General features: G+C 33.4%; 3 protein-coding genes across 3 annotated transcripts; 2 read left to right on the forward strand and 1 right to left on the reverse strand.

Annotated features, from left to right (window-relative positions):
* Positions 1-19179: 19179 nt before the first annotated feature.
* LOC133331215 (protein windpipe) lies at positions 19180-21446 on the forward strand. The gene has a single exon (XM_061539616.1). It carries the CDS (start codon positions 19258-19260, stop codon positions 21436-21438), a length of 2181 nt encoding a protein of 726 aa, XP_061395600.1. The 5' UTR covers positions 19180-19257; the 3' UTR covers positions 21439-21446.
* Positions 21447-29690: 8244 nt separating this feature from the next.
* Positions 29691-34628, reverse strand: LOC133331216 (uncharacterized). Its single transcript, XM_061539618.1, has 4 exons — positions 33352-34628; positions 31016-31232; positions 30691-30950; positions 29691-30630 (listed from the first exon to the last, which is right to left on the reverse strand). Exons 1-4 carry the CDS (start codon positions 34626-34628, stop codon positions 29691-29693), a joined length of 2694 nt encoding a protein of 897 aa, XP_061395602.1.
* A 672-nt stretch (positions 34629-35300) lies between these two features.
* Positions 35301-60391, forward strand: LOC133331217 (uncharacterized; the record flags this gene model as incomplete). The annotated part of the gene is made up of 5 exons (XM_061539619.1): positions 35301-35309; positions 52422-52580; positions 55926-56099; positions 56166-56210; positions 60233-60391. Coding segments are annotated over exons 1-5 (546 nt in total), but the record flags the coding sequence as incomplete, so codon positions are not given.
* Between the last annotated feature and the right edge of the window lie 652 nt (positions 60392-61043).

A 61043-nucleotide genomic window follows, 5' to 3' on the forward strand; every position in this document is an offset into this window, starting at 1 on the left:
AGAAAAAAATAAATATTTTTTCAATTTTGCAAGAAAATCGACAAAATACAAAAGGGGCAATATTGATTTAATTAGCTAGGCTATTTATTGTAGGCTCACAAATATTTAATTGGAATATATATGAACATTTCTGAAAAGAAAATATATGACGACGTTTTCTAATATAATTAGGAAGACAACATTTATATAAATATTTAAAATCTCAAAATGATTGCATGCCCTAATATCTTAAAATTGTGCGCCATTTCTAAAAAGCAATAACAACTAATCACACAACTCGAAAACCTAAAGAAAGTAGTTTTTCTTTCCTTGCATATGTGTGTGTGTTTGTCACTTTCATTAATTAAAATCTGTCTTTACTCAAGTATTAACACTAACATCCATTTCGACTTATTTTTCATGCAGTCAGTCAGTCCTATTATGGCTAGTTTCATTGAAATAAATAATTTCCTTAGAAGAAGAAGTAGAAAAAAAACTAAACATAGCTCATGGCTATTTGACAATCAATGGTTAATAATCAACTGTGTAGGTGTCATAGATTTTTTTTCAAAATGTGCCAGACATGCAAACACTTTCCCTCTGAACCAAATGGAAAAATGAAATGGAGGCTTAAAATAATAAAAAAATACAACGTAACAGGACGACAACAAATGCAGATGCCAGGCAAATGGCATTGTCGGCTTTCATTAATATATGATATCCAAAAGGTTATTAAGTTTAGAGTTGTTTTTCCGTTACGATTTTTTGTTCGTTTATTTGTTTGTTTGTTGTTTTGCCAAATGCAAACAATCAAGTTAGAGGTGGCTAGCCGGACTAGACCAAAAACCATATGAATGACGACCAGCGAGTGCAGTGGACTAGAAAATCAGCCACATGTTATAATGTGGCAAACAGAAATATTAAATTAATAGTAAATAATAAAACTGTCAAACTGTTAAGATTTGTTTTGGTTATGGCATGGTGCAGATTAGTTGCAATGGTTGGTTGAGAGAAACTTTCTTTGTGCGGAGGTTGTTTTTTTTATTGATAATGTAAAATTAAGAAAGGAAATTAGTATACACATATTTTTTTATGACGAAACAAAAAAATATATTTAAATAAATAAAATAATATACACGCTTTAAAATATTTTTGATAAAATCCGCTTATAAAAATTTAACATAAATATTTAAAAAATCACACCTATAAAAATATTAACAAAACTCCTGGATGAAATCTTTTAAATTAAAATAAAAAGTAGTTTATAAAAATAGTCATTAAAAATATTTTAAAAATATCCAATAACATATATATTTTTTTTTAAATCCAAGCCCTTCTAAAAATTTTCTTAAAATCCACGCTTAAAACTCTTGTAGCGCTTCGAATAAGACAATAAGACCTTAAAGCTTTTTCTTATAAAGTCCTCGCTTAAAGATCTCATTGCCCTTCAAAAAATAGTCTTTAAAAAAAGCTCTTATAGTTATTCAAAATGTGTTCTTTAAAAACTCTACGCTTAAAGCTCTTATAGTCATTCCAAAATTATTCATTAAAAAATTCACGTCTAAAGCTCTAATAGACCTTCAAAAAATATTCCTTAATAATTCCGCGCTTTAAAAATCCACGCCTTAAGCTCTTATAGTTCTTCAAAAAATATTCTTTAAAAAATCCACGCCTTAAGCTCTTATAGTTCTTCAAAAAATATTCTTTAAAAAATCCACGCCTTAAGCTCTTATAGTTCTTCAAAAAATATTCTTTAAAAAATCCACGCCTTAAGCTCTTATAGTTCTTCAAAAAATATTCTTTAAAAAATCCACGCCTTAAGCTCTTATAGTTCTTCAAAAAATATTCTTTAAAAAATCCACGCCTTAAGCTCTTATAGTTCTTCAAAAAATATTCTTTAAAAAATCCACGCCTTAAGCTCTTATAGTTCTTCAAAAAATATTCTTTAAAAAATCATCGCTTTAAACACGTATATTTCTGCAAAAAAAATTTCCTTAAAAAGTCTACGCTTAATGCTCTTAAAGTCCTGCACAAAATATTCTTTAAAAAAACCTCGCTTAAAATCCTATATTCCTGCAAAAAATGTTATTTTAGAAATCCACGCTTCATCACTTATGGTCCTTTAAAAATTATTCTTTAATGAATGTACGATTAAAGCTTATGTAATCCTTCCAAAAATATTCTTTACAATATTCACGATTAAAACTTTTATAGTCCTTCAAGACTATTATTTAAAAAATCCAAGTTATACCTTCAAAAATATTTGTTAAACTTGATTGTTTAAAGCTCTTATAGACCTTCAAAAGTAGTCTTTAAAAAGCTGTATCTTTAAAAGTCTTTAAAAGCTCTTAAAGTCCAAAAAAGTTATTAAAAAATATACGCATTAGGCTCAAATAGTCATTCAAACAACGCCAATATCTCTATAGTCCAAATTGTTTAATTCACATGTATAAAATACTTACTAATATATTTTTTCTTTTTATTTATTTCAGGTTTGTGTCTTCAATTTATTATACACTTAATTATAAACAAATATCTGCAAATAATTAGTAAGTCTCCCCATAACATTATTAAAACAAACAAAAAATGTGTTAATAGCGTTCCACAATTTCAAAATTCTTGACACTTATTTTCCAACCATTAATCATCAAGCAATCAAATCAACTTCCCGTTGTCGTCGTCATCATCGTCGTCGTCGTCTTGGGGTATTTGTCCCACTTTTAAGTGACAAATCATTAATTTCTTACATTTTTCATTTGATTAAACTATTTGTCATACATTTAGATTTAATTATAATCATTTTCACACATAAATTAAATTTTGAATTACACGCATGCACTGCGGCATAGACGTATGTATGTACATACAAATACCACATCACAACACCAGTCCGACAACAACGTCATCATCATCATCTTCTTCAGCTTCAGACAGCAACAACCGCAACAATTACTCCCAGATCAATTTAAGTGGCATCCATTAAGTAAGCAACGGAGCTTCAACATTCAGATGAATGCATTTTCTGTGTCTATGAAGTGACGAAGATGTTGATGATGATGATGTTAATATGTCATATCATGGAACATGAAACATGTGGTGGTTAAGTAAAGGGGCATTCAACATTGGCCATTGTACCAAAAATCATATTTGGGTACATTGTGAAAACGAAAGCACAAAAGAGATATGACAAAACAAAACTACAATAATTTATTATTATGATAAACTTCAGCATGGAGTTGAGTGTGATTTTATGTAGTTGTATTTTTTTTATACCCTTCACAACACTGTGGTACAGGGTATTATGTTTTTGTGCATATGTTTGTAACAGGCAAAAGGAAATGAGATAGATATATGGTTCCTTTTGAGAATATGCATAAAATCACTTTTTATGTCGATTTACGCATATCCGTCCGTCCGTCTTTCTGTCCATGTTAAATTATAAACAAAATACAGATCGCATTTTTGATTCGAATTGGATGAAATTTGGCACAGCTTAATTATTTGGCCCAAGGACGAAATTTGAAAAAAAATCGGCTCAGATTTAGATATAGCTCACATATATATTTTCGTCCGATTTTATGTAAATGGTGCACCAAAGTCCCTATAAATCCTTCGATTTGCACGAAATTTGGCAGAGCGTACTGAATTGAGTCTAGAATGATGTGTGGTAAGTTTCGGGAAAATCGGTTCAGATTTAGATATAGCTCCCATATATATTTTCGTCCGATTTTATGTAAATGGTTCACCAAAGTCGCTATAAATCTTTCGATTTGCACGAAATTTGGCGGAACGTACACCAAAGCCCCTTTGTATCCTTCGATTTGCACGAAATTTGGTATAGCGTACTGAATTGAATCTAGAATCATGTGTGGAAAGTTTCGGGAAAATCGGTTCAGATTTAGATATAGCTCCCATATATATTTTTGTCCGATTTTAGGTAAATAGTGCACCAAAGCCCCTTTGTATCCTTCGATTTGCACGAAGTTTGGTATAGCGTACTGAATTGAGTCTAGAATAATGTGTGGTAAGTTTCGGGAAAATCGGTTCAGATTTAGATATAGCTCCCATATATATTTTTGCCGATTTTAGGTAAATAGTGCACCAAAGCTTCTTGTATCCTTCGATTTGCACGAAATTTGGTATAGCGTACTGAATTGAGTCTAGAATGATGTGTGGTAAGTTTCGGGAAAATCGGTTCAGATTTAGATATAGCTCCCATATATATTTTTGCCGATTTTAGGTAAATAGTGCACCAAAGCCCCTTTGTATCCTTCGATTTGCACGAAATTTGGTATAGCGTACTGAATTGAGTCTAGAATGATGTGTGGTAAGTTTCGGGAAAATCGGTTCAGATTTAGATATATATCCCATATATATTTTCGTCCGATTTTATGTAAATGGTCCACCAAAGTCCCTATATATCCTTGGATTTGCACGAAATTTGGTATATCGTACTGAATTGAGTCTAGAATGTTGTGTATTAAGTTTCTCGAAAATCGGTTCAGATTTAGATATATATATATATATATATTTTATATATTTATATTTTCGTCCGATTATAGGTAATAGTGCGTACTGAATTGAGTCTAGAATGATGTGTGTAAAGTTTCGTGAAAATCGGTCCAGACTTAGATATAGCTCCCATATATATTTTTGTCCGATTTTAGGTAAATAGATTTCGATTTGCACGAAATTTGGCATAGCGTAATGAATTTAGTTTAGAATGATGAGTAGTAAGTTTCGGGAAAATCGGTTCAGATTTAGATATAGCTCCCATATATATTTTTGTCCGATTTTATGTAAATGGTGCACCAAAGTCGCTATATATCTTTCGATTTGTACGAAATTTGATATAGCGTACTGAATTGAGTCTAGAATGATGTGTGTTAAGTTTTGTGAAATCGGTTCAGATTTCGATATAGCTCCCACATATACATATATATTCGTGCGATTTTAACTAAGTGGTGCGCCAAACTCCTAATGTTTGTCTAATTAACATTAAAATTTGCACAACGCATTAAATTGAGACTTGACTTGACGTTATTGGGTTTTGTTGAAATTGGTCCAGATACAGCCATAGCTTCCATATGTATTTCGAACTGGTGTCAAAATTTTTTTTTTTTGTTTTTTTTTGCAAATTTTAATCTAGTTCCACTGTACTCATTTTACATTACAATTGCCAAGATGATGATAATGATGACGATTGTCTGGACAAAAATCCAACTCTTTTGTCGCCAAACACCTCTATGTAGTCTACAAAGTTTCAGATTCCGCCATATCATCATTCATCAAAATTATTCGCTTCATTGATGTTACGCATCATTTGCTGTTGATGAAGCGAACATTTTTTTCTCTTTCTGAATTACAACTGTATGGGGAGTAACTGCAACCAAGTGATCTTATGAATTGAAGTGGACACTAAAGAAATGAAAGAGGTGAATAATAAAAAATTGCTCTTGAGTGACTGACCGACTGAGTGAGCAAGCGCAAAATGATTTGTGTGAATATTTTTTTGTTTTTCGTCTTCAGCGCTTGTGTGCGCTTTTCTTGTAGTGCAAATTGCTTCTTGGTTCGCAAGTTGTTTTTTCTGTTATTTAATTTTCGCAATTTTTTTAAGACAGCCAAAAATCTCAATATCTTTCTCCGGGGAAAATAATAACTAGACATATTTTGATGTGTAGTAAGGCAAAACAGTATTCGGAAGACATAACATGTGTTTGTGTGTGTGTGTAGTGTTCAAATAAATATTTTGACAGCTACCAACAGCCATTTAAGCTTCTGGTATTTCCCCAAATGGGAATTTCCGTGGCGTTTGGTTGCGTTTGGTTTCGATGCCATAGGGTGGAAACATTTCTCTTCATTTCCTTGGCTAGCCAAGATTTACCGTTTATTGTATAGCTATTTATGTTGTTGTAGTTTTTTTTATTATTGTTAATTTTCTTAAGCTATTTCTTCCGTTTTATTTTTTTTTTCAGTTCGCATCCCATTATGAATTTGGGGTTTGCTGTTGTATTCTCTTTTGTTCATTTAATTTGAAAAAAAAAAATATATATATTTTTAAGTGATGCTCAGTGGCTACAACATGCACCCAAAGGTTTTTTTCTTGCCACTGTCTGTCGCTTATTTTTGCCACAACAATAAAAATCGTTTATTGTCTGGCATTCACATTTTTTCGCTTGAAATTATTTTTTTCTTTGTTTTCATTTTTTTTGCAGTGATTTTAATAATTCCCAACTTTGATTTAAGACATTAACATTCTTGCAATAAATTCAGACACATGGTTTGCACATTCAGTTAAATTTAATTCATTATATGCGTGGACATGGTGTTAGCTTTTTATGCAAACAATAAGTTTTTTTAATTAAATTTTTTTTTTTTTTTTTTTGGAATGACCTGTTATTCGAGTTCATTACTTCATGTGGCATGTGGGGAGGAAATGGGAACTCATGTCAAATTGTGTGTATAATTTTGTCCTGTTCTCCTGTTCTGGGATAGAATTTTATGTTCATATGTATAAAATAAAGTGCAAGTGAACCGTTTCAACCCTTTGAGTCCTCTAGGAACAATTACCAAGAAGTCAAGGCTATAAAAATTCAGGCTCGTTCGAACTTAACGTGTGTTCCACCTATTGTGTTGGTATACATTGATTAGAAGTCTTAAAAAACTAAAAATAAAACCTTTTTATTTATATTTTCTAATGACTACATTTTCGACTTTTCCGATCATTTGGAATCGATGCACTCCTCTCATTCCATCTTGAGATTATTCACCCATTACCACTTGTGGGTGCTGCAACATCTATACAACTGAATTAACATTCAGTAAATGTCGATCAACTTCAGAGCAAAGAAAAAAATTTTACTCTAAATTTTCCAGTCGACTATGTACTATTATAACCACTTTACGTTCAATTACATGCATTCGAGTGATCCTCTGTCATCGGTATTCGAAACGCGACTACAAAAGAAAATTAAGTTAGCGTCATGCTGACATTCAGATAAAAATCAATCAGATGATGGCTTGATTAGAAAATCACCATTTAAATGGTTAATTAACTTTAACGACAAATGAAATCCCAGACATATGACTGTCTGGCGGTCTGTCTGTACATCATGGTTTAAAAGTTGTAAGTCGAGTTTTGAGATAAAATGGAAAAATGTGAGTGTTTGCGATTTTTTTCCACATGACTGAATAGCACACATTTTGCAAAAATATACACATGAGGAAAAATGTTGTAATAATTTGAATGTTAGTGGATTAAAAAAATCAAATACATCTCCACTTTAAATATGAAAAAAAATAATACATGAATGAATATCCACCCTTGGAAACGATATAAAGATTGTTTATTATGTTATGTTTAAAAAAACAGTAAGGAAAGTTCAAAAGTCGGACGGGGCCGACTTTATGATTCCCTTCACCACTTTGGACATATACAATATGCTAATATGTATAATATCCTGTAGATAGAATAGACATATAATCTTTAGAGGACCATTGAAGTGGAATAGGGCGAAACTAAATGTCTGATCGACATAGATATTTGAACTAACTAAAAACCCCATGCACACACCATTCTGAGATCTATGAAAAATTGTATTCCTTTTTGTGTATTATTTGTATGAAATCGAAAAAAAATAATGTATGTGGTGCTATATGTAAATCTGAACCTAATTAAGTAATCGTGGCATGTACCGATTGGTATACTGCAGCACAATTTTATCTCGTGTATATGGAAGCCTACGTCTGCCTCGGTGCACCATTTACGAAAAATTCTGAGGAAACTATATATGGGAGCTCTATTTAAATCTGAACCGATTTTCACAAAACGTCGTATACATTAATATGAAAATTTTGTATCAATCGGCCAATCCTTGACAGTTTGGTGTACTATTTACCAAAAAATCGGTGTAGGGGAGCTATATGCAAATCTGAACCGATTTTCACAAAACTTCGTATAAACCAATGTGGACCTATTTATACCCTTCACCACACTGTGGTATGTACAGGGTATTATGTCTTTGTGCATATGTTTGTAACAGGCAAAAGGAAACGAGATAGACACATGGTTCCTTTTGAGAATATGCATAGAATCACTTTCTGAGTCGATTTATGCATGTCCGTCTGTCCATCCTTCTATCCATGTGAAATTGTAAACAAAGTACAGGTCGCATTTATGACCCGATTTGGATGAAATTTGGCATAGGTCACTTATTTGGCCCAAGGACGTACCCTATTGAAATTGGGAAAAATCGGTTCTGATTTAGATATAGCTCCTATATATATTGTCGTCCGATTTTAGGCAAATGGTGCACCAAAGCATCTTTCGATTTGCACGAAATTCGGCATAGCGTACTGAATTGAGTCTAGACGTGATGTGTGTTATGTTTCGTGAAAATCGGTTCAGATTTAGATATAGCTCCCATATATATTTTCGTCCGATTTAAGGTAAATGGTACACCAAAGTCCATATATATCTTTCGATTTGCACGAAATTTGGCATAGTGTACTGAATTTGTTCAATAATGGTGTGTGTTAAGTTTCCTGAAAATCGGTTCAGATTTAAATATAGCTCCCATATATATTTTCGTCCGATTTAAGGTAAACTGTATACCAAAGTCCCTATATATCTTTCGATTTGCACGAAATTTGGCTAAGCGTAATGAATGAAGTATAGAATGATGTGTGTTAAGTTTTTTGAAAATAGGTTCAGATTTAGATATAGCTCCCATATATAGTTTCGTCCGATTTTACGTAAATGGTGCACCAAAGACCCTATATATCTTTCGATTTGTACGAAATTTGGCATAGCGTACTGAATAAAGTCTAGAATGGCGTGTGTTAAATTTCGTGAAAATTGGTTCAGATTTAGATATAGCTCCCATATATATTTTCGTCTGATTTTAGGCAAATAGTCCACCAAAGTCCCTATATATATTTCGATTTACACGAAATTTGGCACAGCGTACTTTCTCAAGTCTGGAATGATGTGTCTTAAGTTTCGTGAAAATCGGTTCAGATTTAGATATGGCTCCCATATACATTTTCATCCGATTTAAGGTAATTAAAAATCCCCGCACATTTTATAAAATATACCAACCTCCATCTGTCTCCCCTAAGATATTTTTGAATTGATTTTCAAAAATGTATTTGTAAAAAAATCGTCCCCTTTATTGGTTTTCTTAAATTTATTAAAAAAATAAAATCCTACGACTTTATATAAGAATAAGAATTCTACAATCCAAACCTTAATAGTCCCAAATTTTTTAAAATATAATGCTTTTATAATCTTATAAAATAAATTTTTAAATAGATTTTTTTTAATGTCAAAAATATGTTTGACCTCGTTGGAGCCACTTTCCCCTTTAAATAAATATTTAGGGGACCAATATTTTTTCACAGTGTACTTAAAAACTTGAAAACAGAAACATCAAAGATAGCTTTGCAGAAAATCCAATCCAAAGTCGATCAAGTTGTACGCAGTGGTCCAGACATCCATCATCATCGGGTGGGTGTGTGCCATTGTTAACGCCTGTTATTGTTCATTTTTGTGTAAACAATTTTTTTAATATATTTTCTTTTTTAGAGGCATTTTTATTGTTTTAAGGTGCAAACAAAAGAAAGTAGTAATTGTTAATTGCTTGTAAATAGTCGGTGCTACACTTACATTCACATATTAACAATTGTGTAGTCTTGCTTGTAAGTTTAATATAATTTGTCATAATGTTTCTTTTTTGTGTTATTATTTTTTTCTCTGTTACACTTTGTGATTGACATGTTTGGTGTTTTTTGATTGAATGCACTCCAGAGTGCCAGCACGATGCCAGTTAAATCTGTGCATCCATCTGTCTGTGGAAAATTTTTCAGAGACAGCAATGTTAGGTGAAAGTAAAAATTTAATAAAAACAGGAATGTTATTTCTACATATGGAGAATACCAAAAACTAATGCAAAAATCCGTGGGAGGTTTTTGTTTTTGGGAGCAAGGTTTTTTTAATGAAATATTTTGCCTTTTTTGGAATTATGTGAGGAAAATTTAAGTCCACAAAAGGGAATGACATTTATTTTTATGAAAATATTATTTAAAAAAAAATTGTTGTGATTTTATAAATTATGTGCTAAAAAATTATGCGCTGAACGGAAAGTTCTAGCTTATAGAACGGAAGACCCAAGCAAATAAATAATCTGCACCCTTATAATGTTATCCATTTTTTTATCTATAAGGTCTACATTCAGTATTTGTTTATTTAATATAAAATTTCATATTTCATAGGGGCATTTTGGAGGAGTTTGTTAATGAGCAATAAACAAATTTAAACATTTTGTATAATGGTATATTCCACAAAGAAACCAAAGAGGGCGTATAATGGATGATAATACGTATACGCTGCCGGAATTCTGTCTATAGTTAGTTGGCGATACAAATTATGTTTAAATATCAACATCAGAAATTATTCCTCATTAGGTTAATAATTTGAAACAATTCTTCACAAAAATTGATAACAAAAAATATAGAAAACTTTAGAAAATAATTTTGTTGAATCGAAAATACAACGATTTTTTGTTATCAAGTTCTGCTACAAAAATGACCACAATTGATAACATCATTTTTTTCTAAATTGCATTTATTCAAAAAATGTGACTCATTCATTCAATGGTCATACTAAACATCTTTACAGTTAAAAACCAGTAAGGAAAGTTCAAAAGTCGGACGGGGCCGACTATATGATACCCTTCACCACTTTGGGTATATTCTACATATGTATCCGAAAAGACGACGCCTTTTTGAAGGAATTTTGACATGAAATTGAAAGAACTAAATATTTGATTTTTATGTCTTTCTGGAACCTATGCTAAATTTCATTTCATTTTGGCAAATTTAGAGTCGCTTGCGCACAGTGGGACAGATTTGTGTAAATCGATTTAAAGCATACTTGACATACGCTATTCGGTATATTGCACTGTTTAAAATTTAATCTCAATCAGACACATATTGATAATTTGGTGTACAATTAACATAAATAAGTAACGATATATCTATATCCGAACCGATTTGAAGCAAACTTGCCAGAGATTAATTTATATTAATGTTGTGTCAATCGGCTATATCTAAATCTGAACCGATTTTCAGGAAACTATGCACACATCAGTCTAGACCTAATTCATTACGTTGTGCCAAATTTCGTGCAAATCGAGAGATATATAGGGACTTTGGTACACCATTTACCTAAAATCGGTCGAAACTATATATGGGAGCTATATCTAAATCTGAACCGATTTTCAAAAAACTTAGCACACGTCCTTCTAGACTTAATTCAATACGCTATGCCAAAATTCGTGCAAATCAAATGGTTTTCAGGGACATTGGTGCAATATTTACCTAAAATCGGGCGAAACTATATATGGGTGCTATATCTAAATCTGAACAGATTTTTACGAAACATAGCACACAACATTCTAGACCTAATTCAGTAGGCTATACCAAATTTCGGGCAAATCGAAAGATATATAGGCACTTTGGTGCACCACTTACCTCAAATCGGGCGAAACTATATATGGGAGCTATATCTAAATCTTATTCGATTTTCACGAAACTTCGCACACATCATTCTAGACCTAATTTAGTAGGATATACCAAATTTCGTGCAAATCGAAAGATATATAGGGACTTTGGTGCACCACTTACCTAAAATCGGGCGAAACTATATATGGGAGCTATATCTAAAACTGAACCGATTTTCACGAAACTTATCACACATCATTCTAGACCTGATCTAGTAGGATATACCAAATTTCGTGCAAATCGAAAGATATATAGGGACTTCGGTACCCCATTTACATTAAATCGGACGAAACTATATATCTAAATCTGAACCGATTTTCTCCAATTTCAATAGGGTTCGTCCTTGGGTCGATTTAGTGACATGTGCCAAATTTCATCCAAATCGGATGATAAATGCAACCTGTACTATGTTCACAAAAATACATGGACTGACAGACGGACTCAGAAAGTGATTCTATGCTTATTCTGAAAAGGAACCATGGGTCTATCTCGATTATGTTTGCCTGTTACAAACATATACACAAAGACATAATACCCTGTACCACAGTGTGGTGAAGGGTATAATTATCCCCAACTCTATACGTAAATAAAATAAAAACTTGACTCTTTTTTTCTTTGAAACGTTAAAAATAATTCATGGCAAAAACGTACCTTTATATCATTAACTTAAAACATTTTGTCTGAGCCACACCTAAATTTAACATCTACTTGTCTTTTACACACAAAAAAATTCCCCTGTAACATTGGCATGTTAATAGCAAATAGTTGATGATGTACAGTAAATGGAGTATTTGCCTATTGGCTATAACATATTTCAAATAAGTAGCGGCAAAATAAAAAACACAGAATAAATAAAAGACGAAACTAAAATATTCATAACATCTGTTTACATCATATGGACGGTTTTGTCTCAAACCAGGTGTGTGTGTTTTTGTGTTGGTGGCCATATGGAAGATAAAAATCAATGAAAATCAAATGTTTTATCTTTAGATATTTGGCATGGTGTCAAGGGTTACCCCTGTTACACAGTAAGGTTAATGGCATTACAATGAAAATCGTCATCGTAATTTAAAATAAATATACTATGTCAATAAATATAAATAAATTATAAAAAATATTTCCTTATAAAACACTCTTTAATTAATTTAATACGAGAATATAAAATTGATCCTTGGAAAATTGTGACTATTTAAACATCCACAAATTATTTCAACTTTTTATGAATGAATTGAAATATGAAGGCCAAATTTTATAAAAAAACACATTTATTACTTAATTGAAAACACAAATAATATGTAAATTCCAATATTGCATTTTTAATTTAGCAATAAATGTTTTCTCTTAAATAAAATTTGGCCTTCATATATTTTAATTAATTCATAAATGAAATGCAAATGTTGAAGGATATATTTAATATTATTTTTTATTGGTATTATATAACAATATTTTTGTCATATGACTAAAATTTCAAGGAAGAGCTAAATCCCGTTTTACTTTTGAATTAAACGGTTTTAACGATTCCATTGAAATTTTTATTTTGTGGCAATTTCCTTGAATAATAAAACGATACAAATATGAACTGTTGAAATAATTCGATTTAAATGCTTTTATTTTTTAAGCCATGAAATATAAACAATTATTTTTTAAGGACTATTAAGGCTAAGGTATTAAAAAATATTATTGTCTATGAATATTTAGGTATGATTATATCAAAAGCATAACATTTTATAAATATATGTTTTAAGAACAAACTAATGTTTGTATTTTTATACCCTACACTACTATTTTGTCATGTTATTATAGCTTTGTGCAGTCTCAAGAGTTTGTAACGCGGCGAAATATTGGTCCTACACCCACCTTTTAGTATAATAATAAAAAATTTCTCACATAGAACTCATAAGTATAATTTTTCCAAAAAAATGTGACTTTCAAAAGAGGATATTTTAATAATTATAGCACCAATCGACGCCTTGATATCATCTCTGTCCAAAATTTTGGGACCGTAAACTTTAATTATCTTTAAAAATTTCGAGCTCAAAGAATCTCATTACTGGAATATCAACAAAAAAGTTCGAAAAAACACACAACATAATTTAAGAAAAACTTAAATGGACTGTTACTAACATAGCATGTTGGATGATAAAACTGTTGTTTGAAGCCTCATCTTCAAACAAATTAGCTGTAATGTGGTATTTAAAGTTCGCATTGTGTAGCACATATTCTTACCAAAAATAATCAATTGTGGTCCACTATTTAGGATAGTCCCCATATAACGGTACCCCCGTAATATTGTTGTTTTTTTTTTTTTTTGGTGTTAAATCTTTGTATCAAAAACTACCAATATTGACTTAGGTTTCGAGGAAGGTTGCGAATTATTTGGTGTCTTGGGTATTTTGAGGATGTTTTTCAACCAAATTGGCCATAATTCCTATTCAGTTAAGGTACAAATCACCCTGTAATAGTTTGAAGACAATAATAAATAAAAATACGAGTTGATGCTATTCTTATTTTAAATACTGCTAAGACATTTTATTTTATTTTCAAAATCTGTTTCACATCTGTAATTAGTAGCCACAACCCTACAATGGTGTTCAAAAAAATTTATTTAATTAAACTTAAACAAATTACCGCCGTTTTCGATCCACCCTATTACATTTTTCTTGCACAGTTGTAATCAGCCTCCCCGAAACCCTTATTTTTAATATTTATTTCATAGTGCGACTGTCCATTATTATTTGTAAATACGATACATGACACAGTTATTTGGGACCGCTTCTGCCCAATGAAGCCCACTGTTGTTTTTGGCAATGATCCGTGAATGTTTAGGGGATGAAATGGACCAAACCTTTTCTGTCTGTTCTTCCTAATCATTCTAGGTGACACAATTATGACCCGACATGAATAAATTTTACATGAGGAAGGCGATCTGGCCAAAGAATAAGCATGTCTGTTTTGATAGAGATCGGTTAATATTTTGCGGGTCGAATGGACCATGGCTTTTATGTGAAAAATGGAAAAAATATTGCGAATAAGTGAATGATAATTCGCAATATTTTTTCCATTTTTCCATTAGACCCCAGAAGTTTATATTATATCTAAGAGCAGTGGCTGACCATTGAATTGATACCCATTATAGTAATGTATGTTCTCGGATGTGCGGGTTATACGTAAATATTTAAATGTGTCTATGTGCTATGATATTGTTTAGTATAAGCCCCCTAGGGGACGGGCTGATCGCTTTGAAATTTTACATGAAGATCCGGTCAAGGAAGACGCCTATAATTTTCGTTGATGTTGAGGTGACATTAAAGGGCTGATGATGATCTGTCAATATTCCGTGGGTCAAATCAACCAATCAACCTCTGATAGTCCTTTAAAAAATTTTTATAAAATCTACGATTATACAATATTTATCTTTATTGGTATTGTTGTTAAATTGCGCTCAAGTTTCAACCGAATTGTCTGTAATTTGATATTTCAGGTTCTCATAGAGTGTTGCATTTTCTTATCAAATACGATCAGTATAGGTTCACGATTTGGAAAAGCTCTCATATAACAGTAACTCTACATTTTCGGATTTTCCCTCCGATTTGACCGTAATTTGGTATAAAGGGCTCTTGAAGGCTAACATACATATGTATATATTTTGACATATATGGGGACTACATAAATGTCACGTTTAATTGTCCTTATGTTGATGTTCCCTCCCCAGTCTTCTAACCTGAATGTCTGTTATTTGGAACATTATTTTTTTTAAAGTGCATAAACCATTTACTTCTACGTCACGCAATAACATAGTCCACATATAAAGCTCTAGACCGATTTAAGCCATTTTTATAGCACACCTCGGGATGGAGGTGTGCCGGAATTAACCACGCTGTGTTGCTTGTTTAAAATATTTATTTTGTTTTTATTATATTATATATTTTACGGCGGAATTTTTTATTGACATTATTTAGCCAAATAACATTTCTTAAATATATCACATTTTAAATATTTTTTATACTTCTTAAAAGTAGTTTTTATACCCTACACAACTATGTTGTCAGGGCTTTGTGCAGCCCCAAAAGTTTGTAACGCCGCGAAATATTGGTTCTAGACCCACCTTTAAGTATACCGATCGTCATATCTCGACTAACTGAGTCGATCTAGACATGTGTGTCCGTCCGTCCGTCCGTCTGTCCATTATAATTTGTAAACACGATACAGGCCACAGTTATGGACCAATCTTCACGAAATTTTGCATGTAGGATAGGTTCTGGCCAATGAAGACCCCTATTGTTTTTGGAAAAGATCGGTTAATATTTAGGGGATGAAATGGACCAAAAACTTTATTTTTGTCTGTTTTTCTGGTCGCTCCAGAGGCCGCAATTATGGCCCAAACACCGCAAATTTTTGCATGGAGAAGGGGATCGGACCAGAAAATAAGCATGCATGTTTTGATAAAGATCTGTTATTATTTAGCGGGTCAAATGGACCCCGACTTTTGTGTGAAAAATTACAAAATTTGTATTCCATGGCGTATATGTTTACTCCTGACGGACATAGTCCCGAGAAGTTGATAGTATATCCAAGAGGAGTGGTTGACCTTTAAATTGATACCAATTATATTGTCGTATGTACTCGGATGTGGGAGATACACTTAAATATTTACAGGTGCTTACGTATTGATATAGTATTCATTAGCCCATTACCACATTAGAGTGCTGAAATATAACACTGATCGCTTTTAAATTTTCCATGAGGATTCCGGTATGGTCAACTACTACGGCTATAATTTTCGGCGATGATCAGATACTAATTTTGGGATGAATTAGACCGAAAACTTAAATTTTTGGTGTTTTTTAGTCGAATTGAAAGCCGAACATCACAACCCAACTCACCGTGAAGGGAATCTGTGGTTAATATTAGTAATATTTGTTGACCTCTAGCCTGTCAAGAGGGTGTAAATATCGCGAAATATTTCCAAGATCAGGATATAGAACCCCAGAATGTTAGATTTTCGTGGAAGTTGTGTAGGGTATCATATGGTCGGCCTCGTCCGACTATACTGCTCCGCTCACTGGTTAAAGACTGGTTTTTATACCCTACACAACTATGTTGTCAGGGTATTATAGCTTTGTGCAGCCCCAAAAGTTTGTAACGCCGCGAAATATTGGTCCTAGACCCACCTTTAAGTATACCGATCGTTATATCTCGACTAGCTGAGTCGATCTAGACATGTGTGTCCGTCCGTCTCTCCATTATAATTTGTAAACACGATACAGGCCACAGTTATGGACCAATCTTCACGAAATTTTGCATGTAGGATGGGTTCTGGCCAATGAAGACCCCTATTGTGTTTGGGAAAGATCGATTAATATTTAGGGGATGAAATGGACCAAATACTAAATTTTTGTCGGTTTTTCTGGTCGCTCCAGAGGCCGCAGTTATGGTCCGAACATCGTGAAATTTTCCATGGAGAAGGGGATCAGGCTAAAGAATAAGCATGCCTGTTTTCATAAAGATCGGTCAATATTTAGTGGGTCAAATGGACCCTGACTTTTGTGTGAAAAATGACAAAATTTGTATTCTATAGCGTATATATTTACCCCTGAATGACATATACCCGAGAAGTTGATATTATGTCCAAGAGGAGTGGTTGACCTTTAAATTAAGACCAATTATATTGTTGTATGTGCTCGGATGTGGGAGTTACACCTAAATATTTACATGTATCTCCGTATTCGTATATTATTTAGTAACCCATTATCACTCTGCAGAGCGGAACTATAGCGCTGATCGCTTTGAAATGTTCCATGAGGTTCCAGTTATGGTCAAGGACAACGCCTATAATTTTCGGTGATGATCAGATAATAATTTTGGATTGAAGTGAACCGAAAACTTAATTTTTTATGTTATTTTCGAGTCGATCTATAGACCTCAAATGAAAGCCGAACATCACAACACAACCCACGGTGAAGGGAATATGGACAATAGATGTACTGAATGCACGTAATATTCGGAAAATATGTCAGTGTGAGGAAGAGGTGCTGTTTAACTCTAATCGGGCAAAAGGGTGCAAATATCACGAAATATTGCCCAGTCTCGGAATAAACATCCGCAGAAAATTTGAGTTCCGTGGTAGTTGTGTATTGTATCGTATGGTCGGCCCCGTCCGACTATACTGCTCCGCTCACTGGTTTATTTTGTTTTTTTTTCGAAGTTGGATTTTTTCTAATATGTTTGTTTCATAGTTTTTTTAAGACTTGCATTCCATTGCCATATAATTTAAGCGAAACAGTCTTGAGTCAAGTTTTAATTTATAAGATGTTAGTTTTGTTTAATTTCAAACCTATTTTTCACCATGGTATTATTTATTAATTCCACATTATCGACGAATCGACGTATATACATAAAAACCATTCAACATTTTTCGTCACTTGCTTGTCTTCGAAAAAACCCTATCAACAAAATATAACACAAAACTCCTCAAAATTATCTATTATCTATAAATCACTGACTCATTACTGATAGTTCATTCTGTCGAATAAATATACTGCAGTACAACAAAACATGAAATTATAAATAAATAATAATTACTTGTTCAAGTACATCGCCACGATCAATTGCGTCAAAGCCACAGACAGCAACCATCATCAAAGTTAACAAAAAATAACAACAAAAATGTTTTAACTTTAAACTCGACAACAACAAGAAAATGACGAAAAGAAAAAACAATTCCATAATATACTACACTATCATTTTCCGAATAATAATAGTAACAACAACACGAACAGAATGTCTGATGTCACAACAAATGCGTCGTTTGACAATCAAATAATCAAACCAGTATCACCAAACAACAAAAACCTGTCAAATAACCTGGTAATAACATTGGTTGATATTCATTTTTTTCGAATGTGGCCTCTGCGAAAACTACGGGTAGTTCTACTCATACTTTGGCAAAAAGAAAAAATCCAACGAACGAACTCCCAACCGAATGAGTTTGGCAGCCATTTCGGACGTTCGAAAAAAGTGTTAACTGAACCTTTGGTTGTTCGGTTTGTGATAACAAAATCTAAGATATCCCCATAAGATAACAGACAAAAAAAATCGGCAAAAACCGAACGAACGTTGCCGTTGTTATCAGTAGAAAAAATGTGGCGAAAAAACAAAATATTTTCAAACAAAAATTGTATTTTTCTACGATTTGTGAAAAATTCTGCGGGACCCCATACAAAAAACCTCGAAGGAGGTGAAGGTGGGGTGGCTCTCCATAGTATAGAATGACGTAACGCCTGTAGATGAGAATTCGGCTAAAAAAAAATGTATCGACGATATCGCGTCCGTGTTGTTTTATTTTTCGAAGGTACACATAGGTTGGTTGATAGCATTCGGCAGTTAGCAATCGAAATTAGTCAGATATTTGCATTGAACGTGATAAGTTGGGGTAAAAAGAAAATTATATATTTAAGTTCATTTTATTTATTGGTAGGAAAATAAGGTATTTCGTATTCCATTTTCAGTGATAATTATTTTCTAATTTCTTTTTTTTCTTTTATTTCCTTTTCCAGATTAATTTATTGCTGAAAAAATCCACTGGTGCCCCATAACGATAACTCGAATCAGTTGGAGGCTTTCTTTATTTGAACGGATAATAGCCGATTTCAAACTCGACCCTCAATAATACAAATAGAGAGCGAAAGACCTGCAACACACACACACACAAACAAAATGACGAGTTCAACAACAACGACAAGACGACCTCATATATGGTCTTTGGCATTATGCAGCATTTTGCTGGCATCTGTGGCCAGGGCCACACCCGATTCCACAGCCACATCCTCTGCTCCCCACAGCAGCAGCAGCACAGACCATTATAAGGCTGATCAAAACTATCTCTGCCCCGAAGACTGCCACTGTGTCTTGGCTCACAACACACACAAACCACTTCTGCATGCCAAATGTTCCTCGCTCAAGGGTCTGAGATCAGATCAGCCACTAACCGCCACTCTGCCCGTACATTCCATTGATTTGTCGTTCCTCAATCTGACTCGCCTCTCACACTCTTTGGAAAAGCTTCACGACATCACCTCCATCGATTTGTCCCACAATGATCTGCATGAAATTGGCCATCTGGGTCGTCGCATCAAGAAACTTAATCTTAAGCACAATCGAATCACCTCCGCCAAGTTGGCCAAGATGCCACAACATTTGCAAACGTTGAACTTGCAACACAATGACATTACCAACTTGCCTTTGGAATTCACCCATTTGACCCACCTGCAATCCTTGGAGCTCAGTCACAATCCCATTAACTGTTCCTGTGAAACATTGGAGGTCCGTAACTGGTTGCAGGAACGTCATGTCTTTATGGAACATCCAGTCACCTGTGCCTATCCTGCGCTCTACAAAAACCGTCCCTGGTTGCAAGTCAAACAGTCGGTAGTATGTGAACAAGAGAAGAAAGGATGGTTACCCGAGGAGGATGAAAATGAATTGATGATGGGCGATCAACCAATTGAGGGTTCGGGTGATGATTATGCTGAGGAAGAAGAATTGGGCAAGGATTATATGCCACTTGAATCAAAAACCACCACACCCAAAAATCCCAACATTGGCCTCTTCGATGAACTTGAGGGTTCTGGAGATTTAAGTGAAGTTGCTGTACCCTTGGATATGTTGATGTCATCCACCACCACTGAACAACCCCATGAACAACATGAAGAAATTAAGGAACACGAAGAACCCGAAGCCACAACAGATTTCCCCGAAGAATTGCAAGAAGAAGATGAAGAAGATGGTTCCGGTAGTGGTGGTGGTATTCTCTTCATTCCGCCCTTGCCCAAGGAAAGCATTATCCCCGACGATTTCGATGTGCCCGCCTCAGAGGAAAATGAGGAAGACGAAGACAATCAACCAATTGAGGAACCCATTATTACTCCCGATATCTTCAAGGAACACTTGGGTATCTTTGATGGTGATGAGAACAGAGCATCCTCCACCCAAGCCCCTGACTCCGTGCCCGCCGAAAAAGATCAAAGCGAAGAGGAAGTTATCAAGGCCGAACATGTACCCTCATTGGCCGCTGACTTACCTGCCGAAACAGCTGGCCAAGAACCCAGCACCGAAGGTCCCGAAGCTGATGTTGCCCAGGCCAAGGTTGGTGAACCCGACGACAGCAAGGCCACTTATTTGTTGTGGGGTGTTATTACCTTCATTGTCCTCGGTCTTATTCTGTTTGTGGCAATTAAACAGTGCAAGAACCGCAGTCGCAACCGCAATGATGCTGAAAATCCTCAAACCGAATTGGTGGCAATGGACAAGAAACAGCTGGGCAAACCATTGCGTAATGGTGTTCCCGAGCATGTGCCATTGATTGGAGAGAAAACAAAATCCGATATGGCTAAACCCATTAACGGTTCCAAACCCTATGACAATGGTGATGTTAAAGATGGCCCTGGTCAACAACAGCCCTTGTTAAATGGCAACGGTAATGCTGGTACGGAGGCTCAAGATGAACCCGTTTCACGACCCGACTCACAATTACAGGCACCCCATGAATATTATCCCATTTCACCGCGTTATCCCACCCCTCAGTCACCACGTGCCTCCAAATATAATCAACAAAATGCCGAACCCAATAACAATGACCCCGACGCCTATTTGCCATCATCACCAAAATCCGGCAGATACTCACCAGTATATTCGCCCGTGACGGGCCGCGTTAAGATTAAGTTGAGCGAAACACCCCGGCCCAAGACACCAATGTTGGTGACACGTAGCCGCTCAAATGCTGGCGATATAATTACCACACCACTCAGGCCTGCCAATCAACCAATGCAGAGTTTCCAAGCGCCCGAACCAGTGCATACGGCTGCGACAAATGGTCATGCTGGAGGAGAACATCACTGATGGTGAGCATAAAATAGCGAGAGGTTTCAAAAAACAAATACACACACAAACAATTATACATAGAAGAAGGATGTTTTTTAAGAATTAGAAAAAATAATTTTTCGTAACGAAAAATCATATCGAAGAAGAAGGAGACAGAGAAAAAAGAGAGAGTGAGAGAGAGAAGTATATATTTTAGAGAACGAGATAAATTGATAAGTATGTCCAGAGATAACGTTTTAATCAGTTCCAAGTGATAAAGTGAAAGTAGTGTCTTAAAAGCTAAATTAAGGAAAATAAACAAAAATCTGAAAGTTTTTCTACAAAAAGTTTTCAAGTGTTTTATCTTAATTCTACGTTAAATGGAAATTTCCTAAACAAAAGTCTCAAATAAAAAACTAAACTACTCAGATATTCAACTGAATAGAATATTATATTACAGTCAATAATGTCTACAAATATAGGTACGTCCTTTAGCAACCCTGAATGCTATTGGAAAGTTTGGCTGAAACATCAGATGTATAGGTACAAGTTATGGACCCAAAATAAATCTTCGCCGAATTTTTTCAATGAGATTTTTGAAGTTACTGGATAATACTAAATTGCTGACATCTTTAAAAAAAATTTCATAAAATCTCTAAATTCTCCAAAATTTTGCCAATTATGGAATATCGATTAATTTCGTTAGGGAGACTTTCCACTCAATGATAACATACCATATCAAATTAACATGTCCAAATTACTTGTCCAAATTTTAGGGGACCGTTATATGGGGTGTTTCAACCGAATGTAGGGGACCATTATATAGGGGGTTTCAACCGAAGTGCCAGTAATTTTGCATTCCGAGTTCTTAGAGGTTGAGAAATAATAGTGCGATAATAGTGCGAATATCGTTTCATGCTATGGCATTGCTTCCATTAAAAGTGCCGTCCCATTTTGGGTACTTTGACGGTCCTATGCACATTTTCCAATCGAAGTTTCTGTACTTTGGTCTTCTGGTTTGTTGATGGGAAAATAACTTCTTCGCAGAAACTTTTCCATATAACGTAACCGACAATTTTTTGCATAAATTGGTATTAGGGGTTTCCCTCTATAAAGGTCCCGTCCATTGTCGGTATTATGAAGTTGTTAGTCCCATTTTTCCACAAAGTTGCTTTAATATTGTTTTTCGTGCTCTTGTAGGGCAAAAACGATTTTTCAGAAATTGTGTAATGTAGGTTCATATGTTATATGTTATATATATATTATATGTTATATATTCCTTTAATTTTCCTTTCCTTCCTACCAAAAGGACTGTATTTCGTTTTCTCAGAGGATAAACAAATTTCTTGAGTTTTCCGAGTAAAGGAAACGCCTTGAGAGCTCAGTATATGTATAGGTATATAGGAGGTGGTGGTATCCTCATTATTCCCCCCTTGCCTAGGGAACACTTTACCACCGATGATTTCGAGGTTCCCACATCAGAGGAAAACGAACACGTAGATAATCAATCCATCGAAGAATGCTTTATTACATCCGACACCTTAGATGGTAAACTACAATATGCTTCGTCTTTGGGCGAAATAAATGAGCTTGGCCAAGGACGAACACCTATTGAAAATAATGAAAATGGGTTCGGAATTAGATATAGCTAGTATTTCGTTTTCTCAAAGGATAAACAAATTTCTTGAGTTTTCCAAGTAAGGAAAATCCTTGAGGGTTCAGTATATGTATGAGGTGGTGGTATCCTCTTTATTCCACCATTGCCCAAGTAACACATTATCACCGATGATTTCGAGGTTCCCACATCAGAGGAAAACGAAGACGTAGATAATCAATCCATCGAAGAATGCTTTATTACATCCGACACCTTAGATGGTAAACTACAATATGGTTCGTCTTCGGGCGAAATAAATGAGCTTGCCCAAGGACGAACACCTATTGAAAATAATGAAAATTGGTTCGGAATTAGATATAGCTCCATTAAATATTTTCGTGCGTTTTTAGCCCTTCACCACACTGTGGTACAGGGTATTATGTTTCTACCGGCAAAAGAAAACGGGATAGACACAGGGTTCCTTTTGAGAATATCCATAGAATCGCATTCTGAGTCGATTTATGCATGTCGATTATGTATTGTAAACAAAGTACAAATTGGATGAAATTTGACACAGCTAATTTATTTGGCCCAAGGACGGACCCTATTGAAATTGAGAAAAATCGGTTCCGATTAAGATATAGCTCTCAAATATATTTTCGCCCGATTTAACATCTTTCGATTTGCACGAAATTTGGCATAGCGTATTGAATGGGGTCTAGAATGATGTGTGTTAAGTTTCGTAAAAATCGAATCAGATTTAGCTCTTATATATATTTTCGTCCGATTTAATGTAAATGATTCACCAAAATGTCTATATATCTTTCGATTTGCACGAAATTTGGCATAGCATACTGAATTGATTCTAGAATGATGTGTGTTAAGTTTCGTGAAAATCGGTTGCGATTCAGATATAGCTCCCATATATATTTTCGCCCGATTTAGTGTAAATAATGTACCAAAGTCCCCAAATATCATTCGATTTGCACGAAATTTGGCATAGCATACTGAATTGAGTCTAGCATGATGTGTGTTGAGTTTGGTGAAAATCGGTTGAGATTAAGATATAGCTCCTATATATATCTTCGTCCCATTTAATGTAAATAATGTACCAAAGTCCCCAAATATCATTCGATTTGCACGAAATTTGGCACAGCGTACCGAATTGAATCTATAATGATGTGTGTTAAGTTTCGTGAAAATCGGTTCAGATTAAGATATAGCTCCTATATATCTTCGTCCGATTTAATGTAAAAGATGTACCAAAACCCCTAAATATCATTCGATTTGCACGAAATTTGGCATAGTGTACTGAATTGGGTATAGAACGATGGGTGTTAAGTTTCGTGAAAATCGGTACAGGTTTAGATATATATCCCATACGTCTTTTCTTCCGATTTTATGTAAATTGTGCACTAAAGACCCAAAGATTATCCGATTGACACACAATTTTGCACAATGTACTGAAGTTAATGTAAATTAATCTCTGGTAGGTATTGTTGAAATCGTTTCAGATTTAGATATAGCTCCCACATATATTAGGTTGGGGATTAAAGGGTTTCGATTGAAGATTTTGGGTACTCATCGAAAACCCAAAAATTTTATTATTAAAAAATGAAATATATTTTTATTAAATACATTTTGTTATTTCGTTTTTTCCAGATAAAAACTATTACAATAACTTAAAACTACAACTATATCCCCCACAACCCTGTAAAACACCACCGAAGCAGAGAAGGCGAGATAGAGAGAGAGAGCGTGAGCAATCAAGCAACAAATGTCCCATCCCTGCAGCTGGAACTATCTACTAAACTATTCTTCATTCTCCATTATTTCTCATTTCCTTCGATGTACTGCTACTAACTTTGCATGGATTTTATGAGAAATTTAAAAAAAAGGCTATCATCTTCGAGAGTAAAACTTTAAGAAATCTTAACCCGTTTTTTTTTCAAAACTACATAAATGATGGGTGCTCTAATGGCCCTGGCTTCTTTGCTCCTGACTTAAAAGAGGAAGATTTTTAAGTTTATGTTATTTTCTTTCTTTCTTTCTTTCTTTCTTTCTTTACTTTTCTTTTTTGTTTTTTGTCATTTTTATTATTATTGTAATTATTAATTTTGTGATGATTTATGTTAAGCTAAACCATAAAAGAAAAAAAAACAACAAACAAAAATATAATATTTTTTTGTATTTATTCTTTATATTTAAGTACATAAAAAAATAAAATCAATTTTTTTCTAGAAAAACAAAACCAACAACAATTTATTTAGTCTTTTTTGTTTTAAGTCTTTACACATAAAGGAACCAAGGGGTGGAAGAGAGTAGGAATTTAAAAACTAAGAGATAAGCTTGATATGAACTCTCAATTCGGTCTTGTAAACGGTAATGGTGAAAATGGAAGGGTATCTTTTTCTCAAAAAACAAAAAAAAAACGAAATATACGAACCTACCTACGGACCAACTAACCCAATAGTAACGAAAGTGTGCCAAACTAAAAACATAGAGTGCCTTAACCTCAAAAATTTTATAAAAAATATTTACATCTAACACTTCCATAGAAAAAAATGCACATTTTGAAAATCAACTAAACTTCTTGTAATAAATTAAATTGTTTTTGTAACTACATTAAATATCACGCACATAAATATAAACTAAATGAAATCTATGATTTTTTTTCAATCAACTAAATAAATTAACAAAAAAAAGTTCCCTAAAACGTCAATGTAAATTTCTTTTGTTATAAGTCAAGATTTGTGATAGGAAACTAATAAAGAAAATATCATGTAATTATTAAAATAAAATACAAACAATTCTAAACTATTAAAAATAAGTAAGATTGTATTTTTTTAAATATATAATAAAAACTACTTTATATAAACTCATAAATATATCTAAAAACAAAAAAAAACACCAACTCCTTAAAGGATAAATATATCTATAAAATAACATAATTTCTTTAATAAGTTTTATTTTTAATAAATTAATAATAATTTTAATAATGCTTCATTTTTTGTTTTAAATATATTTTTTTAGTAAATTCTAGTTTAATACCAAAGTTTTTTTTTTTATTAAATAATATTACTTTTGTATTTTTCCTGTTTTTTCTCTTTAATAATTTTTTTCGTACAGTTTTTTTTTCTTTGTTTTGTAATTAAATATTTAAATATAAACTATTTTTTATTCATATACATAAATACATACTCTTATAGTTGTGTAATAAACTAGGTATGAGTTTTAATTTAATAAAAGCAAATTAAATAGTTGTGTATTTTTTATTTGTAATTATAAGCTGCCTAAATATTTTATTTCAATTTTTCTTATTATTAAACTAATTATAAAATGTTTATTTGTTTTAAGATCCTTCTTTAATAATAAATATTGTGTTATTAATAAAAATAAATAAAATAAATTTTAATTTCAAAAACCTTAAAAAATTAATTATTGTTTCAATAGGAAAGGAAATAAAGTAGTAAAGCCGGACTGGGCCGACTAAATGATACCCTTCACCACTTTGGGCATATTCTACATATGTATCCTAAAAAACGTTGCCTTTTCGAAGGAACATTGTGATCTTCATCTATCTCTACACCGACTAACATCAATCCCTACACATGCAACCTATGCAAAATTTTGTAAATCGATTTAAAGAAAATTTGACACACTCTATTCGGTATTCTGCACTGTTTAAAATCTAATCTCAATCAAATCAAATCTCAAAATGTATATATATATATATATATATTTAATCGCCTTCTATGTATCTTTATATAGGAGGTGTATGATTTTCACGAAACTTTGCACACATTATTCTAGACTTAATTTATTACCCTATGACAATATATATGGGTGCTAAAATCAAAAAATTTTCACGAAACTTTGCACACATTATTCTAGACTTAATTTATTACCTATACAAAATCGCAAATCAAAGATGAAACAATATATGGATGAAACAATATACATAAATCTGAACCGATTTTAAAGAAACTTAGCAAACGTCATTCTAGACCTAATTGAGTACGCTATACCGAAATTCGTGCAAATCGAAGGATTTTCAGGGACTTGGGTGCACCATTTACCTAAAATCGGGCAATACTATATATGGGAGCTATATCTAACTCTGAACCGATTTTCACGAAATTTAGCACACGTCATTGTAGACGTAATTCAGAACGTTATGCTAAAATTCGTGCAAATCAAACGATTTTATGGGACTTTGGTGCACCATTTACCTAAAATTCTGACAATACTATATATGGGAGCTATATCTAACTCTGAACCGATTTTCACGAAATTTAGCACACATCAGGGTGCACAGTCCTTGGGCCAAACAAATGGGCTGTGACAAATTTCATCCAATTCGGATCATAAATGCGACCTGTACTTTGTTCACAAAGATACATGGACGGACGAACGAACGGACAGACGGACATGCATAAATTGACTCAGAAAGTGATTCTATGCATATTTACGAAAAGCACACATCATGTAGATGTTATTCTACGCTATGCCAAAATTCGTTTTGCCTGTTACAAACATATGCACAAAGACATTATACCCTGTACCACAGTGTGGTGAAGGGTATAAAAATATGTTTTTATATAAATATATCGAGGTGTTGCAAACGCAGTGACAAATTTAACATACACTACACCTTATTGTGGAGAATATAAACACTTAATTTCCCGTATTCTGGCCTCAATGCGATTGCAGTGGAAAATATGTGGTGATTATTATAAACAATTAAAAATTATAAAAAATTATACACAATTAATTAAATCCCCTTTAAGGGGACCCCCCATTCTCAGGGTCAAAATTTTTTTATTTAATTCGAATCTACACTGATTCAAGAGTGAATCTCAAGAACTCTTGAAGATATAGCCGATTTATTGTGTCAGCATCAAGTGACGGCTAGAGGGCTTCTCAACCTTTAAACGCGTTTTTCTCTTTTGCGAATGGCGGGCACGATAACTCAAAAACGAATAACCCAATCGATTCCAAATTTTTACACGTTTCTCTGTGAGTGTATTGCTATCGTATGAACTAGGATAAAGCCAATCGGTGAAGATCTTCCTTATTTTTTAACTTGGTTTTTGGTAAAAATCGGCGATTTTCCAAAAATAGTTTTTCAAAGGTCCGCCATTTTGTTAATTTTAGAGCGAAATCAATAATCCTAGTTAATACGAGAGACAGACATGTGCTCTTTCTAACACCGTTGGAATTTTCGGATTCCGAAGTTCCAGTGAGGAGTTATCATGCCCGCCATCAAAAATAAGGACTTTTCTTTGATCGCAAAAACAACAACAAACAGTTTTTGTAAATTATTTTTCTTATCTTTTAAATCTTCAAATATGTATGTGCAAAGTTACAAACCTTAACAAGCATTGGTATTGATTTACCAGCCCAATGAAAACCTTGAAAAATTAAAATCGCGAATGGGGGAGTTCCCTTAAATAGAATTATGGGTGACATTTATCGTAAAAGTGTAACGTAGATATTGGATGTTATGGTGGAAAAAAGAGTTTGGTAAACTAGATGCCGGTTTTTTGCTTATAGCGCCATCTACACTTCATGTAATTCAAAAGTTGGTTCTCTCTATTTCAACATCTTTACTCTTAGTTAGGTAGGAACTTTGTGCCATCTTTATTTTATTATTCCTATACATGTTGGGTTGTTGTCGTGGATAATAATTTTAAACATAGAAACAAGTGGAATAAACATAGCAAATAATATTCTCGAGTTAGTTGTAACGTAACGTACAGTATTGCATGCGAACAGAAAATCGTACATTCTAAATATTTGTGGTCTGTTCCAGTACTTTTTTTAATGGTAAAGCTAGTAAAAGGGAAACATTTCAAAATCGCTCTCAGATACAAAATAATTTGAAAAGTTCGGGAACGCAAATCTAGTAAATATGCCAACATTATATGGCAATACTTCAAAATCAACATAACAGCCAATCAGAAGTAGGCATTCCTGTTCACCATTTTTACTCGTTCAAATTTCTCGAGTAATTGTGTTCTCTTAAATTTGGTTCAAAGTTTTACTAGTTTTGTGGGTTGAGGAACGGTTATCGAGTAAAAAGTAGCAAAACTTGTAAAATTAGTAGATTCTTTTAGGTTCTGGAACCGAACTTGTGTTGGACATTTTGCAAATTTCAACAATTTTTATAACCAAAAAATAATAATAATAATAATAATAAATGAAATAAAAAAGACTTACATGAATCTGAATTTGTAATTATTCCAATAAAAAAATTAAGTAGTGTTGGCGGGTTATGTGGGATACCATTTGAATTTTGTACAAGAAACATTTTGTCTACGAAAGGTTTTTTGTAAAAAAGCTATAAATAGCTTCTGGTGAGAATATCCGAACAAAAAACTAAAGGAACTGATGAGGTTTAGTGGCAAATCCAAAAAAAATTGGATATCAACAAAGGCTTGACCTATAGAATTTTTTTCTTTTCTGGAATCCACAAATGAATATTTTGCACCCCCAACATAAAATGTTTTTGAACTGCGTAATAAAATTTCAAGAATGCGTTCCGGCTGATTTTAACAAAATTTAATTATTTTTTCTTTAATTATTATTTCTATATCTTAAATTTTATTACTATTAAATTGTTCAAAAAATCATTTATTATAAACATTAGCGAACTTATATAAACTAAAACAGAAAATACTAATTAATTAAATGACTAAAATAAAGTCTCTCGCATTGGTCGATGTACAACGACTATGGGTTCATCTTCGGATGTATCACCGGCAGCAGCAGCTGCAGCCGCTGTAAAATTACCACTTGCTCTTCGGCTTGACGAATTCTTTAATTTCTTTCTTCTCGAATTTATTAAATTTTGATCGGCATTTGAATCTGTAGAAGTGTTACCATCCTTCAGTGATACAATATCTGGTTCAATGATTACATGAAAATCACTACCCTCTGGAGAATCTTTTTTCAACACTTTGGGTGAGTCGCCAAAATAATCCTCCACCGCAGGGGTGAGTGGTGGCCCTGGTGCCATAGTCTTTTTCGGTTTACGTTGTGCAAATGGACTACTCGGTTTACTTGGTATATCATACTCGGGATCTGTTAAGAATTCAACACTATCCGATCGTAGATTTGCTCTCTTGAATGGTGGTATTTCGGCAATTTTCGGCTTCCGCTTGGTGTATGGACTATTCTCATAACTTTGGAAATTGCCAATTCTTTCAGCACTTTGTAGATTTTGTGATTTCATATGGGCCGGGGGGAAACGTGAATCCAACATGGCGGGTAAATGTGTACCGGATGGATTGTAGGTAATGTGTCCTGTACGTCGCGTTGGGTCAATTTGTTGAACACGCTCTTTATCACGATTCGATAACATTTCTTCACTACGAAAACGTGTACGATAGTCAAGATGAATATCTGGTTCAACTTCAGATATTTCCTCTTCAGGATTTGTGCGAGATTTCTTGAAACGACTTCTCCGACCCGGTGCATCTGAGGTTAGATCAACCATTGATTTGACAGGACGCACTGGTTTGGGCATACGTATGGCATCTTCATAAGATGGCAGGAGATTAACCTCAAGGTTACTTGCCGCTGCAACATTGGGCCGGGGATCTTCATCCAATATACGGCGATTTAGTTCACGTCTAAAAAATGTATACAATTTATTAAAAAAAAACTTTACCTTAAAATTATTGATTACTTACATGGCCCTCATTTCCTCATGATTCCTACGATACTCCTCACGATCAACTTGTTTTCTACGCCAGGCCATGTATTTTTGGAAGCATGTAAATAGGCCAATCAAACCCCCAATGGCCAGTATACTTAACATAATGGTCGACCACACCTTTTCCGCCCGACTTGTATGTTCATCGGGTACCCAACTCTTTTCACAGGCAGCCGCCCATGTTTTGCCATAACTGCTTGGTGGTGAGGCACACCGCAAACTGTTACGATCTTTTATCTGAGAAAAGTATGGGATATTGAAGGAAATTTTATATATTTTTAAATAAAATGTGAAATAGTTACCCTGGTTGGTACTGATGTTAGGAAATCATGAAAATCAACAAATGTCCTCTCCTCACAATTACAAATCCATGGATTGTCTCCAGCATAGATTTCATCCAAGTATTTATTTGAATCGAAATACGATCGTGGAAAGGGATTGGTAAAACGATTTCCATTCAACTTCAATTGAGCCAATTCGGGAAAGTTTTGGAAGGTAGTATTACGCAGAGTGGATAATCTGTAAAATTAAGTTAATTATTCGATTATCAATCAAAAACTTCGTATTATATGTGTGGTATTAATATTTTTGGTGTCAGCCGCCTGCCGTGTGTTTCATAAACCACTTTTAGGGGTTTAGCCAAAACTGATACAAATTATGCAAATAACGTAGATGCACATGTCAAATTCACGTAATCGGCTTGAATTATCAGGAGAATGAAATGGTAGACAATATGGTAGAAGAAGTGAGAAATGTTATTGTCCCGATTATGCCAAGAAACAAGTAGGCCTTTGGGCCATAATGAATGGGAAATACTGAAACAAGCATCAACCAACCTTTATCTTTTAATTCATCGGAAGCCACGAAGAGGATTGGGTATTCAACAGAGAAAACAACTGCTAAACATCCGAAGAAGAGCTACCCCTCAACTGGTACGTTGTGCGAGCCGCGTCAATATTGAGTGGAAAAATACCGCCATAGAAGCCATTAACAGAGGGCAATCAAGATGGTTCGTATATGAAGAAGACGAACGTAGCATTGTAATGTCTCTAAAGCCTGAGGATTCTAACTAAAACCTCCTGACTATGACATAAGTCAAAGGTACTGACTTCTGCAATGTTCAATAACAACAAATAAAAACGTTGTTAGTACGGTCGATCCCGAACCTTTATAAATGGCGGGCTACCGTAAATTATAGTAGGACAAGTAAAAAGTTTCAGTCGGTGTTGCAGACTAATATGTACCCTCGGCTTAGGTTTATATCAAAGAGGTTTCGGATCAAAAATTCCAGGCGCGTCGGTCTTTTGCTTATGGTTCATTCGACGACGGTATTCACCGTCAACGCAGATCGGCCCATAGATCATTCGGAGAATTTTTCTCCCAAAACACTCCAAGAGCTGCCTCATCTGTTTGTGTAAGAATCCAGGCTTCAGATCCGTATAACAGCACGGGTAGTATCAGCGTCTTGTTGAGTGTGAGTTTGTTTTGGCGGGAGGTGGTCTTGTTTCTAAACTCCTTACTTAGGCCACAGTAGCATCTGTCAGAAGAAGTGGAACAATGGGTGCAATATTCAGACTTGATCCAGTTTTGGTATATATAATAGGTTGTGCAAAGGTTGGTCTAAATCGGCTTTTTCCTGATATTGAATTTATATACATTGAAAATTTTGACCCTTTGAGGGGGAGGTACCTCAAGAAGTTGACTAATAAGACCCATATTGGGAATGAATTTATAAATATTGAAAAGTGTTTACTCTTTGTGGGGGAGATACCAGAAGGAGTTGACCAATGGCTCCCATCTTCGGGCTTGACCTAGGCATGGTAAAGATAATAGGTTGTGCAAAGGTTGGTTCAAATCGAACATTCCTTTTTTCTAATATTGAAAAATTTGACACTTTGCGGGTGAGGTACCCCAAGGAGTGGACCAATTAGACCCGTATTAGGACTGAATTTATAAATATTGGAAATTGTTAACCCTTTATGGGAAGAAGTTGAACAATGGTTGCCATATTCAGGCTTGATCTAGGCTTGGCAAAGATAATAGGATGTGCAAAGGTTAGTTCAAATCGGACATTCCTGTCTCCTAATATTGAAAAATGTTATCCTTCGAGGGCGAGGTACCTCAAGGAGTGAGCCAATTAGTCCCATATTTGGACTTGATCTACGCTTGGTAAATATAAAAAATGTTGTAAAAAGTTTGGTTCAAATCGGATAATCCGTTCGCATGATATTATAAAAAAATTGTTCAATTTTGTGTGAGAGGTACCAGAAGGTGTGTACCGATATTCCCCAATTTCGAACTTAAAAATAAGTTTGGAAGAAATATTACGAAGTGAAAAGTTTTAATGAAATAGGTTAATTCCTTCGAGAGTTATCGTGCCCACCAGCTGGTCAGACAGACGGAAGGACCGGATTTGCAAATCGATTCCAAATTGTCTGAAACGGATTTGGTCCAAAGAAACATGGGATCTAAAACCAATATTTCGATGCATCATATTTCTGCCGTATCAAAGTGTTTATACCCTCACTAGCCATAAGGTTGTGCGTCCGTCAATTTTTTCCCAGTACAATTATTTACTTCGTAAGACCATTAAAAAATCTAGAATTGCAAATTAAAATCTAATATCCGGATAACTTACCTGCAATAACTTAAATCCAATTTCTGCAAAGTATTCGATGCCATACCCGTGGGAAAATCACTTATTAAATTATTTGATAAATCCAAACGGATGATATTCGACAAACCGGAAAAAGCATTACCATCGATTAGAATAATTTCACACCACGACAGATTAATGTCACGCAGAGAATTCGATACCAGTTTGGTGAACTTCTCAATAACATTATGATTCAAATTCAAAGTTATCAGATTATCATTGGCCTTGAATACGTTCCGATCGAGGCGTGCAATTTCATTGTATGACAAATCCAGTGACGTTAGTTTCTTGAGCTTTTGAAATGTTTCAGCTTCGAGGAGACGTAAAGAATTCCGCGATAAATTCACCACTTCCAATAGAGTATTGTTTTCAAAGGTGCGACTAGTTAGGGAGCGTATCATATTACCACGCAATTGTAATTGGGTTAGACTCGGCAGGGCAGATAAATCAATTTCATCGATACTGCAATAGGAAAGATCGAGTTCGGCAAGATTGGGAGCCTCCAAACGATTGGTCGAATCTACTTGTAAGGCGGTATTCCATGGTAGCCTGAGGGCAACAAGTGACGGCAATCCTTGGAGTAGAGATCGTGGTATGCGCTGCAGATTACAATTCTTCATTTCCAAAATCCGAAGAGATTTAGATGGCATTTGGCCCATGCCATTTAGGGGATTACTATTTAAATTCAGTCTTTGTAAATTTGGCAAGTTCTGCATTAAAACATCGCCACCAGCTTTGGTTATGCCACAATTTTCCAGCTCCAAGGTTATCAACGACTCGCTAACGAGGGTGTGCTCAGGATTATCAGAGTTGAAGGTGGACAATTGATTACCACTGAGAATCAAATGTTGCAAATTAATGGCATGTGTAAACGAAGTACTGGGATTTAAGTCGGACCATTTGTGTATACTGTTATTGGCCAATATCAAAGTCCTTAACGAATCAAATCCCAATAAGGCATCATTTTCTAAATATTCAATTTGATTATTTGACAAGTCCAAATAAATCAACGAATCATAATCGGCCAATTGCCGGGGAAAATCAATAAAATAATTTCCCGATAAGACGACATGTTGCATTGGCATCATTTGAAAATCGGGATAATCGATGAGACCACGATTGGCACAATTCACCTCTAAGCTATCCAATACCCAGGAACATTTACAATTTGTGGGACAATATATGGCATTGGTGAGCGGTAGGCTTATGGCTATAATGAGCACACAAAATGGCCAGCTGAATAATTTCCATCGAGACATTTTCGTTCGTCTGTGTGTGTGGGTGGGAAGGTAATTTACTGAAAAGAAAATATAAAAAAACGGAATTAATTTTTTTCTATGCGGAAATGTCTGCTAAGGTATAAACGAACCGATATAGAGAATGGTGATTCACATTGTGGTCAGAGTCTTAAAGTGTAATCAAGTGGTTCTCTTTTTTATAATTGCCGAACATTATCTGATTGGAATATACATTGTATTTCGTTGCTTTCGTTATGAACACCTAATAAATATTGCTTCTTCTTCTTTCGGTATCGATATAAACATTTTTTTGTGTATTCAGTAGATACAACAAGTTGTATATTGCGTTTTTCTATGGATATTATCTATAAAATTTGTATGTGTGGTTATTATCTGTTATTGACCTTGCGAAATGTAGACATAATTTTTTGACAAAAAAATTAATAAATAAAGTAAATGGAAAAAATGAATACAACGTAAAATCAGTATTAGAAAATTAAAATTATAACTGATATGTAATTAAAAACAGAAAATGTTTACAACAATAACTTGTTGGCCTTCTCTGAATTTTAAGAGTGTCCGATAATTTCGTGAGTAATATATATATATATATATACTTATATATTTTGTACCAAATTGGGGAAAAAGAAATTACAAAGGATCATTAAAAAATTATTGAAGACATCCGTCAACATGTGGACTGTGAGTAATTTAATTTTAATCGGTTTGGTCCTCATTTATATGCATATATATATATATATATATATAATATATGGAATATATGTTTATATCAGAATGGGCTTAAATCAAATTTGACACATCTTCTTTTGTACCAAATTTCGAATCGATCGGACCGATGTAACGACTTTAATACGCGATTTTAATGAAATCGGACAAATTTATATATGGGAGTCATATCAGAATCTGAACCAATTTAACTTCACTCCATACGACTGACCCTCTAAGTTTTGAACGACCGTTAAAAAAAAACATTCTAATAGTGGATTCATACATATTACAAATTTTGGCCCTTTGTGGGAGAGGTACCAGAAGGAGTAGACCGATTAGTCTCATCTTCTAACTAGGTCTAGGTTTTATTAACAGATTAGGTTGTGCAAAGTGTGGTTCAATTTGGACATTCCATTCGCCTAATATTGGATTTATAAATATTGTAAATGTTGACCATTTGTGGGGGAGTTACCAGAAGGATTGGACCAATGTGTTTCATCTTCCTACTTGATGAGAATAATAGGTTGAACAAAGTTTCGTTAAAATCGAATAGTCCGTTTGCATGTTAATTTAAAATTAAAAAGGAGTGGACCTATATTTCCCATCTTCGATGTGCAAAGTTTAGAGGAAATCGATTATTCCCTTCGAGAGTTATCGTGCGCACAAGCCAGACGGACAACGGACGGAAATGTGTAAATCGACTCCAAATTTTCTGAAACGGATTTGGTTGAAAGAAACATGGGTTCTATAACCAATATTTCGATGCGGCACATTTTCACCATATCAAAGTGTATAAAAATGGGCCGATTCCTTTATGTGGGGCTACATTAAAACATTGATCAATATAGATAATGTTCCGCAAACATGTGTTGTACCCTCCAATATGGGAAAATGCGTTACTGTTATATGGGGGTTATTACAATATTCTGTATATATGTATGCCAGCCTTCAAGAACCCTTTATACCAAATAAAAGACACATCGGTGTAAAAATGCGTCTAACACGTTTAGAACAACGAAAATTGCTCGGTACCGTTATATGGCAGCTATAATATAACATAAGCCTATAACGTTATTTTTGGTAGGAAGATTCCACAGCTCATGAAATCCGGAACAATCAAATTAGAAGAAATTCTGCCGAAAAACCAAAATACCAAAAATTCGGTGGTTACCTGGAACTCGGGCCAATATTTTAGAGAGATTTTCAAATTTCAAAATACAGATCGCAATTATGATATAAATTTGTCACAGCTCATTTATTTAATTTAATTTCATCTTTATTTACTTTGTAATTGAATACAAATTACAATTTAATGGCCAATTTATATATAATTACAAAGAATCCACCTTAAATCATAGCTACTCTAATACAAATATAATATGTTAGATATTTTAAACATGTTTAAATCTGCATGACATCATGACTACTCAGAAGGCCTAAGAAAATTGGTTCCGATTTACGTATAGCTCCAATGTATAGTTTCGTCCGATTTTAAGTAAATGGGGCACCAAAGACTCAACGTTATTTGTATAGTCGCATAATTTTACAAAGCGTACTGAAGTTACTATAACGAAACATATGTCAAGTATTTCTTCGACCTTATATATTTTATATTTTCGACCGACTTCATGTTAATTGGGCTTTAAATAATCAATAATCCTGATATATTTTTTAAATCGATTTACATAATAGAAAATAAGAGCGAAAAAACGACCAAAGACTCGAGAGAGAAGGAGGATTTGTTTTACAAAATATTTCTTCTTCGACTTGACTAAAACCAGTAAGGAAAGTAGTAAAGTCGGGCGGGGCCGACTATATGATACCCTTCACCACTTTGAGTATATTCAACAGATGAATCCTAACAGAAGTCGCATTTTTAAAGGACCAGTAAAATGAAATTGGAACCATAAACACGTCATTCTGCAACCGATACTAAATTTTTCATTTGGTCAGATATAGAAGCTATATCTAAATCTGAATCTATCGAAAGATATATAGGGACTTTGGTGCCATTAACATTAAATCTGACGAAAGTATATGTAGGAGCTATATATAAATCTGAACCGATTTTCAGGCAACTTTACACACATCATTCTAGACCTAATTTGCTACGCTGTGCCAAATTTCGTGCTTAAATCGACTCAAAAAGTGATTCTATGCATATTCTCAAAAGGAGCCATTATATCTCGATTATTTTTGCATGTTACAAACATATGCACAAAAACATAATACCCTGTACCAGAAAAAAGAATTTGGTTCAAGAACCTCAAAACCTGGGGGCTACCAGAAAAAATTGACCAATATTTATAATTTATAGTGGAGAGATGTGCTACCTAATAAGAAAACGTACTAAATTACAGTTTCGAAAAATTCGATCAGAACCACCAAAATACCAAAAATTTTGGGGTGCCGTTATATGGGTACTACCAGAAAAACTGGACCTATATTTATAATTTTTAGTGGAGTAATTTGGTACCCAATAAGAACCCAATGTACAAAATTTCAGCGAATTCAGTTATAAAACGAGCCCAAAAACTCGAAAATACCGAAAATTGGGTGTGCCCTTATATGGGGGCTTTCCGAAAAAATGGACCTTTATTTATAATGTTTGGTAGGGAGATTTGCTACCCAATAAGAACACAAAGTACCAAATTTCAGTGAATTCGGTCGAAAAATGCGATCAAAACCCCCAAAATACCGAAAATTGGGGGTAATCTTATATGGGGGCTATCCGAAAAAATGGAACTTTATTTATAATTTTTGGTAGGGAGATTTGCTACCCAATAAGAACTCAATGTACAAAATTTCAGCGAATTCAGTTAAAAAACGCGCTCAAGAACCTCAAAATACCGAACATTTGGGGGTACCCTTATATGGGGGCTATGCGAAAAAATAGACCGTTATTTATAATTTTTGGTAGGGAGATTTGCTACCCAATAAGAACACAAAGTACCAAATGTCAGCGAATTCGGTCGGAAAATGCGATCAAAACCCCCAAAATACCGAAAATTGGGGGAAATATTATATGGGGGCTATCCGAAAAAATTGACCTTTATTTATAATTTTTGGTAGAGAGATTTGCTACCCAATAAGAACTCAAAGTACCAAATTTCAGCGAATTCAGTTAAAAAACGCGCTCAAGAACCTCAAAATACCGAAAATTTGGGGTACCCTTATATGGGAGCTATGCCTAAACGTGGACCGATTTTCTCCAATTTCAATAGGGTTCGTCCTTGGGCCAATTAAGTGACCTCTGCCAAATTTCATCCAAATCGGATCATAAATGCGACCTGTACTTTGTTAACAAAAATACATGGACGGACGGACGGACAGACGGACGGACGGACAGACGGACAGACGGACGGACGGACAGACGGACGGACGGACAGACAGACGGGCATGCATAAATCGACTCAGAAAGTGATTCTATGCATATTCTCAAAAGGAACCATGGGTCTATCTCGATTATTTTTGCCTGTTACAAACATATGCACAAAGACATAATACCCTGTACCACAGTGTGGTGAAGGGTATAAAAACATGTCCTCTTAAAAATTATCCGCAAACCATAACTCAAAAACTTGTCCTATTTGTCCATTGGAAATTTATCACCCACAAAAAATAGTTGCACAGCATAATAAAAGCGACATGAATTTTGTTTAGGAATCAAACGGACAAGTATAAAACGACTCAGAGATTTATTCTAAGTATATCCACAAACTATGGATCTATCGTTGTTCCTCTGGTATGTTACAAATATATATTAAAACATTATATATACATATACCTTGTATGAGTTTTCAATGCCTAATAAATGTTTGCTTTTGCAAACCAAAAACAAAATATTCGCTACAAAATTTTTATTGTGAAAAACAAAATAATAATTTTATATTAAACTTGACTCATACTTAGAACTATATAATGTTTCTTTTAAATTGTTTATTTACATACATATATTACTTATTTACTTATACTTTTCATTACAATATTTGTTTCCTTTGTTTAAAATAATCCAAACTGTGCGCAGATACTACTTTTTCTATGCATTACCTTTTGTTGTTGTTGTTGTTTTTGTTTATTAATTTTACGTTTTTCATTTCATTCAACGGCCTTATCAAATCTAAAATCATTTTTGTAAAATAATAACAAATAATAATAATATTTCTACTGCATATATATGTAGTGGTTTTTTTTATTAGGGAGAAATGCATTTGGTAAAAAAATGTGTGAGGAAAGATACCAACCCACGTAAGTGGTAAATAAAATCAATTTGATCGTCTATACTTCATTATTATTAAGGGATCTACTTTTTGTATTTTTTTTTAGTATTTCTGCATGCGCGGGGGGTCAAATGATCATATTTTGCAATTTTTTACACTTAATTTCTCTGAACTGCTATTTTATTCTCAAAGAAAACGATTGGCCTGTATAGCCGATAATTACACTCAGTCAATATTAGGTTTAGTATTCGCTTCGCTTCTTCAGGGAATATATGTGGGGGTAGATTCAAATTTATTGGGAAAATTAGGGATATTTTTATACCCTACACCCCAAGAGTTGTAATACCGCGAAATGTTGGCCATATCTCGGCTAGGTGAGTCGATCTAGACATGTTGGTTAACATTTAGGGGGTCAAATAGGTACAGACTTTTGTGAGAAAAATTAAATTAAAAATTCTGGAGAGTATATATTTACTCCTGAAGAATATAGACCTAAGAAATTGACAGTATATCAAAGAGGAGTGGTGCACGTAAATATTTAAAGGCGTCTATGTTTTATAATATTATTTAGTATTACTATTTCCCCACTAGAGGGTAAAAATGTCGCGCGATCGCTTGGAAATTTTACATGAAGTTCCGTTTATGGTCAAGGACCAGTCGGTATCATTTTAGGTGATGTTGAGATGATATTTAGCGGATGTAATGAACCGAAAGCTTTATTTTTGTCAGATTTTGTAGTAGCTCTAGAGGCCATTATTATATGCATAACCTCACATATTTTACACGGTGAAGAGGATCTGACCAAATACTTAGAATGGCTGTTTAGATGATGATCGGTCAATATTCCGAGGATCAAATCAACCAAAAACTAAAGTGACCAAATTTGTTTTATTTTATGGTGTGACCATTCACCTCGGGAAAATCAGATTTGATGCTCGGCTCACAGGTATTACAAATAAATATCGAGTTTAAAAAAAACATTTTCTTTTGTAAGTAATACTGAAAATCGACATTGAATACTTTTTCTTCGACTAAATATTCCAATGATGCAGTCTTATTGAAGATTTTGACGTCTATATATTCGGTATATATTATTTATACCGATTTCTCTTGTTCAGTGACTTATACTAACATTTGATGGAGAATATTTTATTCATTTATACCATCTTTCTAAGACATCTAGTGAGAAAAATTGGCACCAACTCGGAATAAGATGGACGTTTAGCTTGATTTTCGAGTTTTGGTTTATTCTAAGACTTATAGTAAAACTTTATGGCGAACAATTTTGTAGAATATGAACTGCTATAACCCCGTTTTAAAGGAATTATCAATTATTTCTGGAAAAGGAAGCGAAAAGATCCCTTCAGAATGTTAACGTTTAAGGGAACCCTCCCCTATTTTTGATTTGTTATTTTTAAGATTTTATATGAGCTGGTAAATGACACATATGCACATATATATTTGAAGACTTAAAAAGGAAGAAAAATAATTTACAAAAAAATTTTGTTGTTGTTTTTTTTTATCAAAGAAATTTCCTTATTTTTGATGCCGGGCATGATAACTCCTCACTCCTCGGAATCCGAAAATTCCAACGCGTTTAAAGTTTGAGAAGCCTATATCTTTAAAAATTGTTGAGATTTTCACTTGAAAATTTATAGGGACATTTTTGAATTAGTGTAGGTTAAAATTAAATCAAAATAAAAATTAAATTTATTTAAAACCGAGAATGGGTGGGGTCCCCTTAAGAGAAAAATGTCCCTCACAAGACTTTGGAGAAGTCCTTATACGAATATGTTCAAATGTCTGGCAATTGGGAAATATTGATCCCTCTTTTTATTTAGTTCCTGACGTATATTTCCAACATGCGGATACACGTGTCTTCAATTTTTATCACCTCTATTATAATTTTTTTTAGAATTTCTAGATAAATATAAAAAAATTGAAATCTGTTGACCTAGAAGACGCCAATGGTCCATTAATAAGTAAATTTTTACATAAATTATAAAAATTTGACAAATTGCTCCAAATTTTGGCGGTTAGTCCTACTTCCGGAGTGACAGAATTTGTATATTTTGACACATTGCATTTCACATAATACCGATAACACGTTCCTAATTCTCCACGGCAACAAACACACAAGTGTTTTTTTCGGAAACTAGGCTAAACATTTGGTAACAATATCTATGTGTTAGTGTTTACATTATAAAACAAAAGTTAATTAGTAGTGGTAACACTGTGAACAGCATAGTAAGGCGCTAACAGTGGTTCCCAATAAACTATATGAAAATAATTTGGGTGCAGAATGATGTGCGACATGTTCAAATGGGTTCAGATATCAATATAGCTTCCGCATACAATTTCGAACGATTTCAAATCTAATTCGAATAGTGTTAAAATCGATGCAGATGTAGATATTACTCTCATTTAAAATGTTTATGAGTTATTTTACTGTTAATAGCATCTCTTTTATATGACCAAAGTGGCGTAGAGTATCATATGGTCTGTCCCGAGCATCTTTGGTATGTTCTGATTGTCAGGTTTTATAAAATATTAACATTGAAAATTTGTATACCCTCAACCATGGGTATATTAATTTTGTTTTTTCCGTTTGTAACTCATCGAAATAATTATTTCCTACCCTATAAAGTATATCGTTAGCTAAAATGCAAAAAGACGTAACTAACAAAAGCATAATTGTGTAGGAGAAGCAAACAACTGTTTTGAATGAAAACTATAAACATGTCATGTGAATGAAATGAAAAAGTTTAATGGCAGTCATAACAATTAAGTAAAAATTTGAATTTTTTGTTAGTTACGCCTTTTTGCATTTATCAAATAAACCCACATGTAGTTACGTCTTTTTGTTTTTTGTTAATGACCGCAGATGCGTAAAACTTTGTCAATACATGTCGTTTATTGGCATCCACAATATTCATTCAAAAAGTCAATTTTCAATTTTTTGTTAGTTACGCCTCTTTGCATTTTAGTTGAGGATATATATTCTTGATCAGCGTAAAATTCTACGACGATATAGCCATGTCCGTTTGTTGTAATCACTCTATCTTCTAAACGAATTGAGATAGATCGCCAAAATTTTGCATAGAGTCGTCTTTTGTCTGCAGGCAGGTCAAGTTCGATGATGGGCTTTATCGGTCCACGTTTAGGCAAAGCTCCCATATAAGAGTACCCTCCAAATTTCGGTATTTTGGGGTTCTTGAGCGCGTTTTTCAACCGAATTCGCTGAAATTTGATACATTGGGTTTTTGTTGGGTACCAAATAACTCCACAAAAAATGTTAAATATAGGTCCACTTTTTCTGGTAGCCCCCATATAACGGTACCTCCTAATTGACAGTATTTTGGTGGTTTTCATCGTATTTATCCGCCGAATTAGCTGTAATTTAGTATTTTGAGTTCTTAATAGGTACCAAATCTCTCCACAAAAAATTATGGATATAGGTCAATTTTTTCGGGTAGCCCCCATATAAGGGTACCCCCAATTTTCGATATTTTGGGGTTCTTGAGCGCGTTTTTCAACCGAATTTGCTGAAATTTGGTATTTTGTAGTCGTATACCCTTTTTGGGGTAGTCCCCATATAACCCCCTTTTTATATTAAAATTGTTATTTGATTTGTTCTGCGTTTTAAGTTTGGTTCTAAGTCTCTGTTGTAATCATTTCCCCTGCGAAGGATAGCAAGATAAAAAATTGGAACCTAAGGTTCAATAATGAACTATAGCCACATTTAGACCAAGCCCCTGTGTGTAGGTTCCAGAAGGAGTGGGCCGATATTCCCCATCTTCGAAGTTGAACTAGTTTTGAAGAAATAATAAGATGGGAAAAGTTTGGATGAAACCTTAATTTTCTGAAACGAATTTGGTCCAAAGAAACATGGGGTCTAGAACCATGAAACACATTTTCATCGTGTTAAAGTGTATACATACTCATTAGCCATAAGGCTGAGGGTATAATTATCCATTAAAATTGTCTGAAATTTGTATTATAGTTTACATAATCCGTTTTTAAAAATGTCGGTATAGGTCCACTTTTTGGTATGTTCCTATATTTTCATTTCTAGTACCTGTCAATATATCTATGGTGGAGGGTATCCAAAGTACGGCCCGTTATAGTTATCTGATTTATTCCGTGTGTTGGGGTTAGGTAGTCGTTACGGGGAATAGTCAATTATTACCCTCCAAAGACTATTTAGACATCTGTTGTAGGCATTCCGCCTTCTAAAGATATTGTGATAAAAGAAAACTCAAACATGATGATAATGGAATATATCTGCATACATTTAGGTATCTCCTCAATATAGTGATACATCCTGAAGGAAATAATTGAGATAAACAATTAAAATATTGGGTTCAATATTGGCATATACAGGTCATTAATTAGGCATAGCCCTCATATAATTATATTCCCAAATATTCACTATTTCCTACACTATGTAATCAATATGCCCTTTAGGGCATAGCCTAATATAACTTTGTAATCTAAATTGTATTAGTTTGAGGATTTTATACTCTACCATGCGTTATCAGTATCAGTCCACTTTTTGGATCTTACAGATTTTAGGAAAAATCCCCATTAAAAATTTTCGAAGTTTGTATTTGGTGTACATAATGGTTTACATAAGTCGGTTTGTAGAATTATCGGTATATGCCCACTTTTTGGTATGTTCCCTATATTTTCATTGCATGTATCTGTCAGTATAACTATGGTGGAGTGTATACAAAGTTCGGCCCGCCCGAAATTATATATTTTTATATTTCCATATCCAAAAATGTGCGAGTCACTGTGCAATTTGAACGGCATTAAAATTTGTTTTGTTTCCTCCTCTTCTTCAAATAAATATAGAAATTGCGTAGAATGTCATTTCACAACTAATTGTATTCAGTATATTTTATTATATTTTTCATTTTCACTTTTTTTTAATTTTTTCTATTATGAAAAAAATTACCTTCTATAAAATAATCCAATATTACAATTTCTTGTTGTTGTTGGTATACAAAATTAGGTCACATACGTTGATTACATATAAAACTGAACATATTCTCTTTTTTTAGATTACAGACTGATTTCAATACAAAACATATCACGTTTTCATTTCCACTTGAAAATACTTTTTTCTTTTTAATAACATTAATAAGCATTTTTTTTATTAAACTATATATTATTTTGTTTATTTAATTATTAATTTTCACAATATTTGTTCAAGATTTTGTTTTTTGGTAAATCGTAATAATTTCTTCTTTATTTCTTTCGTTTTTGTTATTTCTTTAAAATATTTGTTCGTTTGCCATCTAAATCTCGTTTAATACTGTGGAATGGGTTGTTACTCACCTGTTTGTTGCGGCTGTTTGGGCGTTCTAGCCCTACCTTATCACTTCCAGTCCATTCCAATCGCATAGATAAGATAAGAGGTATTCGTAAAGGCACTATGCACAGGCACTGCCTGCCACTCAATACCAGAAATATCAATGATAAAGAGTAACAGTTTTCGGATTATTAAATAGAGCAAAGTTTTTTTTTTTTTTGTTTTTGTGCTTTTGAAATTTTCTTTACATTCTGAAATAACAATAAAAAACAGCAATGTCTAAGTTCCAATAGCTATGGTAGTGCATTGTAAATGCGAGACAAAAACTAATTTAATTCTAATATATACAGTGACTCAAATGTGCATATTGGTGTCGGTATAGGTGTAATTTGTCAAATAGCTGATGTTTCTATAATGTTTTAAATAAAGTTTGCGGTGTATTGAAGTAAAATTAATTAGCAAAAGGCTCATAATCAGCCAAGCACAGAAAATATTACATTTGGTCCTATGTCCCAAAGACTATATTCCTGTCCTATATCGTTGAGCCGTTTAAACCCCATTTTAGAATTCGGGGATAATTAAAGTAGATGCCGGAAGTAAATGACATTGCGAAGATCACAACCGAAACCAATTAAAGGATGTACAAAAGTCTGACGTTGCAATGTATTTTATACCGTACACCATCTTTGAAATTTAGAAGGTGTGGTCTAAGAATATTATCGTAAAGTATAAGAAATTAAATATGCTCTATATATCCATTTGAATAATATAGGGTTATCCCTCTCGTGATGAATGAAGTAAACGTAAATACAATACATATAAATTAAAAATAACATTACGAGAGCAGTTCGGAAAGTTCTTAGCCTAGCACAAAAATCGAAGTATAAACAGAAAAAAAGTTTGATCGCATAAAATTTCTACCTTCGGATGAGTATTACACTGAAACCGTACATACCACTTACACAAAATATATATCAAATTACTGAGTGCAACAATGATAAAATTAATTTTTGTAAATGCGTGATACATAAGGGACGTACTCCTCATTGTGTATGCTTTCACTTTGGCACGAAGGCCGTATAATAAAAGGCTTAGTCACTAATCGAGAAAAACATGAAAAAATGTATACACATTTTATCTGTGGTACAGGGTATTATGTCTTTGTGCATATGTTTGTAACAGATAGATCCATGGTTCCTTTTGAGAATATGCATGGAATCGCTTTCTGAATCGATTTATTTATTTTTGTGAACAAAGTACAGGTCGCATTTATGATCAGATTTAGATGAAATTTGGCACAGGTCACTAATTTAGTCCAAGTACGAAACCCAATTGAAATTGAAAACAAGTGGAAAAGCGTTAAGTTCGGCCGGGCCGAACTTTGGATACCCTCCACCACAGGAATACTGACAGGTGTTTGAAATGAAAAAGTGGACCGATATTTATAATTTTTAATAGAGATATTTGGTACCCCATAAGAACCCAATGTACCAAATTTCAGCGAATTCGGTTGAAAATGGCGCTCATGAACCTCAAAATACCGAAAATTGGGGGTGCCCTTATATGTGGGCTACCAGAAAAAGTGGGCCGATATTTATAATTTTTAGTAGAGATATTTGGTACTCAATAAGAATCCAATGTACCAAATTTCAGCGAATTCGCTTGATGAGCGCGCTCAAGAACCCCGAAATACCGAAAATTGGGGGGTTCCCTTATATGGGGGATATCCGAAAAAATTGACCTATATTTATAATTTTTGGTGGAGAGATTTGGTAATTACTAAGAACTCAAAATACTAAATCACAGCCAATTCGGTGGAAAAATACGATAAAAACCCCCCAAAATACTGAAAATTAGGAGGTACGTTATATGGGGGCTTCAAGAAAAAGTGGACCTAAATTTATAATTTTTTTATGGATACATTTACTTCCCAATAAGAACCCAATGTACCAAATTTCAGCGTATTCGGTTGAAAAACGTGCTCAAGAACCCCAAAATACCTAAAATTGGGGGGCACTGTTATATGGGAGCTATACCTAAACGTGGACCAATAAATTCTATCTTCGAACTTGACCTGCCTGCAAACATAAGACAAACCTATGCAAAATTTCAGCACCCTATCTCAATTCCTTCAAAAGATAGCGTGATTACAACAGACGGACGGACATGGGCAGATCGTCTTAGAATTTTACCCTGATCAAGAATATATATACTTTATAGGGTCGGAAATGAACATAGAAACGATTTTAGGTAAATGGCGCACCAAACTTCCAATATTTTTCCAATGGAAACAACATTTCACACTGCGTACTGTATTAGGTCAAGTTTAATGTATGTGAAGTTTTGTTGAAATCGGTTCAGATTTAGATATAGCTCCCATATATAGTTTCGTCCGACTATAGGTAAATGGTGCACCAAACTTCCAATATTTGTCAGATTGGGACAAAAATTTGCTCGGCCTACTGAATTAGGTCCTTTTTGATATTTATACATTTTTGATGAAATCGGTTTAGATTTAGATATAGCTCGCATATCTAGTTTCGTCCGATTTTAGGTAAATAGTACACCAAACTTCCAATGTTTTTCCGATTAGAACAAAATTTTATAAAGTGTACAAAATTAGGTCCAGTTTGTACGTGAAGTTTTGATGAAATCGGTTCAGTTTTAGATGCATACTGAATTAGGTCCTTTTTGATATTTATGAAGTTTTGTTGAAATCGGTTCAGGTTTAGATATACCCCACATATATAGTTTCGTCAGATTTTTGGTAAATAAGACAAAATTTTGCACAGTGTCCTGAAATAGGTCCCTATTAATGTATGTGAAGTTTTGTGTAAATCGATTCAGATTAAAATATATAGCTCACATTCATTGTTTCGTCCGATTTTATGTAAATTGTGAAACTATCTCCCAATATAAGTCGGATTGAGACAACATTTTGCATATTGTACAGAAATTTGGAAGAGGTGAGATTTGAATGAGTGTATTAAAGCTGCAAAAATCGGTTTAGATTTAGGTATACCTCTCATACATACAGGATATTGTATATATTAGCATCTCTTGTATATACCCAAAGTGGTGAGGAGAGGGCCCCCTCCGACTTTTGAACTTTCTTTACTGGTTTTACATTAACGTAGACCCAATATCATGAAAAGTTTACAATGACAGATCTGACAATCCGAAACTGTTAAATTTTTCTCATATATATATATATTTATCGATTTATGCATGTCCGTCTGTCCGTCCGTCCGTCCGCCCATGTATTTTTGTTAATAAAGTACAGGTCGCATTTATGATCCGATTTGGATGAAATTTGGCACAGGTCACTTAATTGGCCCATGGACGAACCCTGTTGAAATTGGGAAAAATCCGATTCAGATTTACATATAGCTCCCATATAAATCTCCGTTCGCTTTAAGGTAAATGGTGTACCAAAGTCCCTATATATCTTTCGATTTGCATGAAATTTGGTATAGCGTAATGAATTAGGTCTAGAATGATGTGTGTTAGCTCCCATATATATCTTCGTTCGATTTAAGGTAAATGGTGTTCCAAAGTCCCTATATATCTTTTGATTTGCACGAGATTTGCATAGCGAAATGGATGAGGTTTAAAATGATGTGTGTTAAGTTTCCTGAAAATCGGTTCAGATTTAGATATAGCTTCCATATATATTTTCGTCCGATTTAAGGTAAATGGTGTACCAAAGTTCCTACATATTTTTCGATTTGCACGAAATTTGGCATAGCGTACTTAATTAAGTCTAGAATAGTGCACGTTAAGTTTCCTGAAAATCGGGTTGGACTTACATATGGCTCTTATATAAATTTTCGTCCGATTAAAGTAAATGGTTTACCAAAGTCCCTATACAATTTGGCATAGTGTACTGAAATGGGTCTGGAGTGATGTGTGTAAAGTTTCCTAAAAATTTGTTTTTTCTTCTGATTTTATGTAAATTGTGCACTAAAGACCCATAGTTTGTCCGATCTACACAATTTTGTACAATAAACTGTAGTTAATATAAGTTAACCTCTGTCATTCTTATTGAAATCGGTTCAGATTTTGATATAGCTTCTACATATATATTTTCGTCCGATTTTACACAAAATTGACACAAATTTTGCATAGCGTACTAAAGTTTTGAAATGTGGAATGTTTTGAAATCGGTTCAGATTTGGAGAGAGCTTCTATATATATTTTCTCCCGATTTTAGGTAATTTTGTCCCATTGTAAGAAGCAACCCTGATGCAATCTGAACAAATGAAAAATTTAGTATAGGGTGCAGAATTCGACGTCTGTTAGCATTCATCTGTTGAATATACCCAAAGTGGTGAAGGGTATCATATAGTCGGCCCCACCCGACTTTGCTACTTTCCTTACTGGTTTTTTTAATTTGGCCATTCCGATTTATTTCTCTGTGGTGTTCGGTCATAATTTTGGCCTCCAGAGCGACCAGAAAAAAATACACAAAAATGAAGTTTTTGCTACATTTCATCCCCTACATGGACAGACAGAATGATGGACGGATATACATGTCTAGATCGACACAGCTAGTCGCGATATGACCAAAAGGTGGTGTTATGAAATTTTGTCTAGCCTCCGGATTTGATTCAAGAATGACGAGCTGATATTTTGATAAAAATCGGTTTAGATTTTTAGGGGGAATAAAAAAAATTCACATCAGTTTCATAATTGTTTTATTATTAATACAAGCATAGGCCCGCTACGTTGTTAGCGGAATTTTTGTGTAGTTAAAATAAAAAAGCTACACAATATACTTTTTATATTTTAATATTTACCATAAATTTGAACTATTTCAAATAATGATAGGTCCTATATCTTATTTTTTTCAAGAAAATCTCAGATTTTACTCCGAATTTCTTTGGAACAGATACGTTGATACGTTATTCTACTAAATCGAGTACAACATATGATTATTATTATTACTTTCTCTATCCTCCCGATGGACCAATGCACATAGTTCGTTTTTTAATTTTTTTGGTCATTTAGGTAATTTCATGCTAATGGTAAATTATGTAGTACGTTTTAGTAATTGTGTACCCTTATAATACGAATTTATAATATAATATTTTGCACAGCGGATCATTTATTATACAGAGACCTGCCTTTATAGGGAAGATTTCCATTAAAATTGCAGAAATTTAGAAATTTATTTACGTGTTACAAAAGTATGGTTTAAAACATCATTGGAAATAAATATCAGTACTGTTACGACAGAAATTTTAGTAACATTTGCATTTAAAAATGCCAACAATTTAGTATTCACTTATTTGTGTATGAAGTCTCGTCCATTTTTCACTATATCGGAAGTTTAAACCAAAGTTCAAAGTTGTACTTTCTAATACAAATTTTCGAAAAAAAAACATAAAAAATTTGAGGACTCTACCTCTAGTCGTTCTGTCGTTTACAATATTTAGTACAGCGCAAATGTCCAACAAAAATGCGAAAAGCATTTTTTCATAGAAAAAACCTTACACCAAATTCTATATCCACCCGTAATGTTTTGTACTTTTTAGTATATTTTAGAACTTAATTCTTGAAAATATATATATATATATATATGTATAAATGATTATTGTCATAATTGTCAGAGTTAAGTATTTTATTTATAACAGGATCCTATTTTTGTATTGAGTATTTGCTAGTACCGTGAGTAAAATTTACAAACTTTTTGGCGAAAAAGATTTGTTTATAGAGCATGTCGCTCTATTAGTTATAGTCTAATACTACATTTCAGATTTCAATTTCTATCTTTTCCATTATAATTTTATATTTTGTACCATTTTAGTACTAATTTCAAAAGTATATTACTGTCTAGCATAGTACTGATAATAGTTAAATCTACGTACCGCGTTACATATTTTCATTTCTTCCGTTTCTATTATACTACAGTATTTAGTAAATTTTAGTACTAATTTCAAAAAAATTATGCGTGACATTCTGTTTTAATGTAATCTACATACTAAATTTCAGATTCTTATTTCTACCTGTTGCACTGTATTTTATTATTTGGTACTTTTTATCACCACTTTATTACTTATTTTCAAAAAATGAAATGCATAGCATTCTATTTGTAATAGATAATCCATATGCGAAGTTTCACATTTGTATCTCTATCGGTTATATTGCAATATAATATTTACAACTTTTTAGTACATTTTTGTATTAATTTCCAAAAATAAGTTGGCCCATCATTCTGTTTGTAATAGCTTAAGTTACATACATTTTTCAGATATATATCCCTACCTTTTCCATCGTTCTATAATATTTAGTACTTTTAGTACTAAGTTACTAAATTTGTTCACACATTCTGTGTACCAAAGCTGTGTACCAAATTTTACAGTTCTACTTCCAACCCTTCAGTTTCAGTACTTTTTAGTACCATTTTAGTATTGTTTTTCAAAAATATTTTTGCTAATCATTATATTTGTATTAGCTTAAGCTACATACCAAGTTTCAAATATGTATATATAACAATTCCATACAAATATAATATTTAGTACCTTTTAGTACTAAATTCAAAATTTTTTTCACACATATTACTTCGCTTATCCTATGCAAAGCTGCATACCAAATTACAGAGTTCTACATGTAACCGTTTCCGCGTAATACAGTTTTAGTACTTTTTAGAACCATTTTAGTACTAATTTCCAAAAAATATTATTGCACCTCATTTTATTTGAAATTGCATAAAGCACATATCAAGTTTCTGATATGCATCTCCACCAATTCCATTAAATACATTATTTAGTACTTTTTAGTACATCTAAGTACTAATTTCACACATTCAAGTCCGCTCGTCATAGACAAAGCTTCGTGCCAAATTTCAAAGTTCTACATCTAACCATTCCCGTGTAATACAGTTTTTAGTACTTTTTAGTACCTTTTAGTACGAATTTCCAAAAACCCCGCCTTATCACACGCCTACTCACCAAACCCTACCTACATGCCAAATTTCAAATTTCTAGCTTTAGCAGTTTCGTCTGGGCGTTGATGATCAGTCAGTCACTTATAACGCAACTCTTTTATATATATAGATTTAAACAATTAAGCTGAACGGAAATTGGTCTACAACGGATATATTATTCGGTTCGTTTCACACAATGTAATAACATTGTAAATTGTAAGTTATTTTAATCAAAATCTTTATGAAATTAATTGATTTGTATGTGGTTAGGTACTATTATTAACCAATTTGTAGTTATGAAGTTATTGAGAAAATCCGCTCCCATTATTGCTGTGTAGGGCAAATAAATACGAAAATAATTACATTCTAATAACTCGACACGACAAAACATAAATTGCCTCAGATAATTAGTCTATTTAATAATATGAACATTTCCTAAAACAAAATATGGAAATTGATTTCATCGAATAGTTTAGTGATTTATTTTGTACCAAATGCGTCTCTGGCATATTTTATTATTATTAATGTGGCTCTATATACACGTGTGTAGTTATTATATTCAAATGTTTTAATTTTTTTTTTAAATTTTAAATAAAATAAATTATTTTTATTTTTTTCAGAGTTATCGCGGTGAAGTCCATTTAAAATTTACAAATTTGGAATGTGATCCCAGTCCGAAATATTTTCATAATTGTAGTTGTCGCCTGAAGGCTGTTAATCGTTACAAAACAGTGTCGTTTATGAAAACATTTATCAAGGATGTCTTACGAAATATATCCGTAAGTTAATGTGGCAGTGGGTATGGATTTAAAGAGACTTTTATGGTGCATTTCAGGGGACCTTGAACACGTCTTTCTTCCAAATTGACCGTTATATTATATTTTGGATTGTCGTTGAGTAGAAAACATCTCTACCAAAAACTATCCTTATTGGGCCTAGTTTCTGCGTAGCCCACATATAATGTTACCCCTATTATTCGTAAGTTTTAAGGGGTTTGGAACTTTTTTCAAGCAAATTAGTTCTAATTTCAACATTCTGGTTTTCATGTGCTTATGTGTTTGTATAGCTCCTTTATGAGGGTCCCTATCCATTTTCGAAATTTTGAAGGCTTTAGCTGCATTTTCCAACCTCTAAGGCTTACATGATTCATAAAGGCTAACATACCTCCAAATAGGGATGCCGCCTCATTTTCAATATTTTGAAGCTTTCACCCGCATTTTCTCATTGTGGTAGTCTGAATTTGGCAGCCCGGAAAATTTATATAGCATATAGTAAAGGTACGGCCAATTTTGTGCATTATTAATTTTTTAACGAAATTTTCACGTAGGGAGGGTAAAAAATTAGGTTCCAGCCGAATTTAACTACGTTTTATTTGTGGCTTTCATTAGGCATTCCTGACAAATTAAACACTTCTTCCAAGTAAATCATCAATGTAGGTATGCTGAAGGTTACTCAACCGTATGTTGAGGGTTAATTACCTTTTGTCTTTCCCACTGAAATGACAAAGATTTTACAGATTTGGTGGGTTAATCAAAATTTATTGGAATTTTTATACCCTTCACCAAACTGTGGTATTATGTTTTTGTGCAAATGTTTGTAAGAGGCGAGAGGAAACGAGATATACATATGGGTCCTTTTGAGAATATGCATAGAATCACTTTCTGAGTCGATTTATGAATGTGCAGCCGTGCGTCTGTCTGTCCACGTATTTTGGTGAGCAAAGTACAGATCGCATGTATGATCCGATTTGGATGAAATTTGGCACAGGTCACAAAGACGAACCCCATTAAAATTGGAGTAAATCGGTTCAGATTTAGATATAGCTTCGATATATAATTTCGTCCGATGTTCTGTAAATGGTACAATATTGGACCGATTTAGACAACATTTAGCACACTGTACTGAATTAGGTACTGATATATGTATGCGAAGTTTTGTTGAAAAAAGTTCAGATTTAGATATATCTCCCATACATAGTTTCGTCCGATTTTATGTAAATGGAGCACCATTCTGCCAATATTGGTTCGATTGAAATAAAATGTTGCACAGTGTACTGAATTATGTCCAGATTAATATATGCGAAGCTTTGTGGGAATAGGTTCAGATGTAAATATAGCTCACATATACAGTTTCGTTCGATTTGATGCACCATACTACCAATATATGTCCGATTGAGACAAAATTACGCATAGAGTATTGAAGTTACTACAAGTTGCCATCCCTGAAGTTTTGTTGAAATGAGTTCAGGGTTCAATATATATTTAGTCCCATTTTATGCAAATGGTGCACTATAGATTCTGTTCTATTTGCACGATATTTTGTTGTTGAAATCGGTTTAGATGTAGTTATAGCTCCCACATATATTTTTGTCCGATTTTATGAAAATGGTACAAATGAAAGAACTTATGTCTGTTAGCCTTACATGAAATATTGCGTAGCGTATTGGATTGTAGACTTTTCAGGTTTAGATGTAGCTTCCATATGAATATTCATCAGATTTCATCAAAATTATGTAAAAATTTTGTGTCGAGACACATTTTGGATAGGGCACTGTGCTGCAGAATACGATTGCTTCATAACGTCCATTTATATATAGCACCAAACATATTTTGCTCGATTTCATAAAAATGATTGAATGCAATTTTTCATAAATTTCAAATTGGTATGTGTATTTCACACAGCTAATTTCGTCCGATTCCTTTTCAATGGCTCCCAAAGATGCTATGCCTATTCTGTCTACAGGATATGGTGAAGGTTATCATATAGTCGGTCCGACTTTTGAACTTTCCTTACTCGTTCAATATATTTAATGTGCTGTATTTTGAAAGGTCCTAGCTAAATTGTTCAACCGAATTGGCTGTAAATAGGATAAAACCCCTTCTGGTGTTTTAAAAGGCGTAGAGAGTTTAAAAAGGCGTAGCACCGGTCCTTCGAATTTCTGTCTTCTATGTTTTAAATGATCTAGGCTGAGTTATTCCATTTAAGGGAACCCCCCTTCTCAATTCTTTTTTTTTATTTTTAAGATTTTAAATGGGCTGGTAAATGAATACCAATGATTATTAAGTTTTGTAACTTTGCACATATATATTTAAAGATTTCAAAAGTTAGAAAAATAATTTACAAAAAATTTTTGTTGTTGTTTTTTGTGATCAAAGAAAAGTCCTTATTTTTGATGGCGGGAATGATAACTCCTCACTGCAACATCGGAATCCGAAAATTCCAACGGTGTTAGAAAGAGAACATGTATCGCTCTTGTATGAACTAGGATTATTGACTTCGCACAACAATTAACAAAATGGCGGAACTTTGAAAAAAGTTTGGAAAACCGCCTATTTTTGACCACAAACTAAGTTAAAAAACCAGTGAGCGGAGCAGTATAGCCGGACGGGGCCGACCATACGATACCCTACACAACTCTAACATTCTGCGGATTTTTATTCCGAGCCTAGGCAACATTTCGTGATACTAATATTCAATACAGTCCTTCTAATTACTTGTCTATATTCTCATCAACCTGGGTTGTGTTGTAATGTTCGAAAAAATCCAAAATCGTTTAATTTTCGGTCCACTTCATCCCAAAATTATTATCTGATCGTCACCGAAAATTATAGGCGTCGTCCTTGGGTGCTGCACAAAGCTATAATACCCTGACAACATAGTTGTGTAGGGTATAATAAGGAAGTTCTTCACCCATTGGCTTTATCCTAGTTCACACGAGAGCTATACACTACCAGAGAAACGTGTCAAAATTTGGAACCGATTGGATTATTAGTTTTTGAGTTATCGTGCCCGCCATTCGTAAAACACTGTTTCGAGAAAAATGCGTTTAAAGTTTGAGAATCACTGTTGCCGTCACTTGATGCTGGCACAATAAATCGGCTATATCTTCAAGAGTTCATGAGATTTTTACTTGAAATTTTGTAGCGACATTCTAGAATTAGAGTAGATTCGAATTAAATAAAAAAAAAATTACAACGAGAATGGGGGGTCCCCTTAATTCAGTTATTTCAGGTTCAAAGATTGCATTACCGCACTAGCACGATTTGTTTGTTATTGTTGTAAATTGATTTTCTTTTGTTGTACATTGATTTTTTTTGTTGTACATTGATTTTTTTCTCTTCCAGGTAAATATCGTTTTGTACAATCGCAATGACGTTAAAGTGTATAGACCGTATTTAGTGAATGTGACCCAAAATGTATGCGAATTCCTTGATAAAAGGAAATCCAATTTCTATATGAATATTTTTATGAAATTTCTAAGTCAATATTCCAATGTGAATCATTCGTGTCCATATAGGGTAAGACTAGAATATTTATGTCCGAATTTTTATTTTTTATTTATATATATTTTGTTTTTATTACAGGGCTACCTTATTATGGATAATGTCTATGTTGATGAAAGTCACGATGTAATTGCTAGATTAGTATCAAATTTTTTTCATACATCTTATAAAATTGTATTCAAATTCTATGAAGGATATCCCATGGACTATATTGGTCGAGTGGTCTATACGATTGAAGTGATTGAAACGAAAAAATCAAAAGGCAAATAAAATTATTTTATTTAAAATAAATAAATAAATATAAAAAATCAATTAAAGAATATTTGCTAAAATGCATTTTTTATTTTATTTTTTTTAATTTCATAAAAAATCAAATTAAATATATCAAAAATAATCATTAACAGAAAGAAATTAATATAAAGTTTAATCTATGTTAATTATTCAAAAGTCAGTGTCACAGCAATTTTATTCGACAGTATATTGTTATTAATTCTACGGAGCGAACATGATTCGATTTAAACTATTATTAATTCTGGTGGCATTAATTATAAATATATTTATGCCACTACAGTCGAATTCGGTTAAGCGAAAACGGCTAATTTCAGAAAAAATAATTTCTCTTAAGCAGGATTTTCAATTAAGAGAACTCCGGATAAGCGAAAGTCGTTGAGCTTAAACGAAGTTTTCAATCAATATCTGAAAAATCGTGAAATGTATAAATCATATTATAAAATGATTTGAGTAAGACCTTATTTTTTCGTAGACATTAGCTTGGGTGGTTGGAAAAATGTGCAATATAATTTTAGGGCTGCACATAGAAATTTTAATGAATTTCGTCGCCCTTAAAAAATGATATTTTTTCTCTTAAACGGTGCTCGTTTCATATAGATTTGTGATTTTTCAACAAAAAAGTCTTTCTCTTATACAGATTTTCAATTAACCGGGTTTTCTTTTAAGCGAAGCTAAGTGTTTGAAAATTCATCCGAAATATTAGTTTAAAATTTTTTGTTTCAATTAACCGATTTTTTCGATAAACCGGCGTTCGCTTACCCGAATTCGACTATATATATACACTGTTATTTTATTGATTTTTATACCCTTCACCACACTGTGGTACAGAGTATTATGTCTTTGTACATAGACATATGGTTCCTATTGAGAATATGCATAGAATCACTTTCTAAGTCGATTTATGCATGTTAAAAAATTGATACCAGTAAGGAAAGTAGAAAAGTCGGACGGGGCCGACTATATGATACCCTTCATCACTTTGGCATATTCAACAGATGAATCCTAACAGACGTCGAATTTTTGAAGGACCATTAACATAAAAATGGATCCAAAAACATGTCATTCTGCCACCTATACTAAATTTTTAATTTGGTCAGATATAGGGTTGCTTCTTATGTTATAGTAATTTGAGTACGTAGTGCAATATTTTGTTGTTATTTATAACCTACCTCTAGGTTTTACTAACTTCAGTACGTTGTGCAAACTTTGTATCAATTTGGCGTTAAATCTGAAGAAAATATATATGTAGAAGTTATATCAAAATCTGAACCGATTTCAATGAGACTTGGCAGAGATTAACTACAGTTCATTGTACAAAATTGTGTGGCAATCGGACACACAAGTGCGCAATTTACATAAAATCGGAAGAAAATATATATGGGAGATATATCTAAATCTTGACCGCTTTTCAGAAAACTTAACACACATCATTCTAGACCTAATTCGTTGAGCTATACCAAATTTCGTGTAAATCGGAAGATATGTAGGGACTTTGGTGCACCATTTAAATTAAATCAGACGAAAATGTGTATATGGGAGCTATATCTACATCTGGACCGATTTTCAGGAAACTTAACACACATTATTCTAGACCTAATTCATTATGCTATTCCAAATTTCGTGCAAATCGAAAGACAAATAGGGACTTTGGTACACCATTTCCATTAAATCGGACGAATATATTGGATCTATATCTAAATCTGGACCGATTTTCAGGAAACTTAACATACATCATTCAAGACTCAATTCAGTATGCTGTGCCAAATTTTGTGCAAATCAAATGATAAATTGGGACTTTGGTACACCATTTACATTAAATCGGAGGACTATATATATATATATATGGGAGCTATATTTGAATCTGGACCGATTTTCATGAAACTTAACACACGTCATTCTAGACCGAATTCAGTACGCTGTTCCAAATTTCGTGCAAATCGGATGATATATAGAGACTTTGGTACACCATTTTTATTAAATCGGATGGAAATATATATGGGAGCTATATCTAAATCCGGACCGCTTTTTTCCAATTTCAATAGGGTTCGTCATTATGCCAAATAAGAGACCTTTACCAAATTTCATCCAATTCGGATTATAAATGCGACCTGTGCTTTGTTCACAAGACGGACGGACGGACGGACTTGCCTAAATCCACTTAAAAAGTGATTCTTTGCACATTGTGGTGAAGGTTATAAAAAATCGGCTCAGATTTAGATTTTAGCTTCCATAGTTTAGTTTCGTCCGATTTTAGGTAAATGGCGCACCAAACTTCCAAACTTTAAAACAACATTTCGCACAGCGTACTGTATTAGGTCAAGTTTAATGTATGTGAAGTTTTGTTGAAATCGGTTCAGATTTAGATATAGCTCGCATATATAGTTTCGTCCGATTTTAGGTAAATGGTGCACAAAACTTCCAAATTGTTTTCCGCTTGAGACAAAATTTTGCACAGCGTACTAAAATAGGTCCCTATTAATGAATGCGAAGTTCTGTGAAAACGGTTCAGATTTTGATATAGCTCCCATATATAGTTTTGTACTAAAATAGGTCCCTATTAATGTATGTGAAGTTTTGTGTAAATCGATTCAGATTAAAATATATAGCTCCCATTCATTGTTTCGTCCGATTTTTTGTAAATTGTGAAACTATCTCCCAATATTAGTCGGATTGAGACAACATTTTGCATATTGTACAGAAATTTAGAAGAGGTGAGTTTTGAATGAGTGCATTAAAGTGGCGAAAATCGGTTTAGATTTAAGTATACCTCTCATACATACAGTATATTGTATATATTAGCATCTCTTGTGGTGCCGAAAGTGGTGAAGAGAGGGCCCCTCCGACTTTTGAACTTTCTTTACTGGTTTTACAATAACGTAGACCCAATATCATGAAAAGTTTGCAATGACAGATCAATAAATCCGAAACTGTTAAATTTTTCTCATATAATTTAATAACTCCTGGCTTAAAAAGCGGTGAACCTCGGCTTCAGCTATATTAAAAATTTGGCAAAATTGCCAATATATATATATATATATATATATATATATATGTTTTTTTTTTTAAATTGGTCATTCCGACTTATTTCTCTGTGGTGTTCGTTCATAATTTTGGCCTCCAGAGCGACCAGAAAAAAATACAAAAATGAAGTTTTTGCTACATTTCATCCCCTACATATTAACCGATCCTTAACAAAAACAATAGCGGTCTTTAGAAAGAACCCATTCTACATGAAAATTTTCGTGGCGATTGGTCCATAACTGTGGCCTGTATCGTGTTTACAGTTTATAATGGATAGACAGAAGGATGGAGGGATATACATGCCTATATCGACACAGCTAGTCGAGATATGACCAAAAGGTTGTGTCATGAAATTTTGCCTAGCCTCCGGATTTGAAGAATAACGTGCTGAAAGTTTGATAAAAATCGGTTTAAATTTTTAGGGGGAATAAAAAAAAAACATTTCACATCAGTTTCATAATTGTTTTATTATTAATGTTTGAAATAATGTATGCGTAGAAACAATTAAGCTGAACGGAAATTGGTCTACAACGAATATAGTATTCGGTTCGTTTCACACAATGTAATAACATTGTAAATTGTAAGTTATTTTAATCAAAATCTTTATGAAATTGATTGATTTGTATGTGGTTAGGTACTATTATTAACCAATTTGTAGTTATGAAGTTATTGAGAAAATCCGCTCCCATTATTGCTGTGTAGGGCAAATAAATACGAAAATAATTACATTCTAATAACTCGACACGACAAAACATATACACGTGTGTAGTTATTATATTCAATTGTTTTAATTTTTTTAATTTTAAATAAAATAAATTATTTTTATTTATTTCTAGAGTTATCGCGGTGAAGTCCATTTAAAATTTACAAATTTGGAATGTGATCCCAGTCCGAAATATTTTCATAATTGTAGTTGTCGCCTGAAGGCTGTTAATCGTTACAAAACAGTGTCGTTTATGAAAACATTTATCAAGGATGTCTTACGAAATATATCCGTAAGTTAATGTGGCAGAGGGTATGAATTTAAAAATACTTTTATGGTGTATTTCAGGGGTGTTTAAACACGCGTTTCGTCCAATTGACCGTTATTTTATTTTGGATTGTCGTTGAGTTGAAAACATCTCTACCAAAAACTATCCTTATTGGGCCTAGTTTCTGCGTAGCCCACATATAATGTTACCCCTATTGTTCGTTATTTTTGGGGGTCTTGGTACTTTTTTTCAAACAAATTAGTTTTAATTTCAACTTTCGGGTTTTCATGGGCTTATGTGTTTGTATAGCTCCTTTATGAGGGTCCCTATCCATTTTCGAAATTTTGAAGGCTTTAGCTGCATTTTCCAACCTCTAAGGCTTACATGATTCATAAAGGCTAACATACCTCCAAATAGGGATGCCGCCTCATTTTCAATATTTTGAAGCTTCCACCCGCATTTTCTTATTGTGGTAGTCTGAATTTGGCAGCCCGGAAAATTTATATAGCATATAGTAAAGGTACGGCCAATTTTGTGCATTATTAATTTTTTAACGAAATTTTCACGTAGGGAGGGTAAAAAATTAGGTTCCAGCCGAATTTAACGACGTTTTATTTTTGGCTTTCATTAGGAATTCCTGACACATTAAATACTTCTTCCAAGTAAATCATCAATG

This window comes from Musca vetustissima, unplaced genomic scaffold (genome assembly GCF_032173495.1).
Source record: "Musca vetustissima isolate MV318-11 ecotype Yass unplaced genomic scaffold, APGP_CSIRO_Mvet_v1 utg29170, whole genome shotgun sequence".
NCBI lineage: Eukaryota > Metazoa > Arthropoda > Insecta > Diptera > Muscidae > Musca > Musca vetustissima.

Excerpts from the sequence above, each read along its gene's own strand:
- LOC133331215 (XM_061539616.1), top strand. The coding sequence starts at position 19,258 with ATGACGAGTTCAACAACAACGACAAGACGACCTCATATATGGTCTTTG.
- LOC133331216 (XM_061539618.1), bottom strand. The coding sequence starts at position 34,628 with ATGTCTCGATGGAAATTATTCAGCTGGCCATTTTGTGTGCTCATTATA. Across the intron at positions 30,951-31,015 it reads TAACATCAGTACCAACCAGG|ATAAAAGATCGTAACAGTTT; the intron begins GTAACTATTTCA and ends TACTTTTCTCAG. Across the intron at positions 30,631-30,690 it reads CATGAGGAAATGAGGGCCAT|ACGTGAACTAAATCGCCGTA; the intron begins GTAAGTAATCAA and ends TACATTTTTTAG.